Raw genomic sequence first — 71875 nt, forward strand, 5'->3', positions numbered from 1 at the left:
AGGAATGGTTAAGTATAGTCCAGTTCCTGCACAAGTGGAATATCATGAAGCCATTAAAACCAATGAGTTAGATCTGTATGTAACAACATAGGAAGATCTTCAAGATGTATCATAAAGTAAAAAATGCAAATCAAACACAGTAGGTGCAATCTCATTTATATTTTAACAACCTAAAATATATATTTTACATACATATATATATACATATATATGTAAAAGTTTGAAATATATATAGTCAACCATTCATTCAAGTTTCCTACTAGAAGGAATTAGAATGAGGAGGGTTGGGGGGCCTGGGTGGCTCAGTTGGTTAAGTGGCCAACTTTTTATTTCAGCTCAGGTCATGACTCATGGTTCATGAGTTCAAGCCCTGCATTGGGCTCAGTGCTGTCAGTGCAGAGTCTGCTTGGGATTATCTTTCTGTCCCTCCCCAGTGCTCTCTCTTTCTCTCTCTTACTCTCTCTCCTTCTCTAAATAAATAAATAAATAAATAAACAAACAAACATTAAAACACATACACACACTTAAAAAAAAGAAAGAGGAGGGTAGGAAGAGGTGGTATTTGGATTTTTACAAGCATGTACTCATTTATTACTTGTATGATTTTTAAACATTTTCTAAAAGACAGAGGAAATATAACCCAAGCAAATATTGGGAAAGACAAAGAATTCAAACATGGATAAGGTGCTATCTCCTTCTCTCAAAACAAAATAAATTTCAATAGAAGAGATAAGTCAATACACCGGTAATGATGGTATGATGCCGTGGAAAATGTTGGGGAATCCAGATGAAGGAGAGATTCCCTGTGCCTATAGAGAGGAGAAAAAGACAATAGGTAGAGCCCAGTGAAGGGCAGGATTTTGACAGGAGCTGGCACTGAGGGGGTTTGTAGGAAGGTGAAAAAGGTTGCACCACATCTTGGTAGGATGTTCAGTCTAGTGTCTTGGAAGTGTAGGGTTTATTTGAGGCACAGTCAGCAAAAAGTCCAGAAGGGTAAGTCGGGTTAGAACTCAAGTAGCCTTTGATATATTTCCTTTGGTAGCCTATTGGAAATATCCCTGAGCAGCACCTTAGGTAAATTAATGCAACTGTGGTAAGATCAGAAGTTTGAGGGACAATGAGACTGGAGGCCAAGAGACCATTTAGGTAGCTCTCGTTATATATATAAATATATATTTTTTTTCCATGCTCTATTCAAAGTTAGTAGTGCTTCCCCTATCCACCTCCCTAAATAAGTTCAATAGCTAAGTACTGTTGGAAAACTAGCCAATTAAATTTCTTCTTGAAGATCTGCAATACCCTTAGCATAAAATAAGGCCTGAGATGTCCTGCAGTAAAAATTTATTAACCCAATATTTCTCAAATTGATTTGAACACAGAACATTTTGCTTGTAGCCTGTATTTTTTGCAATGGCAGTCTGAACAGCAGCAAGCTCTTTGGAAATATTTAAAAACATTTTTTAAATGTTTATTTATTTTTGAGAGAGAAAGAGAGGGAGAGAGCAGGAGAGGAACAGAGTGGGGAGGGGGGAACAGAGGATCCAAAGCAGGCTTCACATTGATAGCAGAGAACCTGATGTGGAGCATGAACTCATGGACTGTGAGATCATGACCTGAGCCAAAACTGGACGCTTAACAGACTGAGCCAAACAGGCACCCCTCTTAGGAAATCTTCTTACATCACAATCATAAAAGTCTGAATGGGGGTGGCAGCAGAGCAATGGGGAGAAAAGGAAGGCTGCAACCATACTGGAGAAGGAAGTATTGAGAGGGCTTGCCATGTTGTTTGCGTGTGGGGTCAAGAGACAGAGATGTGTCAAAGACTGTCTGAGATTTCCTTACTTCTGCTGTGTTTATTCATACCAAAAATTGTAGGCATCAGATCCTGCCCTCCGAATAGTTGGGTCACACACACTGAGGCCATTCCTATTCAGTGGACCACCATAAATTGCTGGCCTGAGGAAAAAAAAATCAGTTCACTCCATGCCCCCACTCCTCATGAAAATATCTAATTTAACATGGGATGTAACACAATCAACAGAGTAAAAAGACAACCCATGAAGCGAGAGAACGTAATTGCAGATAATATATCTGATAAGGCATAATATCCAGAATATACAAAGAATACCTATAACTCAACACACACACAAAAACAAACAAATGGGTAAAAGACTTGAATAGATATTTTTCTGAAGAAGTGTGACCAGTGATCGATAAGCCTATGAAAAGATGCTCAACACTAATCATCAGGGAAATGCAAATCAAAGCCACAAGGAGATACCTCATCACACCCAACATCACGGCTATTATCAAGGAACCAAAGTGGCACCTGGGTGGCTCAGTTGGTTAAGTATCTGACTTTGGCTCAGGTCATGACCTCACTTTTTGTCTGTTCAAGCCCCACATTGGGCCCTGTGCTGTCAGCTCAAAGCCTGCTTCAGATCCTCTGTCCCTCTCTTCCTGTCCCTTCCCTACTTGTTCTCTCTCTCAAAAATAATAAATAAACATTAAAAAAAGATAAAAATAAAAGGTGTTGGTGAGTATGTGAAGAATTTGGGACCCTTGTGCACTGTTTTTGGGAATGTAAAATGGTACAGCCACTATGGAAAATTATATGGAAATTCCTAAAAAATTTAAACATTGAATTACCATAAGATCCAGCAATTCTACTTTTGGATACATACCCAAAGGATTGAAAGCAGGGACTCAAGCAGATATTTGTATATCAGTGCTCATAACAACATTTTTCACAATAGCCAAGAGGTGGAAACAAACACTTGAGTTATAAATGGGTAAACAAAATGTGGTTCATACCTACAGTGGAATATTATTCAACCTTAAAAAGGAAAGAAATTCTGACCCATGCTACAACATGGGTAAAGACATTAGAAGACATTGGGCTAAGTGAAATAAACCAGTCACAAAAAGACAAAAACTGTATGAGGTACCACTTACATGAAGTTCCTACAATAGTCAAATTCATAAAAACAGAAAGTAGAATGGCTGTTGCCAGGGGCTACAGGGACAGGAACAGGGAGTTACTGTTTAATGGATTCAGAGTTTCAAGAAGTTCAAGAAGGAGAGTCTGGAACTGGCTCCTGGTGATGGTTGCACAACAATGTGAATGTCCTTGATGCCACTAAACTGTACACTTAAAAATGTTTTTTTATGATAAATGTATATTATGTATTTATTTGACCACATTCAAAAACTCCAGCAGGATATAACATTTTGGTTCCTGTAGTCAGAAAGATGCTAAATCTGTTTAACTGGTTATTCTATCTTTCCTACAAGTTATTGTCATTGCACAAGAGGTATGGAGTTTTAAAACCTACAGAAACAAAACATTATCACCTGTAGAAAATTTATAAAATACAAATGCAATGCATTATTTACTCTAGAAAATATGGAACATATAAAAGTACAAAAAGAAAATAGTTTCAGCCAACTCCTACCTGGAGGTAACTAATCAGATTATCTGGAGGGAGCATTTTGATGGATTTCCTTTAAGTTTTTTTTTTCTAGAGTATCTCCGTGAATTCTCAGCTCTCTCTGTCTCTCTCTTACCATGTGCCAGGGGCATGACAACCATTGCATAAGATAGCTACTTTGGGCAGGTCAATCCAATCTGTGGTAAAGGTGGCTGGTTATGTCAGTCATCGAATACATAGCAACCAGAGATTGCTTTTTTCATGAGGTGGATGTGTGGAGCTCTCATTGATCAACTGAACTGTGCCCTGACCAGTCTAATATATAAACATGATGGGATGTAGAAGGGATTTGTCACACCAAGAATTAATTAGACTGCTGGTTCCCAAGGCACTGTGGAACTTCCCTTGTCTTAGTGCTCATTAAATTCTATTGTAGTGTGTGGTTTGATGTCTATTTCCCACTAGAATATAATGTAGGATCTTTGTTCACTGTTGTAGCCCATTGCTAAGAAGTATCAAGATCATAGAAGTGCTTAATAAATATTGGTTGAATGAATGAATTAATGGATGCTCATAATGACTTTAATTTTGCAGGGGAATAAAGGGGAATCTGCATAGAATATTGTTTAAGAGCATTTGCTTCTGGACTCAAACTATTCACATTTGAATCCAACATTGTGTAGTGGTGCATAGATTATTTAACTTCTTTTTTTGGACTTATTTATTTATTTTTGGAAAGAGAGAGGCAGCACAAACAGGACAAACAGGGTAAGGACAGAGAGAGGGTGAGAGAGAAAGAATCCCAACAAGGCTCCACACTGTCAGTGCAGAGTCTGACATGGGACTCAAACTCATGAACCATGAGATCCTGACCTGAGCTGAAACCAAGAGTCAGATGCTTAACTGACTGAGTCACCCAGGCACTCCCAGATTATTTAACTTCTGGAAGCTTTTTCTCATCTGTAAAATGGGGCTAAAAATAGTATGTATTTCATAAAGTTAGTGTGAGAATTTAGATAACCCATTATAAATCATTTAGAATGAACCTGGAACATAGTAATCATTGAATAAATGTCACTTATCATGTTTATCTTTTAGTTTGATAGTTTCATGAGCATTTCCTATGTCATTAGATATTTCTGAAATAACATGTTTTTAGTGGGTATGCACTCTTCCATATTGGAAATTAACCATAATTTATGGACGTTTACATTTAGAGTCTCTCTATTTTAAATAATTCTTGGGTGAGTATCCTTGTAATAGAGTAGTTAGGAGCACAGCCTGTGGTACCAGAGTGCCTGGGTTCATGTGACCTTGGATACTTGGGATCTCTATGCCTTGGTTTCCTCTTGGTGAGGTGAGGACAATTATAATTCATAGGATGGCTGGGGAGGATTAAACAAGTTAATGTATGTAAGCTGCCTATAATGATGTCTGGCAAAGTTAAATGCTTAATAAATGTTTGCTATTATATTTTATTGCTCATATTTAACTTTGTTAACTCTTTAGGCAACTGAAGACTTTGTTGAATTTGTGAGGGAGAACAGTGCCTTTTTATTTTTGTTTCAGTTGGATGAACACTTATTGTAGTCTAGATATGAACCCCTAACCTAAATATATGGTTTTGTGTTGGAAAAATAGGGCATCATTAACTATTAGAACTTGTGTTAACTTGTAACCCTTCAACAGTTTATTAACTGCATTCAATTTAATAGCTTAAAAATGCTTTTAGATCCTTGATTGTTTATGATTTAAAAGAGTAGCTAAATATGATCTTGCATTACTACTTATAACCTTATATCTTATATAACAATTATTGGTCAGATTGCTAAAAAAAACTATTTGATATATACATTTACATATAATTTAATAAAAATGCTCTCCTGGAACTATATGCCTTGGATATTAGTAATAACATTTATATTTGTTTATCATATATTTATACGATTTATAAATAAATAACATTTATTTGTTAGTTTGGACTTACAAATGCTTAAATAATGACAGTGCTTAATTAAAAAAAAGATTGAAGAGCACTGACTGGCTTCCAGGTTAAAGCTTAGGTCCTTTAGAATGAAGTGAAAAACCTGGCTAATCTTGCTTCAACTTTCCTTTTACTTCATCTTCAAGCTTCCCACCTTCACTCGCAGTCCCCACCACACCAAACCACATGCGACTTGTCAGGTGGTGGCTTGGCTGAAGTCCGAGTCTTAAGACTGGCCTATCTTTGCATATTTCTTTAAGCCATAACCTCAGACAGTGAGCCAACATTTTTTTAAATGCGCATTATATAAAATGGTAGTGAAGAGCTTGCTGCCTCAGCCCTTGATCTTAACATTTTTTTTAATGTTTATTTATTTTTGAAAGAGAGAGAAAGCTAGCAAGGGAGGTGCAGAGAGAGAGGGAAACAGAGAATCAGAAGCAGGCTCCTCGCTGTCAGCGCAGAGACTGACTTGGGGCTTGAACTCACGAATCTTGAGATCATGACCTAGCCGAAGTTGGACGCTTAACCTCGGATGCTCAACTGATGGAGCCACCCAGGCACCTCTGCCTCAGCCCTTGGTCTTAAGCACTGAGCCTGTTCCTGTTCCCCATATTTAATCTTATTTTATTTCCAGAAGCTGAGCTTCATCAGCCACTTCACTGTGCTCACTAGAAAGCCCAATATACTTAGCCTTATGATTTATTTTTATTTATGCAAAATAATACAGGTTTCTATTTTGCAGTAGAAATAAAAAAATTTCTTTAAAAAATATATTTATGTCTGAAAGTAAATCACTTAAATAAAAGTACAAAGTTAGGGGACCTGGGTGGGTCAGTTGATTCAGTGTCTGACTCTTGATTTCAGTTTAGGTCATGATCTCACGGTGGTGAGGTTGAGGCCTATGTCGGGCTCTTTGCTGGGCATGGAGCTTGCTTAGTATTCTCTCTCTCTCTCTTTCTCTCCCTCTGCCCCTCCCCCTCAAAAGTACAAAATTAATAACAGGGCAGAATGCAATAAAAATGACTGAAATTTGAGAGAGCCACCACTGCACCACATTGAGGTTCTGTAATTCAAACATTACTGGTGGAATGGGGACTAGAGGCTGGATCGTCTAATGGTCCAGGTCCTTATACTGGCCTTTTTTTATTTTTACAGAGTAACATGTATAGATTTTTCTGTGAAACCAATGAATGTCTGTCCCTGTTGGCAGTAGGTCACAGGTTTGGGGTATCCTGTGTCCAGTGATGTTGAGGTAGAGAACATGGAAGCAACTGGTTTGAGGGACACAGAACTTAGAGACCTTCTCTGAGGCCTACTTGCATAAATTCACTAGGCGAGGACAACCATCCCACGTGGTGAAGGGGTCATGTACTGATGCTCAGTGTTAAGGATGGGGAATCCTGAATCCCCTTCCTGGCACAACGTTTTAGTCTGAGGTTTGGGGATAAATGACTTGACGACTCCAGAGGTGACTCACTGTAATTTGGAAATTCTCAGCTGCAGCCCTCCCTTTAAGAAAAATTATTATTATCATCTCTGACTAATAACTAGCAAAGTCAAAGTGAAAAATAACTCAGTAGAGAGGCAGAGAAAGTTCTTTTTTTTTTTTTAATCCTTGTATGGAGGTGCGATGTACAAGGAGGCAAATGCAGAGAAATGTAGATAACAAATCTTACAATATTAACTGGGTAATTATGCCAATTAGCATTTAATTTTATCTATCCCACCACATTTTATCTATAACAGTATCATAGGTAGCAGTTATTGCTGCAGACTTTTGAAAGTTAATTAAAACCACTGAAACAGAACCAATAAAAGTCCATTCCTTTTTTTTTTTAATTCACTGAAGTTTAAACAATCAATTTTCCATTATGAAAATTTACTCCAGATGGAAACTTTGAGAACCAGGGCCACAGACAGATGCCTTTCTTTCCTGTCAACTGCCTTATGATGAGACTCTCATTGCCAAACTCCCCCTGGCTCTCACTGAAGCAGAGTCTACATAAAAAACAGTGATAGAGTAGGGACTTAGTCCTGTGTCCTGACTCCTGGACCCTTTACCGCAGGAAAGAATGGGCTTTCCCCCAGCTCTCCAAGCTCTGCGGCTGTAGATCAAATGAGTTCTCAGTTCCTATTCTGTCCAAGAGCCCTGCTGAAGATTAAGCAGAGGTCACACACTAAAATGCATAATTATGTTCTTCATGGTTCATTTCAGCAGGGGCTGTAGATCCCAGGGGAGCTGTCTGCACAGTGCATGGGGACCCAAGCTAATCAGGTGATGGGGGTTGCAGGTGGGAAGGTTCAGGGACCAGGGCCGGGGAGAGAGTGGGGGAACTCTGTCTTTCGTGGCCTGCCATGCCCTGGGGGAGAGTGTCCTCTAGACTGCGAGTCCCATAAGTTGTTTTTTTTTTCTCTATTACTCTATTTTAAACCAAACCTGTATAATCCAGGGCTCAGCTTCTCCTCTCACAGAGCCTCATAACCACCTTTAGGTGAGGTGTCTGCAAAGTAATTCTCAGAGCATTGTGATGGGAAAAGAATGTTTAGCTGCTGCTAAATGCAGCTTTCTTCATTTTTGAGTAGGCTGCACAAAAGCATATTTCTCCTTTTTTGACTGGGTTCAATAACCTTTGCCCAGAAAACTAAAGAAAATAAATACGTACTTATGTTTACAGGTCTGCAAATATAGTAGCCAAACTTTTTATCAATGTTCAGGTTAAGTCCCCAGGGTCCATTAATTCTATCAATTGGCTGCTATGTATATGTTTGGAATATATTTCCTTTGTCTTTGGCTATTTATTAATTAATGTTTCAAGTTTTGATTTAAATTCTAGTTAGTTAACATACAGTGTAATATTAGTTTCAGGAGTAGAATTTAGTGATTCCTCATTTACACATAACACCCAGTGTTCGTTACAACAGGTTCCATATTTGATACTCATCACGCATTTAGCCCCTCTCCTGGCCCATCTCCCCTCCAACAACCCTCAGCTTGTTGTCTATAGTTAAGAGTCTCTCTTGGGGTGCCTGGGTGGCTCAGTCAGTTAAGCATTTGACTTCAGCTCAGGTCATGATCTCATGGTTCATGGGTTCGAGCCCCACGTCGGGCTCTGTGCTGACTGCCAGCTCAGCCTGGAGCCTGTTTCAGATTCTGTGTCTCCCTCTCTCTCTGACCTCCCCTGCTCATGCTGTCTTTCTCTCTCAGAAATAAATAAAACATTAACAAATTTTTGAAAAAAGAGTCTATCTTATGGTTTGCAAATGACATATCTGAGAAAGGGTTAGTATCTAAATCTATAAAGAACTTACAAAATTCAACACCCAAATAACAAATAATCCAGTTAAGAAATGGGCAGAAGACCTGAATAAACATTTTTCCAAAGAAGATGTCCAGATGGCTAACAGACACATGAAAAGATGCTCAACATCACTCATCATCAGGGAAATACAAATCAAAAAACTACAATGAGACACCAACTCACACCTCTCAGAATGGCTAAAATCAACAACATAGGAAACAACAGATGTTGGTGAAGGTGTGGAAAAAGGGGAAACCTCTCACATTGTTGGTGGGAATGCAAACTAATGCAGCCATTCTGGAAAACTGTATGGAGGGTCCTCAAAAAGTTAAAAATAGAACTACCCAGCAACCCAGCAACCCAGGATTTGTACTACTAGGTATTTACCCAAAAGATACAAAAATACTGCTTTGAAGGGGTACATGCACTCCAATGTTTATAGCAGCACTATTGACAATATGTCAAATAATAGTCAAACAATATCAAATAATAGTGAAATTATGGAAAGAGTCCAAATGTCCATCAACAGATGAATGGATAAAGAAGATGTGAGGTGTGTGTGTGTGTGTGTGTGTGTGTGTGTGTGTGTGTAACTCAGCCATCAAGAAGAATGAAATCTTGCAATTTGCAATGATGTGGTTGGAACTAGAGTGTATTATACTAAGTGAAATCAGTCACAGAAAGACAAATATCATGTGATTTCACTCTTATGTAGAATTTAAGAAACAAAACAGATGAACATAGTACAAAGGAAAAACAGAAGAAAGGGAGATAGACCTTAAGAGAGACCCCTTTACCTTTTATTTAGAATCAACCAGTTGATAGAGCTCTCAGTGTTTATTGGTCATCTCTCACAGCCATGCCACTTAGATGTAGGATAAAGAGGTGTACTGAGCTATGAAGGACATGGTTTCACACTCTGAAGGAAGGAGTGACTTTCTTGTGCTTTGTATTATACAATGACCACTCTCACACCTGTGATTGTCCTCTCCCACTCTGGGACCCCAACATTTTTGAACATGTCTGGTAATATGTGCCCTGTCTTTCATGCATTCTATTTATGTGTGCATTAGCCTTACCTCTTTTCTGGACTACTGGCTCTAAGAGGCAGAGACTCTGTGTCATTCATCTTCTATTCTTTGTAACATCTGGCACAGGCCTAACACTCACTAGGTCTCAAAATACTTAGTGGATTATTTCATCAGCAGCTCCCCCCTTCCCAATCCTAACAGATGACATTTGTCTCACTGTCAGCTGTAATTTACACCTGACATTTCTGAGTCTTTTGGAACATGACAATAAAAAAAATTGACTTCTTTCTCTGCACATCTGTTTTCTCTTTACACCATTTATTGAATTGTTTGTGTATTTTTAAGTAACCAGGCCCCAGTGAAGCCAATCTATACTTGATTTTTTAAAAAATTATATAAACTGTAGTTTCATTTCTATAGCCCAAATTAAAATACATCACTGAAATTAAAGTAAGCCCACAGGAGTATCTTTAGTGTATTCAAAACCAAATGTTGATAATAATGGTATTTACTAACTGCAATTTAACCATATTCATTCAAAAAATAATATGCAGCCATAACTGCCTGGTCCAAAGAACACAAATTACTTTAGGTTTCTGCATTCTAATTGGATAGAAAAATCATTTGATTTCTTCTCACTGTTTCCTTTTATCTACATCATTTTAAGCAGAACATCCATTTGAAAGAGTTAATGAAATCCTGGGGTCTTACCTGAAGTTTGAGAAAGAATAAATCACCTTTATTTATAAAAGTAAAAAGAGATCTCTGTAGTTACAGACTCAGTCCACCTACCTTCTAAGCATGACCCACGTATATACTGAAAGTTGATTTGCTCTTTCCATTTGCAAATGCCTTGGCACAAGTAAGGGAACAGGATTCAGTCAAAAAGGTTTCATGCAGAACAACTTCTGTGAGAATTATTTGATCTCTTCCTAGGAAAAAGCAGAGCCTAATTTTTATTTTGTAGAGGAGGAGAGGCCTCTTCTACAGACCTGTTTTGCTTCATCACGACTTGAGATGCCGCCTTACATAGAAAAGCACAGTCCGGTTTTGGGCGATGTTAAGGATGCAGGCCTTGGGCACCCCCTGGTTCCTCAAGGCCAGTTAACAGACTGCCGATGCTGCATGGGGCCTTGGATGCTGCACACGTTAATACTTCTGCTTGCAAACCAGAGCAGCTGGGACCCAGTGGGGGAAAGGGACCATACCAGGGCAGTGGATCCCAAACCTGGCTGATCACTGCTCTTTCATTTCATTCACTCAGCAAGTGCCAGCTGCACACTTTATACTAACACTACTCTTGGCGTTGGGCACACAGTGGTGGTTATGACAGCTATGGTCCTTACTGTTGTATATGCCCAGCACCAAGAACATTACACAGTGATGGACAAAGGAAGACTGATCAGGGAAGTGTGGGGAGGTCTGGGAAAGAAGGGCTTGTGCTGAGGTCTGAAGGAGATGTCCATTTGGGCTGCTGTAACAGAATACCATAAACTGGAGAGTTGATAAACAGCAGTAATTTATTTTTCACTGTCCAGGAGGCTGGGAAGTCCATGATCAAGGCACCAGCAGATTTTGCATATGGTGAGACCCCACTTTCTTGTTCACAGGTCGCTATCTTTTCACTGTGTCCTCACATGGCAGAAGGAACCCAGGATCTCTCTGGGGCCTCTTGTATAAGGGCACTAATCTCATTCATGAAGTCCCCACCCTTGTGACCTAATCATCCAAAGGCCCCACCTCCAAATACCATCACACTGGGGAATAGATTTCAACATACGCATTGTATGTTGTATGCAGGGGCATACAATATTTGGTCTATAGGACTAGATGTGGGATGATCAAAGGGCTGGGGTAGGAACCACTCCAGACAAAGGGAGCAGTGAGGTCACAAGCTCTAAGATAGAAAAGAACTTGGGATGTTTAAGAGGTAGCCCAGTATGGTGAGCCTGTGGAAAGAGAGAGCTGTGTTTGGAAAGGTAGTACAAGGCCAGGACATGTAAAACTTACAGGTCATGGAAAGGAGTATGGATTTTTATTTTTTATTTTTAAATTAAATGTTTTAGTGTTTATTTTTGAGAGAGAGGGATAGAGAGAGAGAAAGAGAAAGAACACAGGCAGGGGAGGGGCAGAGAGAGGGGGACAGAGGATCCTAAGCAGGCTCTGTACTGACAGCAGACAGCCTGTTGCGGGGCTCCAACTCGCAGACCATGAGCTCATGACCTGAGCCAAAGTCTGACACTCAACCGACTGAGCCACCTAGGTGCTCTGGGAGTATGGATTTTTAAAAAATTGTACCAGGATGTTAGCTCACCATCAAATTTAACTTTGTAAGAGATCATTTTCTTTGTTGTTTTTATTGTGTTAATATAGATCATTAGAACTAGGCTTCTCAGATCTGAAGATGGACCAGCACAGTTACTGGCCAGTTCCCCAGTCTGCAAGTCAGCTCTTTCCTGTATTTAACAACCCTCTTGCAACCCTCTAGGCAGACAGGGAAGTGTGTGTGTGTGTGGGGGGGGGGGGGGGAGTGTTACCCATTAGACAAACAAGTTAAAATTGGCCACATTTTAGCCACAATCACATAAATATATGTCACGTAAACATACTAAGTGATCATTGCCACAGTCTTGTGGCATAGGCTAGCTAAGTTTGGAAAAAATGAAACTATCAGGGCCTTCCGTCGATGAAGCTGATGAATCTGTCTCCTCCCCCTGGTCAGGCTGGTCACCCCAGTAGGGTAGACCCAACCACACTTAAGCCACCCCATACAGATGAGTATCTCTTCTGATTGCACCACAGGCAGATAACCCAGAGGGTGGCAAATAGTGAGTCAGTGCCAACCTCACAGAAATGGGACAGATGAGGACTACATGGGATGGACCTGGAGCTGGTGGCCCCAAATTTCCTTCACTGAGCTAGATGTCCAGGATGTGGCTGACTGTTGGTAGTTGTTGTTTAGCCTTATGCTATCAGCCTTTCCCACTGGGGGTAAAATGACATAGGGGTACAGAACAGGGTCAGCACACACCTGATGAAGAAAATACATGACCTAAATGTTAACTGGCCACTAGCCATCACAGTGTCATAGAGATTGCAAAAGCATTCACATGCCTGGACCTTCCCAACCAGTAGTTGAGGCTCACATTAGACAGACAGAGTTCTCAACATCAGCACCAGGAGACCAGAATGGGAATGCTGGCTCTACCCCTTTAGTAGCTGTGTGAACTTACGTAAGTACCTTGGCCTCTCTGGGTCTCACTTGGCTTATCTGGGCAGTGGGAAGGATAAACATGGCCTTGCCAACATCACAATATTATAATTTCGAGTCCCAAAGGCTTTCATGTATGTGAAAGGGATTTGGGAAGGATGGGGAGCATGTAAAATGTCTTTTGAGGCTTTACAAGCTCTGGGAAGTGTGGGAATCAGGAAATTCATCAAAGAATTAATATAGATAGTAGAAGGTTCAAAAGGCAAAAATCCTGAGGACAGGCTATAGGAACTGACATTTTTCCATGTTAAGCAGGAAAGGTTGAGTGCTATATTCCAGCCTGTGACTGGTTCTTATTCAGAACATCATGACTAACTTCTTTCATGTCTCTTGAAGAGAAAACAAAATAAAATGCATAATTAAAAAAAGGGTATTTTCTATCTCTGAAGGAAGTCTTGCAAGCATGTTAAATACTAGAATGTGTTACTGAAGTAAGTTTGGTTATTTCTTCTCTAATGGCCTTACAAGAGGTTTGTACCTAAGTGTAGGTGGCTTAAATGTGGCTCTGGCTGAAGATAAGGGAAGATACTACACTACAGAGCTTTCCTGCTTTTTTGGTGCTTGGGATTAAATTCACAAGAATTTCCAGGTGGTAAACTACATGAAGACAGGGGGTTTTGTTTACTGAGGCACTCCAAGCACCAAGCACAGTACCTGGTGTGTTGTAGGTACTCAATAAATATTCGCTGACTGCATTAACAGAACATCATGAGCTTGTCCCGGCATTTGAAAGCCCATCCCTACGTATTCACTTGCTCTCTGGTTCAGCTGCCTAAGCAGCCCCAGCCCCCATGTGTTGTGGCCAGGTTCATAAGTCCGAGCAGTGGCTTTCAGACTTCAGGAAATTTGCACAGAGTGGGGGGAATCAAGCCATCTCCAGTTCAACTGGCACCACCCCACTTTTGCCTAGTATATAAATATGGCTTCCAGATTTCATTTTCCATTGTTTTGGTAATGTTGTATTTGAGCTGCCATTATATGAGCATTGTGATGAAAAGCCTGAAGCACAGGGAAAAGCAAGGAAATAAGTTTCCTGTGAAGGCACCTTCTCCCTGAGGATTTCTGAGTAACAAATGAATGGGCTAAAATGGTCATTTCGGTCATGTCTTTGGTGTTTCTGGTTTCATAAAATCTAAACAGAGAGAAGAAAGGATCTAAGTAGTTCTAGTTTTCCTCTTTTTGAAGTTTCCATGGGCTGTTGCCTAAATAATCCAATTTTTAAAGAGCAAACTTCCTAATTCTATAAGGCTGGGACTTGCCAGTTCTCTGGGGACGTTTTCTGATTGTGTGCTTACAACGCCATTGACTGAAATTGTTCTGTTACCCAGTGGTGATCACATTGGAACCACCATATTCTCTCAGGCACAGCAGCCCTTGAGCAGAAACATACATTCTAATTAATTATTAGGATCCAACAAGTAGTGTGACCATGTATCTAGGCCTGTTTTCTAGCATCAGGAGAAACAGACCCACCAAAGACTTATTCCAAAGACCCCAAGCCCCTGGGGGACATATTCCCCAATCCCATCCTCCAGTGAAAAGGAGGACACAGATCTGGACCACCTTCCAGTGTGCGGGAGTGGGGGAATAGACCACTCTGAAGAGTCAGGATTGGTCAGCAAGTGAACAAGTAGAAGTTCAGTTCAATTGTTGGTGCCTTGTCCCTGACCTGGAATCATAAACTTCACCTCCTATCCTACCCCAATCATCTCTATCACTAAACACCCAGGAACCTGCACAATTGCTCTGGGAGACAGCAATTGGATTTGCAGTACATGTCCTGCTTTTCAGAATGCATTCTTAATCCTCTCCCTTTGACTCACCACAGTACTCCGGCCCAGGGCAACCAAGACAGGTAAGCCCAAGCCCAATGTAAAGATGAAGAAACTGAGATTCAGAGAGGTTGAGTAGCTTGTCTAGTTACACAGGCTAGGGTAGGAGCTGGGAACATCTGCCGACAAGTGATGGAGTCAGACTCCTTGGGTTTATATCTTGGCACTTCTGCTCAATTAACTCTGTGGCTTGGGTTTTGGTGACTCAGTATCTTCATTTGTAAAGTGAAAAGAGTAATGATATCTCTGCTTCAAGGTGTGGCTGGTAAGTTAAGAGATAAGGCAACATAGTCAGCAGAGTGCTTGGTATCCTTGAATGCCCAGTAAATATTAGTCATTATTTTTTTTCTTAGTTGTTTTTTGTCTATCTTCCATTAATTTAGGTTTTCTTTTTTTTTTTTTAATATAACTTATTGTCAAGTTAGCTGACATACAGTGTATACAGTATAGTCTTGGTTTTGGGAGTATATTTCTGTGATTTATCACTTATATACAACACCCAGTGCTCATTCCAATAAGTGCCCTCTTCAATGCCCATCATCCATTTTCCCTGAACCCCACCCCCCACCCCCATCAACCCTCAGTTTGTTCTCTGTTCTTAAGAGTCTCTTATGGCCATTATTATTACTAAGAATATTATTATGATGGAGAGACACCATGGGGCTTGATTCCTAATCTAGTGCATTTCCATACAGTGATGCACCCAGCATCGGGTCTGGCATTCTCCCTCTTCGAATCCTTTCCCTCTGCCCTCACCACCTTCCTCACTCAAGACAGTGAGAACTCAAACTCTCTTTCCCAACACTGTGGACTTTCTGGTTGCCATTTAAAATTCTGGGCAAGCATGAGGGGACGTGATGTCTCTACATCTTTGTGGCATATGGTTGAGAAGTATCATCAGATATGGGGAAAGAATAGCCTATCTTCCAAGTCTTGAGCGATGTCACTAGAGGACTGCTTCTTCCTCCTAGCATCAACCACCAACCTAAGATAATGCCATATGTGCACCACAGGGGTGTTCCACCCTCTCGAGGAGGGTCTTGGGGCTACTTGCCCTGAGTCCTCTCCATTTCCCAGCTTCATGAATTACCCTCAATGGGAGGGAAGGGTAGGAAGGCTAGCCTGAAAAGGGCTTCTGGGCAGATGTCTCCACAGTGGTCCTCGCTCCTGGCTGCCCCCGCATCAGTGGCGCTCACTATGCTAAGGACAGATGGTGGCAGCTTGGAACTTCATGATTTAAACTTTCCCAAAAAGGCATATCTGGAAAGAAGCCCTTTAGAGGACATTTTCTGGGGTCCTTGCCCTTGCTCTGATGTTCAACATCTTCAACATGATTAGACATACCATGCCGTGAGCTGGGTAGAATTAATTAATTAGGAGCTCTCTGACAAGATCACATATGAAAATCTCAGAGGGGCCAGGTCTCATTCCTCTCCCTGCTGGGAGGACTATAGCAGGTTCCTTTCCAGAACTCTGCTTGCTGTAATACAGACAGGGAGCACACTTGGAGGTCCCTGCCTTCAGGGAATGTAGAGAATACGTGAGACGAAGCACAAGGCAAGTCCTGTACACGGGTCATACGAGGGTTAGGAATGTTTCTTATGGAGCACCGTCTCCAGATTTTGCAGGTCACTCACCAGTCCATTCTTCCTAAATTTAAAATTTTACCCCATGCTTCCAAAACCTCCTTGGAAAAACAACAGTATTATTATGCATTTTGAGCTTTCTGGGGGAAAAAGGTGTCATCTCAATTAGATTATTATCAATGTGGATCTTGGCTTTTGAAGTTTAGATGACATTTTCCACAAGGGCATAGCTTGTTATAAATTGCATGTCGATAGCTGCTGCTTTCTGGATTCCTTTTTCTCCTTACAACCTAACCTGAAACTCCTCAGTAATACTGTTATCATTATTCTCAAAAGCTGAAACTCTGAATTTGTGAATAAATATCACAAATGCTTCATATATCAGTATTGGAAATATAGCTACTCTTTTGCTTTGATCTGCTGCAAGTTTCTCTGTATCGTGTGATGCATTTGAGGGATATGGGCTTTGGCAATTGACAAAATAAAGCCTGTATCCTGGTGGGGCAACTTCCCAACTGTGTGAATTTGGGTAAGCTCTGTATTTTCCTGAGCCTTAGTTCCCTGGTCTGGGAAATAGGAATAAACAGCCCTATTTTACAAGGTGATTGTGAGGAATAAAGCAATGAAACTAGAAGGACATGGTACACTGTCTGTCTACACAGTAGATGTTCAGTAACAGTAGTAATTTAAAAGCAATTGAAAAGCTAACAATGAATACTTCCTATGTACTAAACAATGTGCTATGTGTTTTACATATATCACTACATTCAATCCTCAATATGCCCTATGAGATATGTATAATCATTTTGTCCACTTTATAGATGAGGAAACTGAGGCACAAAGAAATTATATAAGTTGCTTAAGAACATACAGCAGGTACTGTCATAATTAGGATATAAATCTAACACCTAGGACTTGAATCCAGGCCATATGGGCCTCCAGAGCTCATAATCTTAACCTCAAGAAAAAGTGACCATTCTTGTCAAGATTATTCAGTTGAAATATGAAATGTTTGATTTTTTTCTTTTTTTGGTTTAAATACTGCAAAACAAATGTTCTGACAATTGGATGCAATGACTTTTCCTCCTTTTTTCAACATAAAAGCAAAGCTTCTATAGGAAGTCCGACGTTATTTAGAAAAAGGAAAATTGCTTTCCATAACCTGGTGATGTAAGCAGGCTAGAGATAGATATATGAAAATATCCAGGAATTCTCAAGTTATAGTGAACTTCATTTTTCATACATTTAAATGTATAAGTTGAAAGATATAAAATTTAAAGGCATAAAAAAGGGTGATTTGGAGTAGAGATTTAGCTTTGAGCCATTGTGAGCAGACTGAGAGACTATCACCTATTAACCTAGGCCCCAGGTTGATATGTGTCATGTCTTCAACAATTGTGATAAATGATGCATTCATTTACTTATTTTTTGCCAGCAATGGTAACATGATCAGTAGGTTTGACACGATGTGTTTCTACGAGAAAGGCTGCACTTCTCCAGTCTATTCATTTTAAATGGAACAAAATTCACTTTGTCTGTCATTTCCTTATTGAGAAAAGACAACTAAGGAATGTTATTTCATTAAGTCTGTCGCTGAAACACAGTACTGGTGTCAATAAGCATTTCTGTATATGTTCTCTCTTCTTGCTGAAATCTTGTTGGCATGTTCTCATTCCTTTGCAGAAGCTGAGTGGTAAAAAAATATATATATCTCAAATGTTAAAACTATAATGCCATTGTTACTAGTCAGAAAAGATAACGCAGAGAAAAAACAGAGACCCTGTAGAAGTTAAAGAGAAGCTTCCGAGGAGTCTGCTTGTATTGGCTACCCTCAGTGCCACTGCACTAAGTATGCAAGACGGCCTGGAGGTTTCCACCCACACTGGACTTTCTTTATTCCGCAAGTACGCTTTGCTTCCTCCCACCCTGGGGCCTTTCCACACCTGCTTTTTCTCCTAGGAATGCTCTATCCATTGACCTTTCCTTAGTCATTGCTCATCCTTCAGACCTTGATTCAGAGAAGCCTTCCTCAACTCTCTAGACTCAATTAGTCCTTTGTCCTTTTCCTTCATTGGGGTTAAATATTACCATTGTTTGTATATTTGTGTGATTGACTGCAAGCAGGCCTGGTTTTAGGCACCACTGTATGTACAAGATTTGGCATAGCACTTGTATACATAGTGGATACTCAAGAAATACCTGTTGACTTGATAGTCTACCCTTCAGTGTGAACTGAGTACCCCCTGCTTAAGCCAGTGCAGCTGCTGCTGGCTGCTGCTACAAAATAAAATCATAGGGGTCTTATTTCCTCCTCTCCAGGTTATTTGTGCCAACAGCACACAATTTTGGTTGCACACTGGACTGGTGTGAAGCAATGCTTCTGTCAGACTTCTCAACAACTCTGATTGGCATAATCTGGGCTTGGTTTTATAGGCTCTGGGATTATCAGATGCGTAGTGAGATGCTGAATGTGGAGAACCATTTATCAGTTTTCTCCGCACAAAGAGGCACCTTTAAGAAAGGCGTGGCTGGATGGGAGAGCTGGCCATTAGTCTAATTTTCACAGAGATTCACATGTCCTATGCCATTCGAGTTCAGATCCGTAATGTCCTGTGTGTCCACAATTCTGACACTCTCTGTTTCCCACTCTAGAGCAGTATTAGAATGGAAGAGAAGGAAAATAATGACATTACAATAGGAATAGCCTCTAATGATGTTACACATGCTTCTTAATAAATAAAAATGCAAATCTTAACACATTATTTGTGATATGCCTCATGGCTGATTGTGATTCTCAGTCCACATCATGGGAAAAAGGGTGGAAGCCATGTACAGAAGAGACTCTAAGAGCCAGTTAGAATCCTCAGGCTGTCACCCTCGCTCCCATCCAATCCCCCACTCTCAGGGGCAAACCTACTAAATGCTCCTCTCTTTCCTTTCTCTTTTACTTCTTGGGTCTGGAATTTAGGACAAAGCAAATCAGAACCGGGCATTAATAATCCTGACGCATCTTAGAGTGCCCCATTTACTTGGGCATTTTGACAACTCTATTTTCAAGAAAGGCATTTATTTGCTCAGAGTTTTTGTTTTTGTTTTGAAATTTAAGGATCAATGCATTTGCAATGGTTGGCTCTTTCAGATTTTTGATCAGAATACGGTCGAGTGCCTAAAAGTAGAGACCATGGTACATTTCTGTATTCAACTGCCACATCCCCTCTTCCTACCTCACTCTTCTCCCCAAAACAGTACACAACTCTGTAAACACCTTCGGAGTATTTCTAGTCTCTCCCTCCTTCTTTTCTCACTGACTCCCTCCAGGAAGGATACTGCGGGGTTGACTTCTCATATTACAGGGCCTAATAGTATGCTGGCTTTGTGCCAACCCGGTTACTCCATCCATAACACAGTCTGGAGAGCCCAAGAACTCAAATTCTGCCTTCACCCTGGGGAGGGGTGTGTGTCCCTGATAATCCCGCAGCCCTGCCCTTTGAGAGCTCTGACCTCAGCCTTCCTCTCTTCAGAAATGCCAAAGAAGAGATGAAGTTGGCGAAGGTAATCTATTTCTTCTCTAGTGGGCTGAACCAGGCTCTCAGCCCTCAAAGAGTTGTTCCCCTTCCGGAATGGGCTTTTCCTGAGACAGTGATGTAGCGACCAAGACCACTGTACTTGGAGTCAGAAGACCGGTTTCAAGTTTGGATTCCACCGCTCATCACTTTAGGCAAGTCACGTTAGCTTTCTTCTTACCTACCACAGAGTGGCTGGCTTGAAGTGAATGTACCTAGACTTCGTTCCATTATTAGTCTTTAAAAAAGAAGAAAAAGAAGGTGTTTACAGCACGTATCTACTGACCGGTTTCCAGCAGCGATTCAGGGAGGGCCTCCCAGGACTGGCCCCAGGCACCCTCCCGGGAGCCCCCGCAGCCTCGCTGCGGCTACTGGTCGCCCCCTGACCCAGCCCACCCTAGGCCCACCGCGGCCCTGACCCGGTGCAGCTCGGAAGGGAGGTGTGAGTTGTTCGAAAGCTCCGAATAATTCCAGAGAATCAGTCCCTCCCACTCACTCTAAAGTGCTTGCCAGACGGGCCAGGCAAGCCCACTTCTCCTCGGTGGGGTCCGCTTCCCGGTCTCACCCCCAAATTCGGCGTCCTCCTTCGGGAAGGTAGCAGCCGAGGACCGCAAGGCTCCCCTACGCGCGGGCCGCCCCCAGCCTGAGTCCTGCCCTCGGCACGGTTCTGCGGGCGCTCGGGCGTCCGGGAGCTCCCCCTCCGGGCGGCGCGAGGTGTCCGCGGCGGGGTTGGCGGCAGCGCGCGCTGCGGGGCGGCCCCGGCGACTCGCCCGCCCCTGTGCGTGGAGAGGAGCGAAGCTCTAGCCGTCGCCGCGCCCGCGCCTGCTGTCGTGTGGGTGCCTCACCTCGGAGGCCGGCGGGGGCCGTAACCCGAGTCCCGCTGCCAGGAGCTATATTTGCATAATTTGGCTCCCCCCCACCCCCTTCTTTCGGATTCAAGGCTGGAGATGAGAGTCGGGCTCCCCTCCGAGGCGTCGCCTTGCCGGTGGTCAGCGCCGGGGCCGCGGGACCGGCCCGAGCGCAGGCGGAGCGGGCTGGCGCACGTGGTAAGAGCGCAGCTTTCTTTCTCTTCTTTCTCCGGTTTTAAGAAATGGGACTTTGCACGTTTATGTCGAGGGTGGGGTATGTACAAGGGCGCTAGCCTCGCCGCTGTTTTCTTCTTTTCTCTTTTGCTTTTATCTCCAATCGGAAAAGAGCGCACACTGCGAGCGACAAACTTTCCCAAATTTTTTTGCCGGGCGTTTGACGTCCGGAAGGTGGCCGGCCGCCGGAGAAGATCTCATGGATGGCGCGGGGGGACGCGACCCTTGGCTTGAGGAGCAGAGCCTGCCCCCGGTCGCGCCCGGACCGCGACAGCCGCGCGCGGGGCCGGGTGGGAGCGGGCGGCGGCGGCGGCAGGTGAGCGGCGGGAGAGCCGCCTGCAGCGCCGCCGTTCCTCCACGGCGTGGCGTCGTGGCTCCCGCCCGGGCCGGCCCCCACGAGGCCGGGGCCGTCCGGGGCCGGGGGGCGGGAAAGGGCCGGCCCGGGCCCGGCCCCAGAGGCTGCCCCCGCGCTCCCTCGCAGGTCGCGGCGGCTTTCGGGCGGGACGGAGAGCCAGGCCGGCGGCGGCGCGCCGGCTCGGGCACCTGGGACCGGCCTCCCGCGGGGCACAGGCCAAGCCCTGAGCGCTCCGGCTGCGGGCCGGGAGGCAGGGGCAGGGCGTGCAGCGAGCCAGGACCCACCGCTGGCTGGACCTCTGAAAAGTTTTTACAAAATTGCTTTGAGAACTAACCAGAAAGGTTTCCATAGGGGTCAGTGTTTTTGTTATTGTTGTTGTTTGTTTTTTTACTCGAAAAGGGAAACGCCTGTGGGGTGATGGCGGCTCGAAGTTGGCATTAGCGACCCTGTTTGCTGTCACTCAGGACCTCGCTGAGCTCACCGAGGTGGCTCTTGGCGAGGGAAACCAAGAAGATTCTTCCAAATGTGCGTGTTGTGGAGTAGGGCTCGGGTGAGGGCAGGACGCACCCCCCGAGAGTGTAGGCTCTAGCCGTGGAGGCCGGTACGGCCGGGGAAGGTGAGGCGGGGGGTCTGGGCAGAGCATCCTGTCCCGCAAGCCCCTGCGCCCGCTCGGCAGGGTGAGCCCTCGGTCGGCGAGGCAGGCGCCCCGGCGCGCTGTCAACAGGGAGGTGTGTAGCGTAAGGTGTGCGAGTGGGTGTGTGAAGAAGGCAGCGGGGGCGGGAGTGTGTGTAGCGGAAGTGGAGCGTGTGTGAGTGTAACAGTGTGTGTGTGCGCGCGTGTGCGTGGCGGGGCAGGGTGAGTGTCCAAGCCTCCATCTGGACGCCCCCACACAGCCGACCGCCCAGACGCGCCGGGAAGGGCGCCCGCTCAGTGCAGCAGCTGAAGGGGGGCGGGGAGCGCGCGGGCAGAGGAAGGGGGGTGTCTCCGGCTGAGGATTTCTCTCGAAGCTCGCCGCAGTTATTCTGCTCCTCCTAGGGTCTACCCCCCAACCCCCAAGGTGCCCGAAATACTTAAACAAACAAACAACCCCAAATCTGTTCCGTTTTCGCTCCTGTATAAATAGAACAGACTTTCCAAAAAAGCAATACCGCATTCACTCTTATCACCAGCCACTTCTTTCCACCAAGTAATTCAGAAAAAAGCAGTCAGCTTCCGTGAATGCATGCAGCTTTTTTTTTTTTTTTTTTTTTTTCTTCGCTGCCTCCTTTTGGTTGCGGTTTTGAGCTGGCAAGAAAGTGAGTAGGGGTTTGACTGTAGTGTCTCGGCTCCGCTCGGTTTCTTTCCGAAGTTTAATTTTCCGGAATGGCTCCCAAACAAGGGCTGGGGAGGCGGAGCCGCCGGCACCGGATCTTCGCCTTTTTTGGAAAGCCCCCGAGAACCGGAATTCCTCCCCGCGCCGGGAGGCAGCGCCGCAGCGAGGACCCGCACGCTCTTCCCCCGTGGCCGGAGCTGGACTCGCGGGGCGCCCCGCTCCCCGCTGGGCCCTGCGCCCCGCGCCTGGACTGCGGCTCAGGCCGCGCGCCCTGGACCCCGCGAGTCCCCGCGGTCTGAGAGCCGGGAGTAGCGAGCCCGGCGGAGTCCGCGCTGCCGAGCCCGTATGCAAATCGGCCATGTGACGGCAAGAAGCCGCCTGGCCCAGCCCTGTTCCTCAGTCCATATATGGGCAGCGACGTCACGGGCATTGAGAACCTGCCCATAAATACTTACAGCAACACTTTCCGTCTAACCGAGAGAGCAGCAATTGATTAATAGCTCGGCGAGGGGACACACTGACTGTTATAATAACACTACACCAGCAACTCCTGGCTTCCCAGCCGGAACACAGGAGAAGAGTCAGTGGCAAATAGTCATTTTTCTTCTTTCTTAGAAAAAACAGCAACTTGTTTTGCTAGTTTTATTTCTGTTGGATTTTTATTTTTTTTGTGGTTGCTTTTAAGTGTGGAGGGCAAAAGGAGGTACCAACTTAGACTCAGTCCAATCCCTCTCCAAAACGGCTTCTCTGACACTCCAGGTAGAGAGGGAGTTGGGTCTCCAGGTTGTGCGAGGAGCAAATGATGACCGCCAAGGCTGTAGACAAAATCCCAGTAACTCTCAGTGGTTTTGTGCACCAGCTGTCTGACAACATCTACCCTGTGGAGGACCTCGCCGCCACGTCGGTGACCATCTTCCCCAATGCCGACGTGGGAGGCCCCTTTGACCAGATGAACGGAGTGGCCGGAGGTAAGCCGCATGTCCCCTTCGCGGGCCGGGACCCACGCGGCTCGGAGGTGGTGGCTGGGGTGCGATGCGTGTGCAGGACTTGGAGAGGGTTGGGTGCGAGGTGGACGGTGTTGTCTGAGCCGGGTGCAGGAGGAGCCCGCGGGGGCAAGCACCGGATCGCTGGAGCGGGGCGCGCGGGCAGATGCACCGGGTCGTCAGCGAGCAGGCGTGCGTGCGCCGCGGCGCGCCCAGCCCCCGGCGGGCTCAGGGATGAGAGTAGAAGAGGTGCCCCGCCAGGCTTCGGGGCTTGGGCGGGCCCGTGGGCCGGCGGAACCCCGGCCTTCCCTCTCCCGGGGCAGGGAAAAAGTGACGGGAAAGTTCGGGGCTCCGGAGGAGAGCTGGAGAGCCGAGCGGCGGAGAAGCGCCAGAGGAAAGCGTCCGCCGCTCGTTCCCGGCAGAGCCAACCCGGGGAAAATCGAGCGCGTTCCGGGTGCGGCCAGAAGGAGCGCCCCCACCTGCGCGCCGCCCGCCAAGTTGAGGGGGTTGGCGAGGCGGGAAGGAGGAGGAGGAGGAGGAGGGTGTGGAGGGCGGGCCACGGCGGGAAGCGGACCCGGGTGGCGAAGGAGGCCCGCGGGGGCACCGGCGCCGCCGGTTTCCTTGGCGATGCGGTGGAAAGTGGTCTCCCGCGGCCCCCGCTCCTTTCTCGAAGCTCCGCCACCGGCCTCGGGTTGGGGCGTGCGGGTGTTGGGCATAGCCGGGAAGGTTGGAAGGGAAAGGAAACCTATAGATTCCTTCCACTGCAGCGCCGCATACCCTCCAGCAGCCGTCAGCTGTAGCGCAGCGGGAGAGGGAGGGACGGAAGGCACCGGGGATGGGGAGCATCCAAGGAAATCTCTGATCTCTTTCTCAGGCTCCCTTCTCGGGCAGCACTGGCTGGGATCAGCCTCCTGGTTAGTGTGTGTCCTGGAACCCCACCCGTGGAACCCCCAGGCAAAGGAGAGGGAGAGAAGTTCCAGGCAGATGGGGAATTTTTAATATTGTTGTTGCTATTATTGGGTGTTTTTATTGGGGAGGAGAGCCACAGATGGTTATGTGTGTGTGTGGTGGGGAGGGGGGATTGGGAGTATCTCATCCTGCTTTTCTGGAGGTAGTTTGAGTCCCAGACTGTCACTGGCTGCCACAGTGGGATCCTGGGCTACCTTCTTACTGTCCCCGGGCGGCCGTTTTCCCACCTGTTGGACTCTGCCCCAGCTCTATTATGGTAGGATCCTGGGCCGTGGGAATGGACCTGTGTGAGAGTGGACCAGAAGGGATTCTGGGCTGCATTCTCATTGCTCCGCCTCCATTCCTTTTTTCCCTCCCCAGATGGCATGATCAACATTGACATGACTGGAGAGAAGAGGTCCTTGGATCTCCCATATCCCAGCAGCTTTGCTCCTGTCTCTGCACCTAGAAATCAGACCTTCACGTACATGGGCAAGTTCTCCATTGACCCCCAGTACCCTGGTGCCAGCTGCTACCCAGAAGGCATCATCAATATTGTGAGTGCAGGCATCCTGCAAGGGGTTACCTCCCCAGCTTCGACCACAGCCTCATCCAGCGTCACCTCTGCCTCCCCCAATCCACTGGCCACAGGACCCCTGGGGGTGTGCACCATGTCTCAGACCCAGCCTGACCTGGACCACCTCTACTCTCCACCACCACCACCTCCCTATTCTGGCTGTGCAGCAGACCTCTACCAGGACCCCTCGGCATTCCTCTCAGCACCCACCACCTCCACTTCTTCCTCTCTGGCTTACCCACCACCCCCTTCCTACCCCTCCCCTAAGCCAGCCACGGACCCGGGTCTCTTTCCCATGATCCCCGACTATCCTGGATTCTTCCCATCACAGTGCCAGAGAGACCTACATGGTACAGCTGGCCCAGACCGCAAACCCTTTCCCTGCCCTCTGGACTCCTTGCGAGTCCCTCCTCCACTCACTCCACTCTCCACCATTCGCAACTTTACCCTGGCGGGTCCCAGTGCTGGGGCCACAGGGCCAGGGGCCAGTGGAGGCAGTGAGGGTCCCCGGCTGCCTGGCAGCAGCTCGGCCGCAGCCGCTGCCGCTGCCTATAACCCACACCACCTGCCGCTGCGGCCCATTCTGAGGCCTCGCAAGTACCCGAACAGGCCTAGCAAGACCCCAGTGCACGAGAGGCCCTACCCGTGCCCAGCAGAAGGCTGTGACCGGCGCTTCTCCCGCTCTGATGAGCTGACCCGACACATCCGCATTCACACGGGCCACAAACCCTTCCAGTGTCGGATTTGCATGCGCAACTTCAGCCGCAGTGACCATCTCACTACCCACATCCGCACCCACACTGGCGAGAAGCCCTTTGCCTGTGATTACTGCGGCCGCAAGTTCGCCCGGAGTGATGAGAGGAAGCGCCACACCAAGATCCACCTGAGACAGAAGGAGCGCAAAAGCAGCGCACCCTCCTCATCAGTGCCGGCTGCCTCCACGACCTCTTGCACCGGAGGCACGCAGCCGGGGGGGCCCCTGTGCAGCAGCAACAGCAGCACTATCGGTGGCGGGTCCCTCGCCCCTTGCTCCTCTCGGACCCGGACACCTTGAGATGAGACTCAGGCTGACACACCAGCTCCTTGAGGCCCCGGAGGCCCTTCGTCCACTGGTCCACTCCAGCTGCACAACAAACACTACCACCCTTTCCTGCCCCTCTCTCCCTTCCTGGGCGAAGGGCCTTGGTGAAGCCCAGCACTGCCCCCTTGCCACTTAGAAACAGGTCCTTCCTAGAACTTAGCCCATGCTAGTGTCTCTTAGGTGAGTTGACTATCACCCTAAGATAACGGGGAGGTGCAGAAGGGTGTTAGATGGGGTCCCTGGCCTAGAGGGCTGAGGCCTGATCCTGCTTTAAAGGGTTGTTTGACTAGGTTTTGCTTCCCTTCTCTCGTATCTTGTCCCATTACAGGTTTTTGACTCTGGATGTCAGAGTTGATTTGAGACTTTTTCTACAATAGTAGGTTGGGAGATGCTGATCCCTTCAGGTGGGGGCAGCAAAAAGAAGCAAAGCTGATGTGCACTTTATGGCTTGGGACTGATTTGAGGATGCTGTACAGTGAATAAAGCATGGCCTTTATGCTGCATTCTGTGGCCCTAGAACAGTGAATCAAAGCTTATCTAGTCGTTCCAACCCTTTAAGCAATATGTATTATAAACTCAGAGAACGGAAGTGCAATGTGATGGGAGGGACATAGCAATATCTGCTCCTTTTTGAGTTGTTTGAGAAGTGTAAAGACTATTTTTTCAGTGTATATCCACTCAGATTTTGTGTATTTTTGATGTGCACTGTTCTCCAAGTTCTGAACCTTCGGGAAAAAAAGTAAAGCATTTATGATCTCTTGAAATGAGTCAGAGGTTAACTTATTTAAAGGGGGATGTACATATATTCTCTGAAACTAGGATGCATGCAGTTGTGTTGGAAGTGTCCTTGGTGCCTTGTGTGATGTAGACAATGTTACAGGGTCTGCATGTAAATGGGTTGCCTTACTATGGAAAAAAAAATCACTCCCTGGGTTTAGTATGGCTGTATATTTCTGCCTATTAATATTTGGATTTTTTTTTAGAAAGTATATTTTTGTATGCTTTGTTTTGTGACTTAAAAGTGTTACCTTTGTAGTCGAATTGCAGATAAGAATGTAAATAATATTACTGGAGCTGACTTGTTTGGTTATTAGCTCTTAATAGTTGTGGAACTAGAAATGATTTATTCTAATGCAAAACCACTAACTGAAGTTCAGATACTGGATGGTTTATGACTATAGTGTAAATAAATACTTTTCAACAATATTTTTGCTGCAGAAATCATTGATGAAAGATTTACTTGGTGGGAATTCAGTAGTTACCCAGTGGGTTTTAGTGCTTTGACCAAGCCAGGATCTCCCAAGTTTTCTTTGCTGGCCTTTCAACACCAGCCTTCTCCCCTCCGGAGCAATCTCCATTCATAATCAAACGCTAGTGTTCCGGGGATTTCCCCCATGCATTAGTGTAAAAGTGGGGAGGCGTTGTTTTGACTCATTGTTCCGTCCTCTCTAACAGCCTATAGCTTCTCTCGCCTCCTGAGTGGGCTCCGGAAAATAAATACTTACAAACAAGTGCCCACTCGGAGACTACACATTTGTGGCTGCTTTCAGAACTCTGACCAAGGCCAGGAACTCAGACGAGATGTGGCTTTGTGGAAAGTGTGGTGGCGTGGTCAAGCTGGAAATGACTTTTAGGTTCCAGGATTAGTCTCATGACCACAGAAAACTTTTTGAAAAACGCTATCGCCTCTTCAGATCAAAAATGCACTCAGACACTGCTGAAAACAGCATTCATGGGTTGCCAAAGGAATTACCCCAGGACTCATTTCTCTCTAGTGTTCTCTCCCTGGTTACCCCTATTTGGAAGGATCACCATATCTGCTGTACATTTGGCGGGCCTAGAGACTATCAAGATACCCAGCTCATTAGATAAAATAGTTGCACATCAGCCTAAGAAAATCTCAAAGAAAGACATTCTGAATCAAATAGGCAAATATGGTTCTCTATTGTACTGGATAATGGTTTGCAAAAGAATATAGGGTTCATTTTACTGCAAGCCTTTTGTAGCGATTTTAAAATACAAATTTCAGCAAAAAAGAGGTATCTGTCATACAAAGCAAATGGGTTGGGTCTATGTGAAGTTACCTTTATTCTAAAATTGGGCCTCAGTATCATTGAAGTTCACCCACTGTTTCTGGATCCTCACACGAATATAACATGTTGGAGCACCCACCCTTCAGCTATATCTGTTTGTCCTTTGCCACCGTCAGCCTCCTTTATATGTGGTCAGTAATTGGCCTGTATTTTAGAACAGCAGACAGCAAAAACTTTTTGCTCTTCACAGGGCTGGAATTTTGAGATCTAACTTGTGGAGGTAATTAAATCCTTTTATTCCCTCTCTTTCTGTATTTCAAAGATGCAGAATACCTCTTTTGGTTACTAAATAGAAATTTTCTAAACCTCAGTGCCAGATTGTTCTAGTGACTGGTATTATTTCATTAGATTTGTATTTCCTAGCTTGTCAGCTTATTATCATCTTTGCTTGGCTAATTTTGTTAAAACATATATACAAAAATGCCATATTTTGATAATTATGTGTTCTAATGAATACTCCCCTTCTACCAAACCTTCATTATATTAAAATATAGTAATTTGTCCTGCCAACTTAAATTTCGGAACAACTTCAATCAAGATAATGTAAACAATTGTTCACAAAACAGGACTAAAAAAGCTTTTTAAGAAGTCATTTTTAAAAGAATAAGTTAATCTTAATTAAATATATTTTGATGATAGTCAAATTGGTTACATGATCGCTTTCACTTTGAGGTGGGCTTGGTGAAGTGGCATGCCATGAGGAACATATCTTTGTGTTTTTTCAGAGACAACTTGGTGGCTTTTACTTCTTGATTTTAACATGTTAGGTCAATCTTTCATCACATTTCACTTTCAGCTTGAAACATTCAGGGTGCTTTCATGCAGGTGTTTCATTTTTTACTTTGCTTAAAATATAAAGTATTTAAAGCTAAGTCTGATCCTTCTTATATTCAATTTGCCGTACTGAACAGTATTTCTGATGGCAAACCTGTTCAAAAATAAACTTCTGAAGAGTAACTGCTTAAAGATCATAATGCACTTGAGATGGTTCACTGAGTATTAAAAGTAGGTCTATTAAACTAAATAAGGTTTTCAATTATTCATAATGAGTGTATTTAAATATCAACTACTAATGAAATTAAGTCAAATTGTTTGATATATATTGAAAATGGCTGTAATGATATTTTAACTGTCCAATATGTGTATGTACATATATATAGAATGGTCAGCATTATCAAGTACCTAAAATGCTGCCAGTCCAAACTATAATTAAACAAACTTTACAGAAAAAGACAAGATATATTTAAGTTCATTATTTCCTTCATGGATAAAAGTATTTTTGTTTTCTTGCACTAGTTTATTTTCCTTAGGTTAAACACAAAAGGGAACTATTTTCTGTTGTAGCAAAATAATATGATTAGGCATTAATTTCAGATGTGTTTTCAATCAAATTGTTTCAAAAAGCTCACGAGCAAATGACTAAGTTTCTATTACTCGGACTTTGGAATCTGCAGAAAGCTACCAGTTTTCAGTACAACATAATCTTATAGAATGAATGTTTAATAAGTAATTAGACATAGTATTTTTCATTTTGCAATAATCAAATAAGATTTACCTCTTTAACAATTTCAAACATGCCTTTATTTTCCACAAGTACACTGATTTTAATCCAGAAATGTAAACCTCTCTGGATCTGATGATTCAGTATCTTATACGGGGCTTAACAAATGATTTCCTTCTTTGACAGTAGATGCTTCATTACACCGAAATGATCAGTGGCTGGCTTCTATTTGTAACCTGGTGCTCAGAATTTAGATGAGGATTACAGGAGTGGCACTGCCCTCAGGTTAGAGTTGAATAGTAATGGGCTGAACCCTGATTTAGACATACTGCTTCTTCACTGAGCAGTAGAACTTGCACACGATACAAAGTCATTTGGAATAAATGAGCAGTAACAGGCTACCTGAGATGTCAAGGCTGAGGCATCTACAAGGGGACAATGCAAAAGGAGGAATACAAGCTGTGGATTCTGGAAGAATTTAAGGGGTATTCGTCTTAAAAGTTCAGAGAACTCACTTCTGTTGACAACTAGTACTTTAAAAATGGGCCCACAATTTTCATTAATAAACAGCAGTTAGTGTAACCTCAAACCACATGAATTAGGCTTAGTAAAAAAAAATTCCCATATAGTAGTAGGTAGGTACACAATATTCGCCAATAATAAAACTGGCTTTAGATATAACCAGAGAATTAAAAAGCTTAAGAAGTATTGAGACAGACTTCTCACTCATGAGAGGCAATTATTGCGTTTGTTATTCAACAGAAAAGTGATCAGTATCATTTGTGCTCATCAGTCTGTGGAGGGGAAGACAGCTTTTCCCCACAGTCATTACTAGAATACAGTCTATATTGCAGGAATATGTGGAAATGCAATAGCAGCACATGGAGTCAGTCACGACCAACAGTTTATGCGCAGAGGTGCCAGGTTTGCCGCACCACATTTTGTCTCTGTAGTAAGAATATTCTCTCCTTAGTGGCTAAAACAAGTTGTTCTCACCATTAATTTACTCAATTTATTAGTGAACCACAAGTTTCACTGTCCTTACTAAACTAAATTAGAAAGATACCGTATTGCTATTTTAGCCTGCAACAATTTCAGTTCTTTTGAAAAGCACCTTATTTTTCATTCGGCTTGCTTGTACTTAAGGACTTTAAAACTTTTCATAATAAAGTTTGGAAAAACAATTCCTCCTTTCTTACTGTTTTATTGCTATAATGTTTTTGTTGGTTTAATGCATTCTAGGTTGTTTTATAGCATACACATTATCAGTAATTTTATAAATTCATCAACTTTTTGCTCTAATTCATAACAGGTATGTGACTGATAACCACATTCGTTACTATGCTATTAAAAAGACCCATTTTGTGAACATTTTTCTAAGAAAAACATCATTTGCATATCTAGGATTTAGTTTTAAACTGAATGGCATTATGAACTGTTTCAAACTGCCCCCAAGGCATATTAAACTAAACCATAAGGTGAAGCCACCATAAAACAATGTTAGCAACCTTGGAGGAAAGGCTTGGCATTATGCCTGTTTCAGGCTGTTTGCAGGAGTGGCATTTCACACTGAATAAACATCTTTTTTTTGTTAAAAAAAAAAAAATCAAGAATTTGCCTTCTTATTCTATTTAAAAAATTGGGAACAAATATTCCTTCACTCTGGGCCATATTAACCCAGTGTGCATAAAGAGGCAAAGGCACATACTGTTTGTCCACAGGGTCAACACTTTTCCACCAAGAGCAAGTCTCCGTTTATTACAGACCTTAGAACTCGATTGCCATTTGGGCAAGTCAATCAAGAGGGCTTAGACAACAGCTGGGAAGATTTTAATGTGTTTATTTCTACAGTTTGTTTTTATTAAAAGTGTTGTGAAAAAGGAATCCTATAAATAGTTAAAAAGGGGGAAACAAAAGTGCTCCATAGCCTGAAGCAAATGGTGTAAATATATTTGTAAACAAGGTAAAGTTGCTGAGCTTATCTAAAGGACAAAAATAAAACTAGTTACAGATAGCACAACTGTTTAAGAGGTTGGTTAGTGTTTTGTCCCAAGTTTTGGGGCCCTAAAATGGCCAGCAGTATAGGTAATTCTCTATTCTGTAGGCTTGATCATGTGTGCCTTCTCTCTTCCTATAGAAAACCACACCAGATGAAGCAAGCTCTGGCTCGCTACTGTTGGGAGAGCACTGCCATCAAAACAACACAGCTGGAACCACCAGCCTTCTGGAACATTAGAACTCCTGAGAATTTGAAACAGTCATCAACATTTTTCTCTATTTTTGCAGGAAAATACTGGAAGTAAACAGGGGCATGGAATTCAACAACTGGCTAGAAGTGTTTTACATTCAGTTGTTTGGAAGCATAGCGATTCAGCTCCTTTGGATCGTCTGGTTAGAAAATACAGAGTTAACCTATCACCTCTTAAAGCGCACTAAGACCAAAAAAAAAAAAAAAAGTCATTTGAGGATAATTAGGTTTTGCATTAAAGGTGAATCTGCAACAGGAAATCTCCTCAAATCCCAGATCTGGAGACTCATGGGGACGATAAGCTCTAAGTGATCATTTGTCACTGAGATATGCAGGTGCTGAATTTCTTAGTAGATACTGCCAGAATAAACCAGATGTGGCTACTGGGTAAGAGGAGGAAAGAAAACAAATCTTGTCCTCTACATGCATAGTTATGTTTTGGAGGTGATACCCCAACTCTGGAAAACAGATCTAATTCTCACTTTAAATAGTAGCTCATCTTTTTAAATCTAGTTTTTACCAATGACTTGAACTATAAACAATTCAAACCACTGGGTCATGCAATCAATAAGTTAGAATTATAACAAGGAGTAAAAGGGACATAGGTGGAAAACAAATCCTATTTACCCAGGATAGGGGGTGTGGGGGCATTTAGTGTATTCTGTATAGTATAAGGAACAGAGAAAAGAGTATCTTCATTATGGCTTTAGGATGGAAGCGCTTCAGATAGTCCCCTGCCCCCCTTCCCCGAAATCAAAACACCGATGGCAGTGACAGAGCCAGGAAACAACCTAGTCTACCCGTCTTCCCCGCCCCTTAACCCGGCCCCGCGGTTGCACTCCAGTGGCCAGCGCTTCCCACGGCTCCGGAGGAAGCGGCTACAGCCCATTCCAGTAGATCCAACGCCCAGGCCTGGGGGTAGGGAGAGAGCCCTTATGGTGGGTCGCGGGGCAGCCAGGCCCAGATGTGAACAGGGCACGTCTTCGGCCCACGGCAACCAGGCGCTGGCGGCTTCAAGGGAAGACCTTGGGACCTGGATAGGGCTCCCCCTCGCACCAGAAGTCATCGGCCTGGGGGGTCTCCAGGAGCCACACCTCTCGGGGCAGGTCACAGGCCGAGCCGGAGACCTCCTTGTCCCGGACGGGCTCCAGCACTCGGTAATAGTGGCAGTCCCGGCCATCGTCCGGGTCATAGGGCGGGGCCAGAATGTCCAGGAAGGCGGCAGGCCCGTCCACAGCGTCGATCTGATGCAGGTTGTCCTGGTGCGGGGTGAGGACGCAGGGGCCGCTGGCCTCGGTGTACTCCGCCCGCGAGCGCAGCACGCCCAGCCGCACGGCGTCCCGCTCTCGGGCCTGCAGCGGCGGCTCGAACTGCTGCTCTGGCGGCGGGGCCCGTGGCCGCTGCCCGCCGCCCACCTCCAGCTTGTCCATGCAGCTGATGCGCACGGTGCCGTAGAGCACCTTGAGCATGCCGTGCATGCCCGGGTGGTCGTGAAGCGGAATGGACGTGCCGCTCTTGAGCAGGAACACGCCGAGGCTGAAGCCGTCGGTTTCGTAGATGTGCATGTAGGTGACCGGTGGTAGGTTGGGCGGCAACGGCTGCAGCGTGGCCTTGCGCGGTGCGATGTTCAGGTCCTCCGCGCGGACTTGGGTCAGCAGGTTCTTCAGCTTGCTCAGGTTCTCCGGAAAGCCCTGCGGCATCGCGGCCTCGGAGCCCGGCGCCGCGCCGCGGTCGGAAGCGCTGCGGCAGCCCCTGCCGCCCCGGAAGGTGAGGCACGCCTGGCGGGCGATCCGTTGGATCAGGGAGGCCATGTTGTCTCGGGGCATGCCCGGCTGATCCTCTGCGTGCCGAGGCTGGCCCCCGCCGCCCCCTGCTTTCCTCCGCCCCTTGCGGTCTCCGGTCGCCGCCACGGCTGCCCGCAGCCCGGGGCGAAGCTAGAGGCCCCGCAACTACCGGTCTTACGGGCGCGCGGCACCACTGCCGCCGACCTCGGCAGCTCGCGCCCGCAACGGCCCGGCGCACCCGCCCCGCGCCTCCGGCGAGCGCGCACGCGCACGACCCACGCGCCGCACTCACGCCAGAGGAGCAGGTACCGGTCGCGCGGACGGTGTAAGGCTTTGCGTTACGCCCGACGTTCCATTCAAGCAGCCCACACCTACGACGGCGGCTGGGCCAGCGCGGCCGTTTTACAGAGCATGCTGGGACTTGTAGTCCGATATTACGGATGAGCTCTTGAGTTTCCTTTGTCAGCTGGAAAAGGAAGGATGGGATTTGTGTCTTATAAAGCGCCTTCTTTACGGTTTCAAGGTGTTTGCTTATTTGAAGAAAGGTGAATTGGGGCGCAAGAGAAGTAGCCAGTTAACTACAACTCCCGGCACCCTCAGCAGGCCGGAGTGACGCACTTCCGGCAGTTGGCCTGAGGCGTGGTGGAGGCTCTTGGCCATCCGTAGGAACTGGGCGAGAGGGTCGTTAACCTTCTGGCGCCGGTCATCCTGTTCCGCCAGCCAGGGTCGCTCTTCTCTGGCCCCTACCCTTGGGAACGAGGCTTTTGAGTTAACTTTCTTCTTGGCCACCTAGGCACCATTGTCTACCCGCGGGGATTACGGGACAGCACTTTCGTAATTTTCCAAGTTTCTTGGGAGATGAGAGGGTCGAGGCCGTCCCTGGTGATCAGGATTCCTCTGCACAGCCGTCCCCAGCTGTTGTTTGCATCAGGGTGTGATGACACTGCTCTTCCGGTTACAGAGCGGGATAGTTTTGCTGGGATTCGAGAGGCTATTTGTTGTGGCCAAGGATTGTTTATACTAAGGGTTATTAAACCATGGTTTACCTAAGAAGCACCTGGTTGGAAAGGGGAAATAAGACCTTTAAAAAAATACAGATTGCTGGTTGTCATGTAGAAGTTGATACACTAGATGATTCTGGGGCATTTTATGAGAAACAGTGGTGTGCGAGAATCAGGAACGCTCTTGACCATCACCTTACCTTGAGTTTAAAGTTCTTTTGGACTTCCAAAGCTAAACGTGAGGGTTTTGCTCATTTTGTAATTAGATTGGTTCCATAAATCCTCTCCAGCTAAGAAAGGCATGCTTTTTTAGTGGACGGTGTAAGCTATCTAGTGAACACTTAGTATACGTGAGGCACTCTATTAAGTGCATTACCTAACGGATTATACTATTTAATTCCCATAGCAACTCTTAAGAGGTGGATTCTGTTATTAACCCCAGTTTGCAGATGAGGGTATAAGTTGCTCAAGGATAGTAATCAGTAAGGCCTAATCAGTGCAGAAAAAAGTACAGTTTTACCAAAGGGGGGAAAAAAGCTTGAATTAGTATTAAAAGTGCTAAATGTGGAGTTAGGATATCGTGTTTTTCCAACCTGTGTTGCTAGTAACAAGTTGTATGTCTTAGGCGGATCATACCTTTTTAGGTCCTCAATTTATTTACTTGTAAAATGTTGGGGTTGGGGGAACAGTCCTTTTGAATGTTAGTTACTCATCAGAAGCCCTTGGGGAGCTTTATAAAAATAAAGATCTGGAGGTCATATGCCAGAGATTATGATTCAGAAGAACTTATGTGAAGCCTAGAATTTTTTTTTTTAAGATGCTACCCAAGTGATTCTTAATTTTCAGCCTAGTTTGAGAATCACTGTAGATCTGTAAATTATGAAGCAGTTCTTAGTATTTGGTGATTTTGATTAAGAGGATGATTATTTGTTTTAGACTTCTATTTTTTTTTTCAGACTGCCATGCCATTGTTAAGGTGTTTAAATTGTACTGTCAAAGTTCAGCATGTAATAAAATCCCATGCAGTCTTTTTCTCAAGTGAGGAATATTTAAGAGAAAGAATGCCTGTTTTTGTTTACAAATCTGGATTTTTATTTACTGGTTTTGCTTTTATTAAGATATAATTAGTGGGAGGTATAGACAGGCTCTATAGGACTCAGACTTTAGTAACATATAGATGTATTTCATTTTCGAATCTATCACTTCTTGATAGTTACCTGTACTTATTTAACTGAATCTCATCTATGAAATGGCATAGTAAGAGACACGTGTAGAAATGTCATAATAGCATATGGAACATAGTAGCTATCCCATAATAGTAGCTATTATTATAGTTTTTAAATGGTTAAAAACCATTTAAATGTTAGTAAACACCAATGAGTTTAATTAATACTCAGCACTTACTGAGATGGAATTTGACTTGAGAATCAGCTTCAAGGTAGAGATAAAAACTTTTTATTGGTTCAACTATTTACCTGGTGATACCATCCTTCCGGTCATTGCTATTACTGTTTGGCTAAAGAGTTGAAAGTTTTCAAAGACTGCTTGTATCAGAATCACTTAGGAACATTTGTTAAAAGTACAGATACCTAGGTCCTGTCTACACTTACTAAATCTGAATCTTTTGCACATTAAAAGTTTTAAGAACTACTGAGTGTCCACAGGGCATATAGTACTTTTTTTTTTTTAGGCTACAGACAGGCTACCTTCATAATTCCTTTTGATGCTGTCCTTAAGAGCTGCACTAATGGATGAGGTCAATCCTAAGGGCTTTTGCCCTTAAGAAGCACTTCACTTGACCTTCTGCGCCACTGCCAGTAGTTTTGGGTGAGTAGGTTTCTATTACCATTAGTGTCCTTTTTTATGCTCCTTGTTCTCTTTTCTTTTGTGTTGGAACAAGTGAAATGAAGATCAAAAGAAGTTCAGAAAAAGGAACAAAGGAGGAGTGACAGTGGACAAACACTGGAAATAAAAGGCAGACACAAGATTTGGGAAAAGTTTGGGATGGACAGAATGTATCATTTGATAAATAGTAAGGATCTGCTGGGTACAAGGCATTGTGCTAGGTTTTGGGGATTCAGCAAGGAATATCTGCTTTCCCAAGGAATTTACCTGCACATGCGTGTGTGTGTGTGTGTGTGTGTGTGTAGGTTATTACACAGTATAAATCAGTGAGCAGCATAGTTTCAGACAGAGATAAAGCTTATGAAGACAAAACAGGATGATAGGATGGTGGGATATTTGTGTGTGTGTGTGTGTGTATGGTGTGTTACTTTAAACTGGGTTGTCAGGGTGATCAGAAGATAACATTTGAGCTGCTCCTGAATGTTAAGGAGTCAGCTATGGAAAAGTCTGGGGTCAGAGCATTCCAAGACCAGGAAATAGCCGTAAGGTTGTTAACCAGGGTCTGGGATATTATGACTTGGACTCAGTGGGAAGGAGCTTGGTATAACTGGGGACAAGAATGAAGGGCTGTGAGATTCCTGGAAGGAGATGAAGTTGGGGAGGTAGGCAAGGGCCATATTTTATAGGCCATGGTTAGGGGGGTTATGGGGACTTGAGGCCTATGATGGGGAGGTGGATTTTATTACAAGTACTTTTATTAAAAGTGAGCTTTTGGAGATCTTTGGGCAGGAGAATGACTCATCTATTTTACATTTCTGAGAGATTGGTGGGGGAAGCGTGTAACAGCAAAGAAACTCTGATTGGAGGCTGTAATCCAGAGGAAAGACATGAGAACTAGTGTAAAGATTAGGAATCTATTGTGTAGGTGGGTCTGACAGGGCTTGCTGATGAACTGTTGCTTTGACGATCTATTTCTTGAAGTGTATTCTCTCCAAATTTTTTTTTCATGAGTTCACAGCGATGTAGTGATGGGTGAGACTGACAAAGCTTAAATCTCACCTCTTGTCCACATCTAACTATTAAATTTAGGAATGGGCAAGACACACAGAACCATGAGTAGAGCTAAATTTCTTTTAAAATTATTAATTAATCAGGAGCTATGAAAAGAATTGGAAAAGCCCTCAAGCGCGCGCACACACACACACACACACACTCATACACACACACACACACACACACACACACCCCTTTTAACTCCACCTCAGTTCTCTAATCTCTTCATTCTTTGGGAATAGGCTTATATTTTGTCTTTTTCCCTGGCCTTCCTCTTTATGAGGACTTCTTTTCCTTAATTCACACAAAAAATTACATTCTGATTTTTTTTCTCAATTCCTTCTCAGGATTCATTTTGTCCATCTATTTTGATCATACTGGGGCTTGGTCAGAAGAGCACAAAAGTGTTGACATTCTCAAATGCTCAGAGTTCCTAGCCTGCAGTTGTCTGTTTGTTTAAAGGCGGGCAGGAAGGTTTCTTTTTTCCCAGTAGCTCTTGCCGCCTTATTCCTAGATCTGTCTTTTATGTTAGTATAGAACATGGTAACTAAATTGCTAAAATTTTTTCCCTGCTTTTAGACTAACTTACTTATACTAATTATATTTGAATATTTGGGGTTTATATGTGCCTGGCTAGCTCAGTCGGTAGAGCATGAGACTCTTGAATATTTGGGGTTTATTTTGTGGTTTTCCTTTCAGTTCTTAGAAAATGTTAGCCCATATTTCTCATCTATTATCATGAATGAGTGTCAGGTTATAAAAAAAAAAGAATACGTTTGAAATCAGAAGAGCTGGTTCTAGGCATGGCTTTCCTACTAACTAACTAACTAACTGTGTGATTGAGCAAATCACTTGACCTCACTAGATCCTAGTTTCTTAGTGGTTCTGGGATATGATCTCTAAGATTCCTTCCAGCGTCTCATTGGCTCAACATGGATGATGGAGACAGTTATAAGGATAATTCAAAACAAAACCATGTATTTTGTTTTACTTATCTAAAATTATTACACCATAACTCTCTTCCATTATTACACCATAGCTCTTTCCATCTCCACTAACATCTTAAAAGTAACTCTACTCCACTCTACTCTGATTTAACTTTTTGTGGTTATCTGAAATCAAATCATTTGAATGTATTGGCTGTTCAGTTAAATATGCTAACCTCAGGAATTTTTAGTGTTCAGGTTAGACTTTCAGTATGCACATGCCTCCCCTCCCCTCCCCCCTCCCCCCCGCCAATTGCAGGGTTTTTATTGTGTGATAAAAGCTATAGGACATTGTTTTCTAACTATGTGATTTCTATAGACCACTGCATGTAGCACTGAGATGGAGAAGGACTTAAAACTGGTTCGTTTTTTTCTCTTCCTTGCCAGTGTCGTATTTCAGGCAATGGGAGGCAAGGGAGAAAGAAGTTAAAAATTAGGAGCATGAAGAGAGAAGGTTGGGGGGGGAGAGGTGTGGCTTTTGCAATAAAAGAAAATGAATAAAGAAGCTTTTGCTATGCTCAGTCTGAAGCACTGCCAAAGGCCAGGTATTACTATTTTTGGAGGTGATTTAAGAGAACACTCCCCTACCAATTTCATATTAGAGAGGTTTTCCTCTTCTTCTTGAGGGAGTGCAATTATGAGAACCAAAATAGTTCTGAACTGTAAATTAAATCCAAACACCTTTTACCTCTCTTAATTAACTTTTCCCCCCAATTTCATGCTTCTTGTTTTTCTTTCCCTTTTTCCCCCTCTAAGAAGACATCAGCTGTCTCCACCTCCTCCGCTTCCCCATCTGTCCTTTTCCTCTTGGCTGAAAGAAAGATTTTTACTTTATATTTATTTTAATTAATGGATTTGAATCACAAGTGGTGAAACAGTTGATGTTCATCTTCAAGAGGCAGTAAAAGGGAAAATCATCTTCTCTAACTTGGCAGAAAAGAACTGTATGTTCATTGCTGCTGCGTGCCTGAGAAATGCCTGCGAAAGGGGAAGGGGAAGAAGGTTCCAGAGTTCTGTGTTGGTGCAGGGAACAGATATCCTGTCCCAGGATTAAGAGAAGTGAAGATAGGAAAAACTCAAGAATGAAATGGTACTTTCTTGGGAAATGTCTTTCTCAAAGAATGCATAGTAAATATTGCTTGATGGTTTATGATCCAACCAATTGGGGATCAAATTCCCTAGGAACAAAACACATCCCAGGGCTGATTGACTGATTTGAAATAAATAGGTATGGTATCATACATTTCCTTGGAGAAGTGAAATGCTATAAGCCTTCTTTTAAAAAGTCACTCAGCAAAGAAACAAATGCCAAAAACCTTGTCTAACTAGATGCTCTATTAAAGCATTTTAGAGAAAGCATGAAAAGTGACAGTATAATTCAAAAGCGGAACAGTGGAATCAAGGAAGAAAGCACCTGAGAGGATACCAGTTCTTGTCCTGGTTCTAGGAACCCGCTGTGTGACTTTGGGTAGGTCATTTCACTTCTTGGAACCTCTGTTCCCTTATTTATAAAGTGAAGAATTTAGTTCCCATGGTTTACCACTTTCCTTCCAGCTTAAAAAAAACTATGAATTTTAAAAATTATAATTACATGACAATAGGTATTATAATATCATACTGTGAAATACTGCAGAGCATCACAAAAGATACTTTTAAAATGCATTTTTAAAAGCAGCATGTGAAAAGAACACTCAGTAACATGCATACAATGATATTTGACTTCTCCTTTGTACCTGTGTTGTCTCTATGTACAGCAGATTATATAGACACTTCCTGAATATAAATCATTGAATAAAATGAACAAAACTTTTGCTTAAATAATATTTATAAGTATTACTAAGTTTCCACAGTATTTTTTAAGGAAAACTTAAAAAAAATTCTAAACATAAATTATTATGCACCAAGAGTGCTATGTATTGCTATTGGAAAAAGCAAAACACTCCTTGAGTTAACTGCACATTTCCACAGGACCTGCTGAGGTAATTGACAACCAACATCATAGCGGGAGAATTCCTCTAAGGCAGCAGAACTTTAGTTTAATTAGATAATTAGCCCTGGTCAGCCTATAATGAATGCACAGGCAATTAGCAATGAATTTGAGCTGCTAAAACCTATTTTTCCTCTTTTGTGTTTCTTTCCTTTCATTAACAATTCTAACTACTGAACAATTTATATCTTCACACTAACAATCAACTTTATTATCATCAAACTCTTTGCAAGCGATAAAGCAATGAGACCTGACTGTTGGTTGCACAACATTAAGTGATTATGTTAAGTAATGCCATTTATTTCTCTAGCCATCCCACTGCTATATTGTGTGAAACAAATAGGGGTTTTGAAAGCAGTGCACACTCCTTGATTTTGACGATTGCTTTATTTGTCAAATCCAAGCAACTAGTAAGATATGTACCGTAATTTGGAGTTCTTTCTCAGTGGCTTTGAGTAGACTTGAATGAAAAGAAACCGTTCCATAAATCTACCTAAAACAAGACCCTCAAAAAAGGGCTTTTTTTTTTTTTTTTTTTTTTTTTTAGTGGTTTGGAAATTCTTCTCTTTGGAAGACCTTGCAGGTGCTTGAGATGCTTTTCAGTAAGTGAAAGTCCTCGCTTTGCCCTCTTTTCCACAGTTTTCAATCTCATGGATGACAGAAGGAACCATATGGTTTTTCCTTACATCCCTCTACTTCAAGTCATCTTCATCCACCTGACATTTCTTGGGGTGGGGGGACGGGGAATCACAGAAAAAGGAAGAAGAGAAGGGAGTGATAAAGTTATGAGAGTTTTCAGGTGTGGAAAAGCAGAAGTTACCAAAGTGTGCAGGTCCTAAGAATGTTACTAAAGTATAGATGTCAAGAAGACATTTGGGATGCTTTGGTTCAGGGCATATAAACTGAAACATCCATTACATTTCAATCAGAAATGGGTTTTGAAAAATGGACATTAAATATTTCTATGGGCAGATTATACATCTACAAAGAGATATCCTTTGCCATACCAGAAACCATTTTGATTCTATTCAAGTTTATGGAATCCTTAATATACAGAGTGTTCTTATAAGCATTGCTGTTCTACTTATTAATAATCTAACAAGATTTGGGGAATTAAACCCAAAGTTAAAAAATTAGTGAGCTAGTTGATAGCAGTTTTACTAACCATTTGAATAAATATATTGCTTACTTTTAAGCAGAACTAAAAATGTATAAACAGAAATTTTCTTGTGATTGGAATAGGAGCATTGGCTTATAATTTCTTATCTTGAGACTTCCCATCTGGCTGGTCTTGGAAATAATTTTTTTCTTTCTCTCCCCAGCAATAACTAGCAATTAAGAGTTTCAGAAATGCCAATTTTAATCAAAACTCTTATTTCCAAAATAGAAAAACTTACATGAACTATATAAAGCCTCTTCATTTTATTCAATTGACTCTTTTGAAAAAGTAATTTAAAAGCCAGAATTAAGATGTTACAGAAATGTTAAGAAAATAGTCTTCCCAAATAATGGTCAATTTTACTCTTATCATGGTATAGTAATTTCACTGGCATTAATGTTTACACCCACTAGATATCAACTGAATAACAGTTAGTTCATATAAAGCAGGTTTTCTCAAATTTAGCACTATTGACGTTTTGGATTGTATAATTCATTGCTGTAGGGGTAGTATTGTGCAACATCCCTAGTCTCTACCCTCTAGATGACAGTAGCACCAACTGTCCCCCACTCCCTCCCACCCTGGGATAACTGTAAATATCTCCAGATGTTGACTAGTCCCCAGGCTAGGGGGCAGAGTCACCCCAGGTTGATAATCAATGATGTAAAACAAGACCGTGGCAATTTCTTCCATTTCACCATGAAAAAAATGAAGTGTGTTGAATTTGAATATCCTAGATAGTGTTTAGTAAGTGAAATCTTAGTAGAGATAAAACAAATGAGAGCCTTGTTGATCTTCCAGTTTGGAGTGGTTTCGGGGGCACTGAAAGAACATTCTTGCTCCCAGATTCTACTTGGCTTTTCCAAATGGCCTGCTGTAGTATTGGAAGTTTGCACTCTTATTTGCTCCTTCTGTAAAACTGTAAATATTTCTAAGAGGATCATTTTTTACATTGAAACTTTAGTTTCTAGCTAAAAACTAACATGTTATTAACATATACCTACCTAACTTTTTCTTTATGAAAAAGTTCCTTTAGGAAGAGGACCCCGAAGAAAATTTCCTCAGGAATTGAGAGCTCATAGGTGCATGGCAAGCAGGCACCACATGTGGGAAAAGGAAGGTTGAAAGGGAGGTGGGAAGCACTAAAAAGATCCTTTAGACCACATTTTTAATGGGTCACCCTGAGTTACTCTTGCCTTGTTTCAGATTGCTCTTTCTACTACTCCTTGTATCTTTAAATCCCCATCCTCTCCTTTTTACATTAATCTAAAATTTTAAAAAGTTTATTTTTATTTTTATTTTTTATTTATTTATTTTTTTAACATTTTTTATTTATTTCTAGGAGAGAGAGAGACAGCGTGAGCAGGGGAGGGTCAGAGAGAGAGGGAGATACAGACTCTGAAATAGGCTCCAGGCTCTGAGCTGGCAGTCAGCACAGAGCCCGACGCGGGGCTCGAACCCACAAACGGCGAGATCATGACCTAAGCGAAAGTTGTACGCTTAACCGACTAAGCCACCCAGGCGCCCCTATTTATTTATTTTTAGAGAAAGAGAGCAGGTGCAAGTACGTGTGTGAGCATGAAGGGGGGCGGGGGGAGGGAGAGAATCCCAAGCAGACCTCGAGCTGCCAGTGTAGAGCCCGACTTGCAGCTCGAACTCATGAACTGTGAGATCATGACCTGAGCCTACATCCAGAGTGGACACTTAACCCAGGTGTGGTACCATTCTCTCCCCTCCCCCTGCACACACCTTTTTATAATGCAGCAAAGATTCTAGTAGATTGTATGGTAGTTGTTTTTTAAATGTGCTTTCTTCACCACTTTGTATTGGGTATTCCAGGTTAATTCTGAAAAGTTAGGAGTAAATGAAATCTAAAAGTCCAGAGAAGGATTGACTACCTTATCTGACATCTAAACCATATTATCTATGCTGATACAGGAGATCCAAGCCAGGTGAAGCCTGCTTTTTCTCCATTGTCTAACGCATCAGTGACAGGCAGTTTCAGACCTAATAAGGTGGCTGCCTGGACCTTCTAGCACCACTCAGTGGGGACCATAATGGATGGCCCTGCTTGTACAACTCACAACCTCTCATAAGTAGGTGTTCAGGCTGATGTTCAGCTAAACAAAACAAAACAAAAAACCCAACACTTTCTAATGATTAAAGTAATGCTCTGTTAAAAGGAGCTTTCTAAAACACGGGAGAGACATGGAGACCCGAAGGCCAGCATGCTGAACCTGATCCCAGGGTATTTGCCTAAAAGCCTTAGTGTAGTTCCCCACACTGAGCTTCCACGTAGCTCTAGTATTTCAGTTATTCATGCTGGGTATTTGTCTGGTTGGCTTTTCTTAGGGAATTACTGTATCATGGCACTTGGACCATGACCAAACTTCTAAGTATAGGTTCTGTGTATTTTTGTTTTTCCCATCCAGTGTCACTTGCCTCTTCATTTCCTGATTTCTTCCTAAAGTGAGGAGGCCAGAATACATCACAGATTACAGCTGGATTTAGACAACAGGCATCTGCTTTGCAGGAACTTGCACAGAGCCTGATTTATTTATATAAACATTTTACTGCTCACTATGTAAGATTATGGATTCCTTGACTAGTTACTGATCTTATATCTTCTAGTGGTTAATCCAGCATGCTTTCAAAAGTTGAACTGAACATCGATGTAAAATAAAGTATTCTTGTTTATTCATGAGTTTTTATATTCAGGCTGTAGAGTTTAACATTTTGCGTTGACCTGACTGACAAGTTTCATGTTTGTCCCTTTTGACATAATTTTTCCAATCTAGCATTATGTTTTTACCTTTCACCTCGCAGCTCAAGATTTTCCTACAAGGTTTCATATAGACGTAGGGTTTTTATTATTGATAATAATAACAATAGTACTTAACACTGAAGGCCATATGAGTGTTCACCTTTGAGTAATTTGCTTTAGCCCTTTTTCTCCTTAAGATATAGGGATCTATGAAAATGATCCCAATCCTGCTTGCAAATGCTGTTGTCTATTTCCCTTAAGGTTTTGTTTGTTTTTTGCAATACTAGACATTTCCAACTCTAATAGGTATGCATGATCTCATAGAGTGAAAATTACAAGGTCAAACACAGAATGAAAGTTTAAATTGTTCCAAAAGAATAAAATTCTTAGTGGATTTTAGGAATTCTAGGAAAAAGATCCTTAATGATTCTGAATTCATGTTATCTTTACTTAAATTACCACTTATTCTTTATTTTTAGCTATCTTGGCCCCTATTTATTCAGACAGACATTTGTAAACTACTACCAGCAGACAAAGGTGAGTAGAAATCCAAGGACAGGGTATGAAAACTAATGTCCACATGCAGGACAGTAAGCATCGTGTCACCCAACTCTCCTTAGGTAATGTTTCCCGGAGCGAACACAGTGTAGAGGTACTTACTACAGAAAGTGTCTGCTGTTGTTAGCAAACAACCACAAGACACCGCTGACTAGGACAAGTGCTCTCTTACTGTCTTGAACTCCATAGATTTTGCAGCAATTCCCTGAGTTATATTACTGATAGAAAGTACTTTACTTAATAAGTTGTTAACCAAAGCAACTTCCTAGAAACATTTTATAAAACAACGTTAGATGGAAATATATTTGTTTTAAGATTTTGCACAGTTTAGTTCCATGAGAAACTCACAGCTTCAAGCTGTGTGTCTTATTGGAGTTGATGAATATGGTCACCAAACCCCTATGAGGTAAAGTGGCAGAAGCCCCAGAGCTCCGCCAAAGGGTGGGAATCCAACATGGTGCCACTGGGGCCATTTTCTCACTGTTGGGGCAGGGATGGGAGGAGGAATTCATGTATTGGCTTATACATTTCTTGGGGACAAAGACTACATACATCTAATTGACATATTTTTAGTAGAATTTAGAATGGTACCATGAATAACTTAGCACACGTTAATGACTGAGGGACTTCCTCCTTTTGAACTTTTTAAATCAAGGCACATTCTGGAATATACTCTTGGAAGGAATGGTAATTGGGGATTTCCTGGGGAAGTGAGGACGCACTGCAAAGGAGGAAAGAAAATCTGGTGCAGAGAACTGCTTTAACATGTAATTTGCCCAAGTGATAGAGGAATAGATTCTGAATTGCTTTCCTCCTTTTCTATTAAAAAAAGGGGGAGGATAAAGTCTATTTTAGATTTTTGAATATCAGGTATGGAGCATTAAAATGAATGGTCAAAGAAATAAGTCAATCTAAGAATTTGTGATTAAAGGGGCACCTGAGTGACTCAGTTGGTTAAGTGTCTGACTCTTGGTTTCTGCTCAGGTCATGATGTTGTGGCTCTTGAGTTGGGCTCTGTGCTAACATCACAGAGCCTGCTTGGGATCCTCCCTCTCCTTCTCTCTCTCTTACTCCTCTGCTCATGTTCTCTCTCTCTCTCTCTCAAAAAAAAAAAAAAAAAAAGAAAACATAAACTTTAAAAAGAATATTTAAAAAAAAGAATTTGTGATTAGTGAAAGCACTGTCACTTCTCCTCCTCTTTCTTCCCTGACATGGGGAGTACTTTAGGCAGCATGTGTGACCCTGGCTGCAGACATTGGCCAAGACAAGGGCACTTTGGATCCATGTATGTATTGCTAGAAAGCAAGCTTTACCTGAAGCCCGGAAAGGCTTCCACGAGGAGACTGCCCCTACCGCTCACATCTTCAGCTGATCCTTTGGGTTCCACAGGGAAGCTGGCCCTCTCCTGGATCCTTGTATTGATTAGTCAGGTGTTCTGGGAAGGCTGCCCCAAATGGCCAGCAGTGGACACTGGAAGAACTGAGCCCCAACCATGACAACTTTGATTTCCTAAGAGACTTTATCTAATTAGTATAAGGTATACTACCTCGAAAGACAAGTGAAGTGCCAGGAAGTATCACCATGTAAATGGGCACATTAACCATGGGGGAGACCTTAGAAATTCTTGGATTTCAGTTATCACACATCATGAGAGCTGGATGTGGTTTTGGAGATAATATCCTGGAAGGGCATTTGGCTCTGGAAGTCAGCTTAGGGGAAACCTTCGCCTAATAATTTTCCTGTATCCGGCAGATGAACTTGGTTATGCTGTAACTGTGGACTGTTCTCCCATTCACCTTTCTCCTACCTAAGTACCCGCCTCTCTCTCTCTCACGCACACACACACAAACACACACACACAGAGAAATGTTTGCTTTATCTCACTCTTGGCTCAACATTTGGCATATTTCTTCTAGAAACCCTCTTCTCATTTTGGTTTTAGTGCCACCATTCTCTTCTGACCTTCAGTCTTTGCTCCTTCTGGATCTCCTCAGTGCTTCCTGTCCTCTGCTTAAATTGTACTGTTTGGTTCAGAGGTCTTTCCTTGCCCTATCCTGGGTGAATGCCGGTCTTCTTTACCTCTTCCTCCTTAGCCGAATGTGTTGTTTTTGTTGTTTTTAATTTTAATGTTTATTTTTGAGACAGAGACAGAGCATGAGCAAGGGAGGGGCAGAGCGAGAAGGAGACACAGAATCTGAAACAAAGCCCAATGTGTTTAATCCTTTGTCTTCCTCTCCTCATATTCCAGTGTTCCCCAAACTCCTCTTCTTATGCAAGGGCCCCTTGGTTTTCCAGAACTAATCCTGTGGGAATATAATTTGCTAAGTCATTCTGCTAACTTTTATTAAATAACCGATTTGTGAAAATACTGTACCAAACTGTAGGAAGATAAGGGACATACATCCCTCATGGTGGAAAGATTATAGTCTACTCAAGACAGGACACACAGGGGCTAGAATGAAAACAGCAGCAGGTTCGGGAGATTTGGATAGTATCTGTTACACATTAATAAAGACAGGTAAGGGCTCACAAAATACATTGAAGTCAGCCCGAGGCAAGATGTGTTAGAAAAAGCTTTCTGAGGATGTGCAGCCTGACCCAGATCTCTAAGAAAGAATTGGGGACAACTTGATGGAAAGGGGAGAGCATAGGACAAACCCGGCAGACAAACTCAGGGGGAAGGCCCAGCCTGGATCCTCCCACTGGTCTGTACGTAGAAGAGTCCCACATTTATCTGTTTGACTTTGTGTGTATCTTGTATCCCATAGAGGAATGGAGTCTGACTTGCTTAATGGAATTCTCTCCAACAATCTGGTAATCCTGCCCGAACTTTCCCATAAGAGCATCTCTTCTTTTCTAGCTTCTCTACCAATACAGTCAGCAATGTGTGTTCTCTTCCACACAGGCTTTTGCTCTCCTTTTCAGGGAATCCCACAGCAATGCACTGTGGCTGAAGGCCAGACAGGCAGCAGATCCTGGTTTGTCACGTTTTCTTTTTAAATGTACAAAATATACGAAGTGGACTTTCGGTAGTGGTGCAGTTTTCTTGCTCTAAAACTAAAAGAGAATTTTCTGCCTAAATGAACAGGATTAAAATGAATTTTGCATTTAGCCATAGTCTCACTGTATGTCTTTAGTCCATCATAAAGAATGTTGGAAGCCTGGTGGATGCAGCTATTTTTACCTTGGCCCTTTGCCATCCAGCTTCTAATTATTTAGTTCACAAAGTATGCTACATACTGCAATGTTTATTTTGTCTGCAGAGATAGTTGATAGTAAGAACTTGATAGTTCTTACTAGTTGTGGAATATTTAGCTTAGCAGGTGACTTGTTTAGGATGGTCGAATCACATTGGCATTGCCAAAAATACTGTTACAAGGATAATAGATTTATATAGCATCTGACTTCTAGTGCTTCCAGATGTAGGATTTGGGATTCTGCTTAGATTTCTCAGAAGGAGTGGAGATAAGGAGGATGGGGGGTGTGGATAAAACAAATCATTTTATACAATGTAGGTAATTAAAAAGATGCTCAGAGTGCAAAGTAAAGCTCTTGGTAGACTTTTCAAAGTTACTGATTTTACTCATACCAAGTTGTTTTGAAATAAAGAGGTGGTCCTTGGGTGTAGCAGCTCCCTGGGAGTCAGAAGAAAGATGAAGTTATATATCAATCAGAAAAAGTAAGTAATAATTCCTTTTTTATAATTGTGATTTATAGTCTGGTACTGTTCTCTAATAATAGCATGGACTTAGAAATTTTGTTCTTTAAGTTGTTTAGTTAATCTTAGTGATGACAGTTTTTCCTATTTACATGCTTCATTTGCCAGGTACTACTGGGAAATGAAATTCCCCTCACAAGAACATTTATTAGAAAATCCACTAATTAAAAATAAGAAAATCCACCACTGATTTGGTCATTCATTCAACAAGACTGTCTTTACCCACTCATTCCATGTGTTAGGTAGTCTTCTATGGGGGAATGATAGAATAGTGGCCAGACAGGCAAGTCTGTTTGCGTAGAGCTTACATTCTAGAAGGGGAAAATAGATAAAGAAAACAAAGGGACAAGATAATTTCAAAACACCCTGAGTACTAAGATAAAGATCACATAGTGACTGTGACTGGAGGACTGCTTAATCTGGAAACTAAGAGAAACTCTCTTGGTGAATGTAGCTTTTGAGAGGGACATGAAGGACAGGAAGGAGCCAGTCATCCGAAGATCTGGGTAAAAAAATCCTGGCAGAGGTTATAAGGCTGGATATAAGCTCTGGTAGCTTGTATAAACTAGTTATGGGGTATACTTCTGTAGTGTACATTAAAGATATTTTTTTAGTCAATAATTCATACCTCCTCTCCTTCATACTTGCTGTCTTTTCCTGGTGGTGATGTTATTCTGTTGGCCATCTCAGTGGGTCATTCTCAGAGAATCCCTCTATCCCTTCTTCTTGGTAGAGCCCAAGAAGAACTAAAGCAGTCCCAGATAGACAGATTTATAAATTGATAGACTCGCTTAAACACACATTACAAATAGAGCTGAGGAAGCAAAGAGGAAGCTATAGGTTCTTAGAGTGCTAACCTGTGTGGGTCCCATTCCTTTCTCCTTTCCTGGATTTTAAACTTCAGCACTGATGTGTGGGTCCACATGTTTGGAGTCAACGTTTTCTATCTCCTGTCTCCCTGTCTTCTCATGCCAGTTCTTTAGCCAGGCGGTTTCCTTTGTTAGTTTTTAGACAAAGTGACTTACTTCTGGTTCTTTGTCCCAACTGGTAATAGTTAAGATGAGTAGACCCATACAAGCTGCTTCTGTTTCATGCTTTTGGACTATAAGTAGACATAGTCTTGAGTACATGTAGATTCTATTCCAGAGTTTTCTTCTCTTCTGGTGTGTTAAGGGGCTGTTACCATGAAAGATATTTAAAAGGACCTGGTGACTTGAGGAGTGTCATATTTTAATCCATAAAAGGTGAGCAAATTTATTCCAGAATTCACTGGCATTTTCCAGTGAAACGTTTGTGAATGAAAGCTATTCGGAAGTTTGTTCAAGACCTTTGATATGTGGTAAATATTTGAGCATTGCCTGCTACTAAGATTTCTTCAATATTTTAAAGAAATATGGATCTGTCTCTTCTGATGATGCTACCAGAGTATTGGACACTTGTGATAAAAGAGCAAATTGATCAAGGAGGTGTGTATATGTGAGTCAATGAATATAAATTATCTTTTACTTTGAAAACAGTACCTAGTCACTATTTCACAACTGAAAATCCCCCTCTCTTTCACACCCCCTAGTCAGGCATCTCTTCTATTTAATATTTAAAATAAAATAGTTTAGCTCTCCAGGGGCCTTGGGACTTCCCCAGTGCTACAGGTTGTGATGTGTCTTTTCACACATTTGGGCTGGGGAAACCCCACACTGGGCAAGAGGCCAATTTTAGACCCAGCAGCTCATTAAGGGGATTCAGAATCTGAGGAGCCGCAGAGAGACAATTAGAGGAAGGAGACAAATACAGGGAATCAATAGCTGAAGCTGGCACTCTGACCAAGTTAACAGTTATTATCTTAATATCTTAGAGGCATGGGGATTGGTGAATGCGGCAGTGTGGAGATTGGGAAAAGATATTAGTTTACATATGTAAAGGGAATTTCATGGGTAACAATCTTGGGGAGAAGATAAGGCCATTTATTTTAAATGACTCAAAGAGACAGTATATGAACTGTGAGAGAAAATCATTCTCAACACCTCATGGTCATGCACACTTAGGAACAAAAACCAACTCTAATTATGGAAGGAACTCTTGGAAAACATCTGGTTTATCTTCTGACTCTGACTCCAGGTGCAGGAACATCCTTCAGGGGCTCCCTGACTGATGGTCACCTGACTTCCATCTGGCCCTTGTGGTTCTGGAGTGCCCATTGCTGGACATATGTTGGTGACACAGCCATTCCTTGGCTAGATAGTGCAGTTGGTAAGAAAGTTCTCGTGTCAAGATGACATTGCCTTCTTCTAATCTGCAGCCAGGGTTCTTCCTTTGACATACAACATGTCTTCTCTCCTTTTCTCATGACTTATTCCAAGTATTTGAAGACAATTAACCATCTTATAATTTCTAAGTTTTCTCCATGCTAAGCATGTCAATGTTTCAGCTCCTTTCATATTTATAGCCCTCGCTGTTCTAGTCATCCTTCTCTAGAATCATTTAGTTTGTGGAGATCTTCATGAAACCCAGGGCAGGAAGTGGGACATAATCCTCTGGATAGGGTCACTTCAGGTTAAGACTGTTTGTCTTTTTATGGCACAGGATGTGGTTTATCTTGGTAAATGCGCCAGCTTGAAAAGAATGTATATATTGCTGTTGTTGGGTGAAGTAGTCTATAGGTGTCTGATACATACAGTTGATTAATGGTGTTGTTGAGTTCAACTATGTCCTTAACTAATTTTCTGTCTGCTGGATCTGTCCATTTCTGATAGAGGGGTGTTAAAGTCTTTGAGAGTGGGTTCATCTCAAAGTTTTGCCTTGTAGTTTGATGCTGTGTTGTTAAGCACATACATGTTAAAGATTGTTATGTCTTCTTGGAGAATTGACCCTTTTGTCATATGTAATGACCTTCTGTATCCCTGATTACTTTCCTTGCTTTGAAGTTACACTGTCTGAAATTAACATAGCTACTTCTGTTATATTTTGATTAGTGACAACATGTGTATTTTTCTCTATCCATATACTTTGAATCTATATGTCTTTATATTTAAAGTGGGTTTCTTGTAGATAACATATAGTTGGGTTTTGTGTGTAAGCCATTCTGATAATCTCCTTTAATTGGTACATTTAGACCACTGATGTTTAAAGTGATTATTGATATAGTTGGATTAGTATCTATCATAGTTGTTACTGTTTTTTATTTGTTGCCCTATTCGTTGTTCCTATTTTTGTCTTCGACTCTTTTTCTGCTTTTTGTGGTTAAAATTGAGCATTTTATAGAATTTCATTTTATGTCCTTTCTTAGCATTTCATTTATACTTCATTTTTTAGCAATTGCCTTACAGATTCCAGTATACGTGTACAGCTAATACAAGCCCACTTTTAAATAATGCTATACCATTTCACAGGTAGTATGACTACCTTACAATAGCAAAAGAATCCTAATTCCTCTCTCTCATTCCTTATACATTGGATACATAAGCATACATAATTGAATATATAATTAATATATTATTATTTTGAATAAACTGTTATCTCTTAGGTCAGTGAAGAATAAAAAAATAAAAGCTCTTATATTATCTTCACTTTCCTTTTTTGATGCTCTTCCGTTCTTTATAGATAGATCTTAGTGTCTGACCTATATATTTTCCTTCTCTCTAAGAACTTCATTTAATATTTCCTGTAATGCAGGCATGACTTACTGGCAACAGATTTCCTCAGTTTTTGTTTTTCTGAGAAGGTCTTTATCTCTCCTTCATTTCTGAGAGAGAATTTAACAGGGTACGGGATTCTAGGTTGGTGGTATTGTTCCCTCAATACTTTAAAATATGTTACTCCACTCTCTTGTTGCTTGCATGGTTTCTGACAAGAAGTTGGGTATAATTCTTACCTTTTATCCTCTATAGGTAAAGTGATTTTCTCCTCTGGCTTCTTTCAGAAATTTTCTTTATCTTTGATTTTCTATAATTTAAAATGATATGACTGTGTGTGTGTGGTGTTTTTTTTTCTCATTTTTTTTCTGTTTGAAATTTATGCTGCTTAGGATTCTTTGAGCTTCCTGGATCTGTGGTTTCATGTGTGAGATTAACTTGGGGAAAATTCTGTCACTGTTGTTTCAAATATTTCTTCTGTTTCTTTCTTTCTTCTTCTGGTATTCCCATCACACATTTATTACACGTTTTTAGTTGTTTCCCAGTCCTTGGAAATCCCCCGCCCCCCAGTTTTGGAGGTTTCTTTTCCTTTTTCTTTTTTTCTTTTGAGAGATGCACAGAGAGAGCAAGTGAGCGAGAGAGAGAGAGAGAGAGAGCGAGTGAGCAGGGGCTGAGGGAGAGAGACAGAGAGAATCTTAAGCAGACTCCCTGCTTAGTGTGGATGCCCAAAATGGGGCTCGATCCCATGACACTGGGATCGTGACCTGAGCCAAAATCAAGAGTTGGATGCTTAACTGATAGAGGCACCCAAAGTGCCCCTGGAGGTTTCTATTAAGATATCCTCAAGCTTATGGGGCACCTGGGTGGCTCCGTCACTTAAGTGTCTGACTTCAGTTCAGGTCATGATCTCATAGTTCATTGGTTTGAGGCTGCATCACAGTCTGTGCTGACAGCTCAGAACATGGAGACTGCTTTGGCTTCTGTGTCTCGCTCTGTCTCTGCCCCTCCCTTGCTCATGGTCTGTCTCTGTCTCTCAAAATAAATAAATGTTTAAAAATTAAAAAAAAAAGATATCCTCAAGCTTAGAGGTTCTTTCCTCAGCCATGTCCAGTCTACTAATAAGCCCATGAAAGGCATTCTTTTTTTTTCTGTTACACTGTTTTTGCTCTAAAGCATTTCTTTTTGGTTTTTAGGATTTCCACCTCTCTGCTTAAATTGCCCATCTGTTCTTACATGTGATCTACTTTATCTAGCATAGCTCTTAGCATATTAATCATGGTTGTTTTAAATTCTTGGTCTGATAATTCCAATACCCTTACATGTCTGATTCTAATGCTAACTTTATTTCTTCAAATTATGTTTTTTGCCTACTAAAAGGCAAATACTAAATACTAAATGCCTTGGAACTTTTTCTTGATAACTGCATATGATATACTGGGTCAAAGAAACTGCTGTAAATAGGCATTAGTATTGTGGTGGTGATGTGTAGGGAGAGGGGAAGTGATCTGTAGTCAGAGATTAGGTCTCAGTCATCTAGTGAGCCCATGTTTCTAGACACTGAACTTCACAAGTGTTTCTCAGTTTTTTCCTACCCCCTTAGATGGGATGGGATGATTAGAGTAGGCTAGACTTGGGTATTTTCCCCAGGCCAGTGAAACTTTAATAATAATCCATAAGGTTGGGGTCTGGTTAACTAGTTTCTCCTGAGCGCTGGCCTTATTAAGAAGCACAGAGTGCTCTGGTGTATTTCTGAATCGTTCCTTTCTTCCTCCCTCTCTCTCCAGTCCTGGGACAGTGGTTTACCCTATGCTCTCCTACCCCTTAAAGATCCAAGAAGAGTTGTTGATTTTTCAGTCTGTTCATCTTTTTACTTATTGTTAGGATGGAGTGATGACTTCTAAACTCTTTACATATGGAATCGGAAACTGGAAGTTTATTTGCCTTTTTTAGATACTAATACTTCCATGGTGGCTTATATTGAACTTGTCAAGTAAGATTTACTTGTTGTTGTTATTTATTTGTTAATTTGTTTTAATATAAACTATTATAAGCCAGCTTCTTCTCACACTATATCTGCAGTGAAAAATTATTGTGTTCATATTTTATATGTATTAAATATGTATATATTAACATTTAATATATAACATTAAATATGTATATATTAACATATTTAATACATATAAAATATGATGTTGAATTCTAGATGAATTTTTAAATTTCCCTTTCTAGCATTATGAAGTGTAGATCTGATAAACATGTTTGCTGTTTCTACCCCAAGTCATTAATACAGATGTGTCGACGGTGGGGGCATTCAACACACAACAGGTGCTATTCAGTCCACTATTTGCTATGGTTGTTAAACCACCCAGCTCTTTTATATTCTCTGGGCTGTTACCAGCACGCTGCTACATTCTTCCAACTTGTCTACAAAGCTATCACTAGTAGTGTTAAAATGCTTTGCATGGAGTGAAAATACACGGTCTCCATTGTGTTTCCCAGTCTAATTGTATATTAAAGATGAATTTTGTGACTTTGTGGATTCTATTGGTCCTTTTCTGAGCCCAAATTCCTTTAGTGACCATCCCTTTATTCTTTAAGTGTTCTAAGAAAACATCAGGACATAACCCAAGTTATTGTCTTTACTTCCCCATCATGCTTAGTTTTCTGATGTTAGGCAAGTCAATTTATCTCTTTTACCCTCTATTTTTTTAAACATTTTATTTTATTTTTTTAAATATTTTTATTTATTTCTAGGAGAGAGAGAGAGACAGCGTGAGCAAGGGAGGGTCAGAGAGTCACAGGAGTCACAGACTGAAATAGGCTCCAGGCTCTGAGCTGGCAGTCAGCACAGAGCTCGACGCGGGGCTCGAACCCACGAACCGCGAGATCATGACCTAAGCGAAAGTTGGATGCTTAACCGACTAAGCCACCCAGGCGCCCCTACCCTCTATTTTTTTAAACCTGTAAAATTATAACCTTGATTGTTTTTAGAATTTTATAATTTGGATTCATCTATTTAACACCCTATTCTAGAATTTTTCTAGAAACAATGTAGTTTCTAGATTTCCACTTTTTCCTCTACTGTACATTCCTTTGAAATCAAAGGCTTTGATCTATCCTCAGTCTTTCTCCTTGATTTCTTAAATGTCACTGACTATGGTTCTTTGATTACATTTGGAATGTTTTTTACTTTGTGTGTGTATGGTGGGAGAGATGCGTGGGGGATAATCCTCATTTAAGTTAGTAGTTACTTTCTAACATCTCTCTTACTTCAGTGCCCTCTATGTTGTTGTTGTTGTTTTCAAAGTTTTTATTTAAATTCCAGTTAGTATACATTATATTAGTTTCAGGTGTACAATATAGTCATTCAACACTTCCATACATCACCCAGTGCTCATCAAACAAGTACATTCTTTAATCCCCATCACTTCTTTCACTCATCCCCCCATCCTCCTCTGTAGTTAAGAGGCTGTTTCCTGGTTTGCCTCTCCTTCTCTTTTCTCCCCCTTTGCTTGTTTGTTTTGTTTCTTAACTTCTACACATGAGTGAAATCATATGGCATTTGTCTTTGTCTGACTGACTTATTTTATTTAACATTATACTCTCTAGCTCCATCATGTTGCAAATGGCAAGATTCTGTTCTTTTTTTTTATGGCTGAATAATACTCCATTGTATATATTTACCACATCTTCTTTATCCATTCATCCTTCAGTGGACATTTGGGGTGTTTCCATAATTTGGCTACTATAGATAATGCTGCGATAAACATTAGAGTGCATGTGTCCCTTTGAATTAGTATTATTGTATTCTTTGGGTAAATAGCTAGTAGTGCAATTGCTGGATCATAGGGTAGTTCTATTTTTAATTTTCTGAGGAACCTCCATACTGTTTTTCAGAGTGGCTGCACCAGTTTGCATTCCCATCAACAGTGTAAGAGGGTTCTCCCTTTCTCTGCATCCTTGCCAACACCTGTTGTTTCTCGTGCTGTTGATTTTAGCCATTTTGACAGGTGTGAGGTGATATCTCACTGTAGTTTTGTTTTGCATTTCTCTGATGATGAGTGATATTGAGCATCTTTTCATGTGTCTGTTAGCCATCTGGATGTCTTCTTTTGAAAAGTATCTCTTCACATCATCTGTCATTTTCTAATTGGATTATTCTTTTTTGGGGTGTTGAGTTTTATAAATTCTTTCTAGGTTTTGGATACTAATCCTTTATCAGATATGTCATTTGCAAATATCTTCTCCCATTGCATAAGTTGCCTCATAGTTTTGTTGTTTTCTTTGTTGTGCAGAAGCTTTTTGTTTTGATATAGTCCCAATAATTTATTTTTGCTTTTATTTTTCTTGCCTCAGAAGACATATCGAGCAAGAAGGTTCTATGGCCAATGTCAAAAAGGTTACTGTGTTATCTTCTAGGATTTTTATGGTTTCAGGTCATTTAGTAGGCTCTTAATGGTAACGGCTTTATCTTTTCCAATTTGAAAATTGTTCTTTTTGGTGAATAAGTGAATGTAAAACAGCAGTAACCTAAGTTGGTAAGTAACCTTACTCACTAAATTATACTTCAAAAGATTGTTGGCTACTTCAGTCTCCTCACAATTTCTCTTAAACTCTACCCACCCACCAACAAACAGAAGAAACCTTTAAATGATAAAGGTGCACCACTATCGAGGATATTCTAAAGAACTTGCTGAACTTAATGGAGGACCATGGAAGAGAAGAAGGGGAAAAATAGTGGGGGAGAGGGAGGGAGGCAAATCATGAGAGACTCTTGAATGCTGAGAACAAACTGAGGGCTCATGGGGGTGGGGGGAGGGGAAGGGAGGTGACGGGCATGGAGGAGGGGGCACTTGTGGGGATGAGCACTGGGTGTTATATGGAAACCAACTTGACAGTAAACTATTTTTTTTTTTTTAAAAGAACTGGCTGAAGGATCTGAAGGAAATGACGAAAGAGTTCTTCATGTTTTAAACAATAGCAGCATCGTTAAGATAAATGTATACTTTCCAAACTACCTACCTAGAACCCTTTCTAGGTTGAACAGTTTTGTTATGTTTGTTTAAAACCCAGTGACGGTGCTTTCCATTGATCCCCCAGAGCATCCTGAGCTATGGTTACTGACCGGTCTTTTACTTGGTCTGGAAAACAGCACTTGATTGTTAGGAGCAGGTTTAGTTTCCACTGTGCTTTTGACTGAATCAGTTCTGACCTCAGTCATTTGATCTGAAGGTGTCACTGAACAGATTGGGCCTTAATTGGCTTCCTTGGGAACCAGTCCCTTCCTGGACTGCATGATTCTAGGTATCTTTGACAATTTCATTTGGTTTTAGAAGATTTTGGTCTAAAAAACAGATTTGAAGTATAAATACGAAATCCTAAGTTTTAGAAGTGCATGGGAAACTGTCATAAAGATGTAAATAAAGTGGTTTGCCCCATCTAGTTTGGGAGTCTTATCGGAAGTCCTTCTGATCCTGAGTCTTGCTAAGGCCCTGGAGGCATGATATACTTGGTTCAAAAATTTTCAGTGTCCCCTTGGCACAGTAGAAAGTATTTATTTAGAGTCCTTTTAGGATGTTGTCCTCGTGCAAAAAGGAGTAGGTAAGGGGGCATTTTTATAGTAACCCTGAAATGGGGTTCAGAGAAGGCATGGTCACTGGCCATCAGAATAGTTTAGCTCTAGGAGGCCTGGGTATTAAAGATGATACATGATTTTCTTTTGCAAGATTTTCTTATATAACAAGCAGGATCTGGGCACCACAACTTTGTTTCTGGAAAAGAAAGAGTATGTGTGTCAGTTGATATTTTAGATACTTCACTCCATTTTAAATCATTTCTATAAAAAAGATAATTTATGATTAAATCTTTAATGGAACCAAATACTATTTTTCCAATTTATAATATATATCTGTGTCTGGATATATTTTATATATGTTCACAGTTTTTTCATCTGTCTGTATAATTTGTGCACAAGACATATTATGTCTTAGTTTATAGGAACAAAAGCCCCAAATTATAGCCATTTTTACAGTCAAATCACTTTTTTTGGTCAAACGATTTTATGCTTTTCATAATTCTTCTCCTTTAAGCTTCTGATGCTCCTTTGCCTGTGCCTTTAGGAGCAGTACTGTGTCCCCTTTTACAATTACTGAGGGTCCTCCTTATGGGCTGTTGTGGTGGCTGAGGGAAAATAGAGGGTCTTTAAGTGGTGAACCTGAAGAGCCTGAAAACCTTCTTACACCACGACTGAGGTTGGATTTCCTGACCACGTGGATTTCAGAATATCTGGTTATGCTAAGGCTGATATAGCAGCATGGAGTACCATGATAAATCAGCTTGAGCTTATCAAAGAGCTGCATAGCGCCTGACAGATAACTGGGAATTGATAAGAGCTTGATGCTACTGATGGTTAAACAAGCTTATTAATGTAAATTTAGAACCTGGGACACAATGCTAATAGGGATAGTACTGTATCAGTGAGAATGCTTTGGGCTCACAAACTGTTAAGTCTCTTAAATAAGGAAGGGTTTACAATCTCACATCATAAAATGCCTAGAGGTAGGGCAGTTTCAGGGTTGGTCAATTCAGTGTTTCAACAATGGTATCATGACATTAGTTTCTCTTTTGCTATTCTCAACATGTTGGCCTTTTCCTAATTTATTCCTTCATGGTTGCAAGATGGGTGCAGGCATCTTATCCTCATCTGTTTTCTTTGAAATGAAGAAAAGGACAGTTTCTCAATTTGTGTCTTATGAAGGAAGAAAACTTTTCCTAGAGGATCCTTAGCAGACATCCCCTCATGAATCATTGGCCAGAATTATTTTGCATCCTCATTCGTAAACCAATTACTGATTTAGGAAGTAGAAATATTATGATTGGGTTAGATTAAGACTCACCCCTAGACATTAGAAGAGGTATCATCATTGAGTACATAGTCATACAGAGGGTGATAAAGAACAGGGTTTAATTAACAAAGGAGAACTGGGGCAAATTTTTGTAGGCTCGGCCACCAACGTAGTCTGTTACAAGTGCTTTCTCTTTGAACAGTATACCTCTTATCTCACTTAATAAAACGATTCTAGGACACCGGAAGTGAAAAGGTGATGCATTTTCTGCCATGCCATCATTGGAAATGATTTAGAAGAACTCTGCAATAAAAATAGAAGTAATATTTCTGCTTCTCTGTAGCATCAAAAGGAATATCTTAAGATTTTCATCAAGATAGAAAATAAAAGTGAGGAAACACTGAAGACTATTCCTTGACTACTCAGCTACCGTTTTCACCCTCTTGTCTTTTTCCTCCTTGCTGATGAAACTTGACTTCTTCTGGCAGTATTGTACTGACTGCTGGGGCTGAATCATGATTATCCAGGCTGATCACTGTAGTCTTATGACCAGATGCACACATTTCCAGCTTGCCTTGATGGCAGTATAGCCATATGATATAGTTCTTGTCAACAGTTAGAAATCCAGTGGAGGTGAGGCTTCTAGGAAAGCCTTTGTGTCCTTGATGAAAAGGACAAGTGTTAGAAGAAGGCTAACTGGGCCCTCCCCTTCCCTCTTCTTCCTGCCATAAATGTAAATGTGATGTCAGGTGCTATAGCGGCTCTCTTGACAAGATAGGATAGCAGTCATGGGGAAAAAAAGTCATGTTAGCAAATGGTAGAAAAAAAAGAGAAAAAAAGAGAAAATCACGAGTCACAAGACCAAGCCTGGAACTACCTACTTTCAAATTTCTGGTTATGTGAGATAACTTAAGGGCCTTGTTGCTTAAATGACTGGAGTTGGGTATTCCATTACTTGCAACTTAATGCATACTAACTGGCACAAAAGCAATGAAGAGTCTCTTATGTCGTTTCTAAGCTATCCTCTCACCTCTCTCCCCCCAACTCCCTTCCATTTTAGTTTTACTTTGACTCTGGCTTCAGACAGCCTGAATAACTTGCCCATAGCTATATACCTTTAACACTTTAGGATCTACTCAATGCTCTACTTATATACGTTTAACACTTTAGGATCTACTCAATGCTCTACTTCCTTTCTATACCCCTTCATGTTTTCTTTCCCATTAAGATTTCAAACTCCTTCAGAACAGACTCTGGGCCTCTTACTCTTTTGGTGTTGATTCCTGTACTCAATGTAGAGGGGTTCTCAGTGACTGGAAAATAAACAAATACTGTGACTTTGTTTCTTTATCTCAGCCAGTATGGAGGGAAGTAAGCAAATGACTTATTTTCCAAAGATACAAACTTACCACCTTTGTAGTCTCTAAACTGGAAAACAGAAAGCCTGGAATATCCTGTGGAGATTGTTTCAGATTACATCTCTAATCCTAGGAAGTGGACATTATTTGAATTTTGGTTACATATCAATATTTTTATTCTTTATGAACAACTTAGATGCAGGATAGGGTCTGTAACCATCCTGTAATGGTTAGATTGTAACAGAGCATTTTAGGGAAGCACCCCCATCTATTTGAGTTCTAGTTGGCAAATGTGGAATAAGGGAACTTCTTAGTTTAAGGAAGATCGCCAATGGACATTGTTCCTTTGGGGGTGGTTGGATTGCTACAGTGAAAAAATTCCCTATCATGAGTTTGTCAGTTTCAGGGGATTTTGGTCGTGATTCAGTGAAGTGGAACTTTTCAGTTGAAATGGGAATCTCATGGCCTTTGTGCATCTTTGCTTATAGCCAGGGTGGCACCTTGGGGGTATTGAAGCCCCTCACTAGCTTTGCACATGTCCCTGCTTATGTCATATGGCTCTTACTGGGTCACCTTTTCGTCCAAAGCCTCCGCTGCTGTTTATTTCTCTACAAGCACAAGTGTTTTTTGTGGCCGCGAGATCTAACTCCAATACAGTGCTTTATACTGACGACTGTGGGTTTTCCTTAAGGTAACTGTGGGTGGCCCTTCCATTTATTTTCTTGCTTCCTTTTTGTTTCTGTAAATTCTGCCCTCTACTTTCCCCTGAAGCACATGCTGTTCATGTAATCTGAATGGCCATTTAGAGGAAAGATCAGAAGTTTGTTGTTTCATTACCAACATAAATCAAAACTTTGTGTTCGCACTGCAATCCGAGTGAGTCCAGGAATAGCTTTGGGATTGCTAAGTGTCTGGAGAGCACTGACTACACAGACATGTTTTGAAGCTGGCTATAATAGTTTCTACAGCTGTTAACAGTTCATAGAAGAATGGCAGCATTATATATCAGTGTTTAAAATGTGCATGACTTGCATTGCACAGAAGTCAGATTGGGATAGAATCAGATTTTTTTTCTGAATCTTGGCCAGGAAAGTCTTTAATAACTAGAGAAATTCTTTTCACTGCTGAAATCAACATGAAGGACATTGTGTTATTATAATTGCTTATAGCTCACCATGAAAGTTGTCTTTGTATGAGTGGATGTACGGGCTGTTCTGTTTTGTTTTTATTTATTCTGCATTCTTTATTCTAATGTCCTTTCCTTTTTCCTGACCAGAAAGATTGTTATTGAGCCCTTCACAAAGCTGAAATAATGCAGTGTGTTAAAAAAAATGTTAACAATTCAAAGAAGTTATAAAAATTTATAAGTTGGCTAAATGCTTGAGAAATTTCTGCATATTTTAATATAAATAGGTAATGCAAATATTTGTTCTTTGCATTGAGAGGTGAGTCTCTGTTTTCTGAAAGGCCCTGCTATTTAAATTAGATTTACTTTATTGTATTGAAATAAGGACAGTTTCCATTTTGAATGATGGCAAAGATTAAATATCATGGTTGTTATCAAATACAAAAAAAAATCCTTAGTAAGTTAGATTTATTACTGAATCATAGGGTTAAAAAAATTTCAAGAAATCAGTAGGAATTGCTTTATGATTATAATTCCCATGATGGAAACTTGCTCAAGAATTTTCTTGAGATTTCCTAGTTGAGTCTCAGATTTTGCATATGACAAGAACTATCTGGACCACCTCTGTGGTTAACAGTAAAGCCTGGTCCACCAAAGCTTTACTGTTTCCTTAAAGACCAAAGTGACAGACGTAGTTCAAGGTAGGAGTGAGAGAGTTATCTTGGCCGAATATGTATAAGTAAAGGAAAATAAATTGAGTAAAAATTAGAAAGAAAACAAATTATGAGAGAGCTGTTTCTAGAACATCAAGATACACACATTTTGGATGATTATGGATCAGAGATCTTTGCAGAAGTATTTAGATCTAAGGTCTGAGGCCTTTGATCTTTCTGAAGGAGTACACCAAGGCTCACCCATTGGGAAGCCAGAGGCAGCCGGGTGGTGCCACACAGGGGAAAGCCAAGCTGGCGGAGTCAGTTTCCGGAGGTGAAGTTGAGAGGCCTCAGGAGTCATGTTCTAGGCCTTGGATGCCCAGCATCACGGACACTGGCAGTGGGCTGCTCCTCCACGAGCCATGAAGGCTGTTGGATCAACTTGAAGGTCTGAGAAAAGCTCAGAACCAAACCTCACCATTGTCAGCTCCTCATCTACCACCAAATGCTTTGGCAAATATCCACTGCGATGAGAGAGGGAAACAAGAAAATATGGAGGAAGACTTCAGGGTGAAGGGAGTGTCTCCCACAAACTTTATACACCAGCCTCACAGTTTTACTCAGGATTTGGCTGCCATCCCCCCATGTCTTCACACTCATGGCATAAGGTCACATGCATCACCTGGGAAGCCAGCCTGTACCTTCCCCTTGACCTAACTAAGGACACATCTGGAGGAGTTTACCGTTTCCTGGGAAAAGGAATTAAATTGATGTTTTCCAGGGAGAACTGCAATGAAATTTCATGAACTTCATGAGAATTCATGAAAACATTCTCCAACTAAGAAGCCCTACTTGATTGAGAAATAAGATTAATGGCTGACATTTTTTGTTGACTGCTTATGATGTGCCAAGCACTGTATCATCTTGTTTAAAAACAGAGATGCCAGTGGGTAGGAAATGTAAATGTAGTTTGATGGAAGGTGAAGCCATAGGCCAGAGGTGAACTAGAAAATAAATAGAAAAAGTAGACTTAAGTCTGGGTTTCTCTAGACACTGAGAATCCTTGGTAAATACCACCCACCCCCCATTCAAACCTGGTTTTGTTATAAAATAAGAATAAAAACGAGTCTGGAATATACAATTCAGATTTCTCAGTCAGGAAATGGCTCTAGAGCAGTGATTTTTTTTTTTTTTTTTGGTCTTTTCGACGTCACAGAACTCTGGGGAGCTGAGAAGTGAGTACTGTGGGCTATCTCTCAAGAAAGATACACACACATATGTGCAGGCAAATGGTTACACACAACTTCTAGTGTTGCCAGCTCTTGGAGCCAGTTTTTTTAGGTTGATGGAATGTGGCATCAGCAAAGTTTGGTAATACGCAACACTTATAGGTCCAGGCAGAGAGGATGGCTGGCAGGAAATTCAGAGAGAACCTAGTGAATTTTCCCAGCTATAGGAAGGGAGCAAACAACAAATCATATTTCACTAAGGTAGGAGCTGGTGCTGGGTATGTCTAGGTAGAGGTGTCAAAGCCTAAGCACGGGGACTGCGATTTAAGGGTGTAATGCTAATCTGGAGACTCTTGGACTACTGAGAAAGGAGCCAAGAGAAGGCATCTGGAATCATATAAGAAGAGAGTAACTAGACCTGGATTAGAAGGTGCGGACCATGTCACAAAGAAAGCCCAATAACCAAAATGAGGGTTAGAGCTGATTTTAAATGGGCTCAGGATTACTCAGCAAGATGTTTCCATCCGTGAGATATTTGTCTTCAGACTGCAGCAGGGGTTAAGCCATCAGGTAGGGTAGTATGAATCTGTCTCTGGGAGTCTGGTGGGCAGGAGAGAGCTAGGCAGAGACTCAGTCTAATAGTACAACTCTTGTTCAGTCTCTCATGAAAGCTTTAGTAACTTGGCTAAGGGTATGGTGAATTACCATTTTCAAATCCTCATAACACATTAGCTTTAAAACTAGAGAATGTTCGTTACTTTTTGCACTTATCTCATTTTGTGGATTTTGTCCACTTATCTACAATTACCTTTAAACCTGCCACTCCTGTACCATCAGCCAGTTTTTTTCCAGTCTCTCTCCGAGAGACCCACTGATCTTCATCCTGTGACCTTTCTCAGCAAAATAAAAAGTTGTCAGCATTTGTTAGTCCATCAAACACTTTTGGAATTTTACTGGACTGTAAAATCTAAATATTGGGAAACTATTGGATTACCGTGTCCTAGATTGGGTAGAGAGGGTAGTCAAGAAATATTTATAATTATATTGAATAAATGATTAAATGAGACATGAATTGTATCATATAAAACTAAGGGCTTAAAAATCCACTGCTTGCTTACCTTTCTTTGATATCTCTTGAAAGCTTAATGCTGAAGCAGGCTGAGGTCCACATACACATGGCAAATTGGGCCATCTTGACTATTCAACAGAGTAGACAGTCTGTCTCCTTAAGTGCTGGCAGTTTCTTTGATGGCATTTAGTCTGTAAAATAGTGCTGTTGTCTTTGGTAAAGTAGTAATTGTTTTCAGCTATTAGTTGCTGGAATTTTGAAGGAGAACATGCTCAAAGAAAGAGACAATTTAGCCAATGGGGTAAATAGGGACAGGAGAGACTCCCAGTTCTGACTCACTCTGGTGAGTGCTGTTTCATAGAATGAATCTGTGGCCTAAATCACAGATATTTAGTAGCAATTAATGACACTGCTGTAGGAGCTTAAGTAAGTCCTAGCTGAAATTTAAGGTGTGAAATTCAAAGTCACAAATACAATGAAGATTAGAGGAAACAAGTAATGGGATATGGAGAGTCATAATTCTGGCACAGAGATCAGGCCAAATAGTGCAAGAGAGCTTTTGTGCTTGAATTGATGAGTTCTCTTCTTCAGATTAGATTACAATTATAAAGGGGAGGCTTTTCTTGCCTTTGATGGCTGTATTTAGCAAGAGATTAGTTGCTCAAATTTACCCTTTGGTCCAATAAAAAGAAACACAATGTAACTTGAAGTCTAAATCAATGTAATTTAAAATATAATTATGTGTGTATGGGAATTTCTGTGGTAAATTAGATGAATCTGGTTTTGAAGAAGGAATAGGAATCCAAGGATTGAAGAGATTTTTGTCAAATAGGAATTGATAAGTAGACAAATTTTCTCATTAAAAAATGGGGCTCCACATTTCTGAGATAAATGATAATGTAAAGTGACTGAAAAAATATAGCACTGCTTGTAGAGATTCATAATGCTTTTAAGTGGCTGTGTTGTGTGCATGTGTGAGTGTGTCACAAAGCATAGGGTAGTAAGAAAGAAGAAACAATGAGAGGCAGAAGAAGGATATCCATAGGTTAGGGGTGATCCTACTAATTTATGTCTGCTTCTTCATTAACACTCTAACTTCTCACCACCTCTCAATGCCAACACTTTCTGTCTAGGTGAGAACCCAGTTACTTCCAAAATGGATGAAACACTTGAACCTTGCCTTCTTCTTCGCAATGGTTAAGGGTGTGGATCAGGATAGAGGGAAAGAATGAGGTGGAATTTCAATGTGGGCCTTCGGAAATGGCAAAGTTTATGTGAAGTGGATGTGATACCAATAAAAGAAGGATATAAATAAATATTTCTAGAAGTTCTGAAGGAGAGATTACCTTCATGGGCAGCCAGGCAAGTAAGTCTTCAGAAAGGAAGTGATATTAAAACTGAGTGTGGAAGGATGGGTAAGATTTCAAAAGGCATGCCTGGAAGAACATTCCGGGAAGAGAAAAATGGCCCAGACAAAGGTGTCTTGGCAAAAAACACAAGCCTGTTCCAGGAATGGTATGTGATTCAATGTAACTGGAATGATAAAATGGGTGTAGAGGTAGAAGGCAGATTATGAGAGGCCATGAATGCCATGTTAAGATTTCAGTCGGTATATAAGTAAACTCCTCACACAACCCACCAATATGATTGTTCATCTCCTAAAATTCCTGGTTGATAAGAATTGATTTTTTTTTTTTTTTATCAACAAATGCTTTCTAAAAGAAGAGGTGCAATTGTACTTTGCTAAACCATCTTTTAGTGTCTTAAAGGCAGGAGTTTGGCCAAGTTAACCAAATCCTGGATTATATATGAGGTTCAGATTATCACAGAGCACTTTGGGATTCTAAGATGTTGTGTGTGGTGGGGTTTTTTTCTTTTTAAAAAATGTATTCATTTTTATCATATGGTCACTTACAGGGTTGATGTGGCAGATTGCATTTTCCATAAATGACCAAATCAAGTTATGTCATTCTACACAATGTTATTACATAGTGACCTTGACTTTCCTCTTGTCAAGTGGTGAGATCTGTGTTCTTCTCCCTAGGCTGGGTCATAAAAGGCCAAGCAGCTTCCTCCTACTTTTCTTGGGATGTTTACCTTTGGAACCCTAAATTCCAGTGGAGGAAGTCAAGGGTCTTCATGCTGTGAGAAAGCCAACTTCACTTCTGGTTGGCAGTCAACATTAGCCACCAGAAATGTGAGGGAAAATGTCTCCAAATGATTCTTGGTCCTGGAAGTTAAATCACTCCAAGCCTAGAAGTCCTTCTTGCTGAGGTCCCAGATATCAAAGAGCAGAATAAATCACCTCCACTCTGCCCTTTCCACATTCCTGGCAGACAGAATCAGTGAGCATAATAAAATGGTTATTTTATGAAGCTAGGTTTGGGGTAATTTGTTTGCTGTGGTAGTAACTAGAACATTAAGAAGAAAATAAAGAAACAGTAAGCACTGATGACCTTTTGCACTTCATCTCTCTGTTCAGCAGGATCATTGTTGTAAAGAAGGGAGGTAGGGAATTATCATTGTTTAGAGGGCCTTTTCAGGTGATTTACATATATTATCTCATTTGATCTTCCTCATGACATGGTGAAATTAACATTATCAACTCTATTGTACAGAGAACTAAGTCTCAGAGAGGTTAAATAATTTCCCTAAGGTCACACAGCTAGAAAGCAAACCCAATTTTTGTGGCTCTATAGTTTAAAGGATTTCCCCAACCACATGAGGCTTCCCTAGGCTGGGTGGGGGCCACTGCAGTATCATATGAACAGTGAATTCTGCTCCCTAGCTTACCTCTCCATCAGATGGCACCCTTGATGAGCACCTGGGCCAGGAGCTATGAGGGAGATGAAAAGAGAGACATGGCCCCTGCCTTTGTAGCAGTGATAAGTATTTTGGTGGCTAGACAGCTTTAAGTCCTGTGGGAGGATATAAGCAACACAAGGCACTATCTGATCCAATACTGTGAGCCTTCACAAAAGGAAGGGGTCACTTTGGAGTCTTGGGCAAATAGGTGGCCTCCTGGTCATCTCCTTTCTAACTGGTGAAAGTAAGAGGGGCCATATCTCCCACTTCTCCCAGACAGTCTTGTTTTATGCTTATTGTCCCAGGGAAATTATTAATAGCACCTCTTTTCAGTGTCACAAATACCCTGCTTTGGACAGTAAATTACATGGTCACCCTAGGGTGGTACCTTCAAATTGAACTTTTTCAAGGGAATAGCGTGAAGCACTATTGAAATGGCATGAAGGCAGTGACTAATGGCCCCAAACAAGTAGCAGAGTGTGTTATTTCAATGAAAAAACTTGTCCATTCACTATAGAGCGAAAAAGTCAGTGATTTTGTTCACCTAAGTGAATGTTTATTGGGCATCAACTGTGTGCCACCATTAACAATGAATTGACAAAAACAAACACTAAAACCTCTCCAAACAAATAAACCACAATTGAATTGGTTATCTAAATTGACTTAATTGGTTTGTATTTGGCCAAAATGGCAAGTACAGTCTATATCTCTCTTGAGTAAAATGAAGGTAAATAAATCTAGTACAAGGACTGGGCTCTACATCTGAAAGTGTGGGCATTTGCTTGGAACAGGGGATAAGCAGGGTTGGGCATGGAGCTTAAAATACAGATTCTGGTCTCTATCCCAGACCCAAAAACATTCTCAGAAAATGGACCCAGTTCTTGGCGTATCTAGCAAGTTGCCCAGGCAGTTATGCCGTACCCTAAAGTTTGACAATATCTGTGATAAGATACTTAGCATCAAGGAAACACTAAGGCCTTAGAGAAAGTTCATTATTTGGGGAATGTTGTTAGTTTGATTTAAAGTCACACATACATTCAGAACTTGGACCAGTGGACTGATCTCAGGGGCAGAATTAACCTAACTGTGGAAAGCATATGAAGCTAGTCTTAATTCCAAACCACTTCCCCATGTTCTAAACCCACCCACAAGGATGAGGAAAGGGTTGTATCATTATATTACAAGAAAAGGGGATATGTTTAAACATCTTTTTTTCATTATTACCTCTGTCATTGGGATTAATCCCATACTAGATTTGCTAACTAGTCTCTAACAGTGTTTAGGAGCTGCAGAAAATGAGTTGTGTTGATCAGAATTGGACCCATTTTGACAAATTCTAACAAAGATGGACAAAGGGGAAAGAGGTACCAATGGAGCCCTGCAATTCAATGTGGTAAAGATTGTGTAGGTCCCTTACTGAGGATATTTGTGCCTGTGTAAACAGAACTTCACAATGGAGTGGAAGAGTTGGGATGTTAGAGCTGAAATGGAGCTTTGAGTTCATCAACCCCAACCTTCTTATACAGATGGAAAAACTGAGGCCCAGAGAAATTAAATGGCTTGATAAATCCCAGCTCTGCAGCTCCCTCTTTGTATGTCGATTGTCATAATGATATCAAGTTTTTGTAGTTTTGGGGAGGAGTAAATGAAATGAGAGCATGCACAAGACATGCTGAGCACACCGCTTGACACTCCTTGTTAACATGCTGTTTACCATTATTATTAGCTGCAGTCATAGAGTGGGTTAATGATAGAGCCAGGCCTGGGCCCCAACTTCCCAACTCTGCATTTTCTGTGGTGTCCATGGGGTTCCAGAGATCAATCACATGAGATACCTGTGCGTTTTCACATTGTCAAATGATATTTTAAGACCTTTCAGGGGCGCCTGGGTGGCTTAGTCAGTTGAGTGTCCGACTTAGCTCAGGTCATGATCTCATGGTTTATGGTTTGAGACCCGTGATGGGCCAGTGCTGACAGCTCAGAGCCTGGAGACTGCTTCAGATTCTGTGTCTTCCTCTCTCTCTGACCCTCCCCTGCTCACACTGTCTGTCTCTCTATCTCAGAAATAAACCATTTAAAAAACTTTTTAAAAGACCTTTCAGAAGGCCCCGGGACAATGAGCTCTGGCTGGCTGCCTCCAGCTGCACAGTCTGTTCTCAGGGTTGTGTGGCTTCTGGGCTGTGGCTGGCCATCTGTCTGTGCCCCACAGGGCCCAGCACTATTGGCCCCTCACTGCTCCTAAACCACGTGGTGCTGTGAAAGGGGGACTGAGACCACAGACACCGGAGCCGCTTTGTAGGGGAGCACTCCTCAATTGCGAGAAAACCAGGAAGCCTGGGAAGTGTCGGGGTAAAGTGTGAGCATTCTGAAGGCACACTGCCTGGTTCTACCACTTACTGGCTATGGGCCTTGAATAAGTTACTTGTCCCTGGAAAAAGTCCTCAGTTTCCTCATCTGTAAAATCTATAACAGGCCTACTTCAAAGCCTTGTAGTGAGGGTCAGGGAGGAGAGACACACACAGCAAAGAACCTGGCCCATAGTCTACAAGCTGTGGCTTTTGATTAACTTTTAATGATATTTCATGAATTTAGAGCATAATTAGGACATCGAGAACTTCTCAAGGGAAGGGACTAAAATCAGAACAAAGTATTGTCATTTGTAATGTGTAATACAATAGGATTTTGAATATCAATAGAAAGCTAAGCTGGAATTGAGAATTGGTTGAAAATATTGCATAGCCATTGGTGGGCAAGTTAAAAAAAAAACACCTGATGGTAGCTTTGTAAAGGAAAAATTGGAAGTGCTTGCCACACTTTCCTGCTTTATGAGATTCTCCCCATTCTGCCACATGCGTACTTTTCCCTCAGCGATGGTTATGGCTATTTAAGAAATTGGTGTAAAACTAAATTTGCCGGAAGTTTCTATCCATGTTTATTAGCCTACAATGTAGGAACTTTAAAAGAACTTTTAATTAACAATAAATTATATTGGTAGAATCTATTATTAGCATTTATACTATTTAATTAAATAACTGAAGCCCGCTGGCCACTATATAGTAGGCAAGTGGAATGTATTTTGGTAGGTTTCCAAGTGAAGGAAAAAACTACTAAGTCTTTTTAAAAGAATTGTTGCTATAGGTTAACTAATTTGGTTGATGACCAATGTAAACCTCTGGTTTCATAATAGTTCTGCCATGGTGAATATTTGCTAGTCAGGTTAGGTCAGGTAATGCTGAGGTAACAAACAACTTCAAAAACTCTGCGTGGTTTGAACAAGATTTATTTCTTCCTTGTGAGACATGCCCAGTCTCTAAGTTCAGTTTGTCTAGGGCTCTACTCCAAATCGGAGACCCAGGCTGATGAAGCAGCCACCATGGGGCATGTTGCCAGTTAGCATGGCCCAGAGAAACAAGAGTAGTATATTGAGCCCAGGGTCTTAAAGCTCCCACCTGGAAGTGGTACACATCAATTGAGTTCAAAATGATGTCACTAGCAGAAGCATGGACACACTCGACTGTAAGGAAGCAGAAACGTACAGTTGTACCATATGTTTGGCTAGAGAGCAGAGATGTTGGGTGACCAGCACTAATACTACCACATTTACATACATGTCTTGCCAGCCATAAACTTGTTGAAGGTAAAGACACTGACTTGTTCTCCTCTGTCTTTCTTTTGGCACCAGCCGGCCATAGGAGAGTGATACATGTTAGTCACCTGACTGCCTGCAGAGCTTAGTATGTGGCTGGGAAAAAAATGGGAAAGAGAACCAGTAAACTTGACTTTCTTCTCCCCCTCCCATTTGGCACATCTGTCCTTCCCTTGTGCCAGGATTCTGACTGCAGCTGGAAAGGGGGGATATTATTACTCCCTTGTAAAAATGGAGTAAGATGGCATATGTGAAAGGGACTTGTGGTTTTGGCTGTTTCCAAGTGCCCTTTCTGGGGACCCATGGGTGTCTACCACCGTCTGTTTTGCTCCCCTACTGAGGCTGCTGTCCCCAGGCAAAGCCTTACTGTGCACTCTGTCTCCTCTAATCTTTTCCCGAGTTTTCTCTTTAGATGTCTCTATCCAGACTTACCTGATGTATATCCTGTTTCTTCAGAACTCAGCTTTCTATCTACTCTATTAT

General features: G+C 41.9%; 2 protein-coding genes and 1 long non-coding RNA gene across 8 annotated transcripts in view; 2 read left to right on the forward strand and 1 right to left on the reverse strand.

The window, feature by feature from the left end:
* Positions 1-23257: 23257 nt before the first annotated feature.
* Positions 23258-27447, forward strand: EGR2 (early growth response 2). Of its 2 annotated transcripts, XM_039255362.1 has the most exons (3): positions 23438-23505; positions 23606-23714; positions 25059-27447. In XM_039255362.1, exons 2-3 carry the CDS (start codon positions 23696-23698, stop codon positions 26306-26308), a joined length of 1269 nt encoding a protein of 422 aa, XP_039111293.1. In that variant the 5' UTR covers positions 23438-23505; positions 23606-23695; the 3' UTR covers positions 26309-27447. The 2 variants fall into 2 exon arrangements, with proteins under 2 accessions (XP_039111292.1, XP_039111293.1); XM_039255361.1 differs by having other exon boundaries at positions 23258-23714.
* A 2539-nt stretch (positions 27448-29986) lies between these two features.
* On the reverse strand, positions 29987-34098 carry ADO (2-aminoethanethiol dioxygenase). Its single transcript, XM_039255363.1, has one exon. The coding sequence runs from the start codon at positions 34001-34003 to the stop codon at positions 33191-33193; it is 813 nt and encodes a 270-aa protein (XP_039111294.1). The 5' UTR covers positions 34004-34098; the 3' UTR covers positions 29987-33190.
* Positions 34099-36658: 2560 nt separating this feature from the next.
* LOC120247452 overlaps positions 36659-71875 on the forward strand; it is a 119017-nt gene continuing 83800 nt past the window's right edge. For 3 of the 5 annotated variants that reach the window (XR_005532315.1, XR_005532313.1, XR_005532312.1), the window contains exons 1-4: positions 36659-36789; positions 40190-40314; positions 41381-41435; positions 45236-45293. This is a non-coding gene — a long non-coding RNA (uncharacterized LOC120247452). The remainder of the gene's footprint in view (positions 36790-40189; positions 40315-41380; positions 41436-45235; positions 45294-71875) is intronic. The other 2 variants (XR_005532316.1, XR_005532314.1) reach the window with 2 other exon arrangements.

This window comes from Hyaena hyaena, unplaced genomic scaffold, assembly GCF_003009895.1.
Source record: "Hyaena hyaena isolate Hyena2069 unplaced genomic scaffold, ASM300989v1 scaffold_522, whole genome shotgun sequence".
NCBI lineage: Eukaryota > Metazoa > Chordata > Mammalia > Carnivora > Hyaenidae > Hyaena > Hyaena hyaena.

Bases quoted from the DNA above. Each gene is read 5' to 3' on its own strand.
- EGR2 (XM_039255361.1), top strand. From the start codon at position 23,546: ATGATGACCGCCAAGGCTGTAGACAAAATCCCAGTAACTCTCAGTGGT. The intron at 23,715-25,058 runs GTAAGCCGCATG...TTCCCTCCCCAG, and splicing joins GATGAACGGAGTGGCCGGAG to ATGGCATGATCAACATTGAC.
- ADO (XM_039255363.1), bottom strand. From the start codon at position 34,003: ATGCCCCGAGACAACATGGCCTCCCTGATCCAACGGATCGCCCGCCAG.